Source organism: Gopherus evgoodei, chromosome 8, assembly GCF_007399415.2.
Source record: "Gopherus evgoodei ecotype Sinaloan lineage chromosome 8, rGopEvg1_v1.p, whole genome shotgun sequence".
Lineage (NCBI taxonomy): Eukaryota > Metazoa > Chordata > Testudines > Testudinidae > Gopherus > Gopherus evgoodei.
This window is the reverse complement of record NC_044329.1, coordinates 97325375-97397269: the sequence shown is the minus strand read 5'-3', so window position 1 is coordinate 97397269 and position 71895 is coordinate 97325375. Positions and strand designations below refer to the sequence as shown.

Here is a 71895-nt window from a genome sequence, read left to right as displayed (position 1 = left end):
AAATAGATTTTGATGAGGTGGCATATGGGCTGGGTGGGACTTGTGGAGGAAGGAGGAGAGACTTTTATCCAGGTGATGTCACATATGTTAGCACTGTTTTTAGAAGGCTACTCTCATTAGAATAGCGGCACATCACTGGCTAGCTGGGTTTTTTCCGTTTGTTTTTAAATTTTTTTCTCATTCCTAACACTCCATGGTCAAGACTGCTGAACTCCATGTTCTTCCTGCTCTTTTGGTTGCGGGAGTTGGGATGTGTGTGCATGTGCAAAAAATGTTTCCTGCAAGGAGTTGTGCGTATCCTTAACCGCCACTGGAAAGGAACATTAATAATCATTAGGCTTCTCTCCATGCGCTGTTACCCCCCCCCATAATCCCCACTCCATTTTTTCTCCCAGGGACGTGGAAGCTGAAGAGAAATTTTTTAAATGCATATGACCTGTTCATAGACAATGTGTAATGTGTAGCAATTAGACTAGATTTGTCACGTCCAGTAACTTCATGAGCAAGGTGGTGATGCGAGCCACACACTGGAAAACAAGAGCATGTCCCTGCATGGTTCTGTTGAATATAATTATGGTGAGAGTATAAAAAAAGATTCAGTGACTGGAAAAGAGCATTTGATGAAGCCCAAAAGCACACACTGTATTTTACCTGTGCAATGTTTCATGCCTCTTCCCCTCTCCCCACCACCACAAAAAAAATCCAGCGTCCTCTGTAATGTACAGGTATAAAGCTTATTTTCAAAGAGGGGCAGGATGGTCTTGTTAGGACACTTGATTTGGCCTCGGGAAATCTGGGTTTGGGTCACCAGTCTGCTACAGATGCCCTGTGTGACCTTGGGCAAGTAATCTGTAAACAGAGGTAATAGTTTATTTCTGGTACTTTTTTTCTGTCCCTTTTGGATGGACTCTCTGACTCAGTGCCTAGCAGAATGAGGCCCTTATCGCAAGTGTGACTACAATACAGTTAATGAGGTTGATGATGATGATGTCATTTATGCATTTGTACAGCGTTTGGTATGTCTTCCTGAGCTGTCTGCCCTGTAGTCAGTAAATTAATGCATGTATTTCATTGCTTACTAGCTTTGGCAATATAGTTCCTGTAACTTATTATTGTCACCCCTTTTTTTAACCTGAGAGGTTAGCCAGTTAACAGGGGGGCCTTGAGGGGTGTTTCCATTTGGAGGAGAAATTGATCAGGCAGGGCTGTTTTTATATATATACAATCCTGTTTATTTGTAAAAATGTGTAAACTTCTGTTCCCTTGACTGCCGGATGATCATACAACAGGGCCGCCCAGAGGATTCAGGGGGCCTGGGGCAAAGCAAATTTGGGGGCCCCTTCCATAAAAAAATGTTGCAATACTATATTCTCATGGGAGCTCCTGCGGGGCCTGGGGCAAATTGCCCCACTTTCTCCTCCCCCCCCACCACGGGCAGCCCTGGGAAAAATAAACATTTTTAAACCTTCCGTATCTCAGCACAAACCCAGTTTTGAGAAAACTTCTTTATAATGTATCACGGGCTCTCAGCATCAGCTAGTGCTAAAAGGCACTACAGCTCATTAAAAGGGCTGGACAAATATTTACCACCAAAACTTTTTTTCAATCAAAAACTAGGGGTTTTTTTAAAAGCAAAAAAATCACGGACAATGTGTGCTTTCCTTCAAAATTTGTTGTGGCCTTTTTAATCGAAAAGCTGAAATTAGTCTGCCAAAACCTGAACATGTTCTGGGGTTTCAGAAGTGCGTGGCCACATGTTTGCTGCTTGCTGTGTTTGATTGTTTAAAGAAACAATAAAAAAATTCTGCTTAAAATAAATCTAAAACTTTTGAACCACCTCGGCTTGTGACCAAACGCCTGAGCCCATCCAGTCAGAGATTTTTCCAGGTTTCTGATACTCTGCTGGCTTCCTTGACTCATACCTGTCTCCATGACTTTGGGTTCATTTAGCTTAGAACATAAGATCATAAGAATGCCCATACTGGGTCAGACCAAAGGTCCATCCAGCCCAGTAGCCTGTCTTCTGACAGCGGCCAATGCCAGGTGCCCCAGAGGGAGTGAACCTAACAGGTAATGATCAAGTGATCTCTCTCCTGCCGTCATCTCCACCTTCTGACAAACAGAGGCTAGGGACACCATTCTTTATCCATCCTGGCTAATAGCCATTAATGAACTTAATCTCATGCATTTATCAGTTTCCTAGAGACTGGCTCCATGGGATCCCTCACAAACTGGAGAATGTTACTGTGGGTTTGTCTTTAGTATAGTTTAGTATAGTTTATGTACATACTCCACGAACTGAGCATTTGCGCTTGTTCCAGAATCTGGGATGAGCCTATGTTGTGAAAACTGAAACGCTCAAAATAGCACATGCATGTGAATGGGCACAGGGTGCTAAAATTAAATTAACCCAGAGGTTCTCAAACTGGGGGTTGGGACCCCTCAGAGAGTCATGAGGTTATTACTGGGGGTTGCAAGCTGTCAGCCTCCACCTCAAACCCTGCTTTGCCTCCAGCATTTATAATAGTGTTAACTATATGTTTTTAATTTATAAGGGGGGGGTCGCACTCAGAGGTTTGCTATGTGAAAGGCGTCACCATTACAAAAGTTTGAGAACCACTGAATTAACCCCTCTGGAGCCTCAGGGGATGGGGATCTCCCTTGGTAGGGTTGGGCAGGATATTGCTCTTCTCATGTGATCCCTCCCCCAGTGGCTAATTTTAAATGAAGCTACCCTCCCCTGACATGAATCTCCCTATGGCACTGAAATTAAATATAGACTATAATTTGGCATTTGAGAAGTGAAAGGGATGGTAGCCCTAATGGAAAAGCTAACAGCTTGGCTCTTCTGTAAGCCTCAAACTGCTGAAGAAGCTTTAGGGCAGGGAAGGCTGTGCCTCCCAAACAGCCTGGCCCTGCCCCCTATCTGACCCCCACCCACCTGCCCCCCGACTGCCCGCCCCCTCAGAATCCTCAACCCATCCTGCTCCTTGCCCCTCACCCTCCCCCAGAAACCCCCCCCAACCACCACCGCAGGACTGCACCCCTGCTTTCTGTCCCCTGACTGCCCTGACCCCTATCCACCCCCGCTGACTCCTGACAGACCCCCGGAACACCCACAATCCAACCCCCCCGTTCCCTGTCCCCTGACCCCCCCAACCTCTGCCCCTTCCCTGTCCCCAGGACTCCCTGCCCCTTAGCCAACCCCACGGGCTCTGGCCCCTTACCCCTGGTTCCCCCCTCACCCAGAGCCTCAGCGCTTCCAGGAGCATTCCTTGACAGCAGCAGCATGGCTCTGGCGGGGCTCCTGAGCTCCACCTGGCTTAGAGCCGAGTGGTCAGGGGGCAGGGCTGCGAGCTCCAGGCTGAGGTGGGGATAGCGGGTGGCTCCGATAGAGGGGCAGAGACGGGATTGGGTCAGGCTGGGGCTGGAGCCTCAGCCATTTTTGTGGGGGCCACTGCGGAGCCCAGGGCCTGGGCAAATTGCCCCACTTGCCCCCCCGCCCCCGGGCGGCCCTGTCATACAAGTAGTTTCCTTGCTTATAATTCCAAGGCTTCCTTATAGCCAGCACACTGCCCAAAAAAGCGCTCTTGCCTTTCTCTTAGGGAGACTACTAGGTGCTTCTCTGGCTGTCTCGTTTGTCTTCTGGTCCTCGCCCCTTGCTTTCTAGCTGCCTCTGACTGGTACTGACATATAGACACACACAACTCCACCCAGTTAATCCCCAGCTGCCACATTTGCATTCAGTCTAGTTTGGGGCAGTGATGTTTATCAGTCTCCAGGGTGGCCTCAACCAAAACAATGGAAACCATTGAACCAAAGAGCCATTTAACTATGCCCTCATATAGCCTGAATGACATGTAGCTGTTATGATAAACAGCTTCAGCAAAGCCTGGGACTGCCCTAGAACTAAGGCACTGCTGTTAGCCACCCAACCTCTAGTTTAACATTATATTTAATACTATAAGTGCATAGCCAAAAGTGCAGTTCTGATTCTCCCTGATAAAATGCTGAACAATGACAAGTACATCAAAAGATCCAAGTATCAGGGGGTAGCCCTGTTAGTCTGTATCCACAAAAACAACCAGGAGTCTGGTGGCACCTTAAAGACTAACAGATTTAGTTGGGCACAAGCTTTCATGGGTAAAAAAAACCTCTTCAGAAGTGAGTTTTTTATCCATGAAAGCTTATGCCCAACTAAATCTGTTAGTCTTTAAGATGCCACCGGACTCCTTGTTATAAAAGAATCCAGATACTCGTGATGTGTTACAGTTTTATGTTAGGAAACTTGTAAAATATAACCACAACTATCTAACAAACTGAAAATGAACTAGTCCTAAAATAATCTGTTAAAATGTGTACAGCTGATTCATAGCCCTGGACCACACTCTGAATAATAGATGATGCTGAGGTCTAGTGCACTCTCCCAGGTGGCATAAATATGCAAATACACAATAACCACTTTCTACAATGGCTGTAAAATCAAAATCAGATTGGGGTATGTGCACCCCTGTGGTGCCTTAGGGTAGGGGTGGGGCATTTTATGAGGAGAAGTGAGGGGAAGGGCAACATTCCCCCTCATCGTACACGTTTGGTACGCCTCCTCAGTCACTCTGTAGAACAACTCTGAGCAGCACAGTAACTCCTTCTCTTGTGGGGAGGGGAAGGGCGGAAAGCAGGGCTAGCTAATGATAACCCAGCAGACACAAGAGAACAAGTGCTGCAGAGAGTGATATAGGGGAAAGCATAAAAAGGCCAAGATCCATGGGAACTGGCTTGCTTTCCGTGGAGCTCCATCTTATGCTTGAACTATTGTCAACTCGCCCTAGACTGCTCTGCTCTGCCACCGGTCCTGTTTCCCGGAAAGCAGAATATGGTGGAATGGCGTCTTAAAAAGGACACCCACCATTCAGGGCTCACGGCTCCTCTTCATGAAGGGGAATGTTTGGCCCCCAACATGCAAACAGGCTTTCTTTATTTAAATAGCAGAAGTGCTCTTTGTGCATGTTAACTAAAAGCTGTTGTACAGCCAAAGACAATGTTGTTTGAGAAAGAACATAAGAATGGCTGTACCAATGCCAGGTGCCCCAGAGGGTTTTATACATAAATATGATATCGGGGGAGGTAGTATTGAGAAAAGTTAACAGGAAGTACGATCATACGGTCCAGCCACTGGACTGGGACTCAAGACACATGGGTGCAATGCCCTGCACTGCTAATATCTTCCTCTGTGGCCTTCAGAAGGTCACTTAGTCTCTCTCTTCTCCTCAGTTCCCCATCACTAAAATGGGGATCAGAATATTCTCCCTCTGTCTATTTTGTTTGTTTGAACTGTTAGTTCTCCAGAGCAGGGACTTTGGGGTGTTACAGTCTCAATTGGACTTGGGGCCTCCTTTATTACAAACTGTTATTAACAGTTTTTACATTGTGATTACCAAGAAAGAGAACAAAATGCCCCCAAAGCTGTTATTCCAGAGTCAAAATGCTTTTCCTAAGTCTTTGTGTGACATTGCCATTGAACTTCCCACGAGTTACGTTTTGGGCTGAGAGCTTGTCATGCATTTAGCTACTGGCAACATTAAGAAATGTGAGGAACCTGGCTAAGGACTTAAGATTCTGAGACCTAAGGGTAGTTCTTCAGGGTCAGTCTGTAGGCACATCAGCTCTCCATCTGCCAGCAGCTAGGCTGCCAACAGCATCAGATTGTGTTTGTTTGTTTCTCTGGAAGCAATCATGATTGGGACTGGGTGACTCTGTCTGGCAGCAATCGAAATCTGCACACCTTCTGTAACGGTCTCACCACATCTCCTCCAACCGTGAGCCAAATTTAAACCGTGGAATGATGTGGCTTGCTTTGTCTATGCGATGAGAGTAGCCAATAAAGAGGCCCCAGCTGGCATGGGCCATACAAAGCATCAACAGCTGCGGAGAAAAGAAGATGCACTAAATGGGGACAACAGCAAGCAGGCCAAGCAAAAGCAGAAATAGCTTGTGGCAGAGTAAGGCAGAGATCTGTTACAGGTAAACATGGCTACCATCCTCAGTTATCCTTCACATCGATAATGAAATGTTCATGTAGGATGCATGTACAAGATAAAATACAGAGAGACATCTTTCTAATGCAAAGAGGGGTATATGTCATGTTCTTTGCTCACTAAATGAATATATACTTACAATGTTTAAAAACTCTCTAGGATACTCATGTACTGTCCAGCTAAGAGAGACAGACTGGAGCACACCTATTATGTGGTGCATAATGAGAATTATGGGGGGGAGGGGGATTAGGGCCTTACTGCCTCAGGATTGGAAACCAACCCTCGAATGGAGGGGAGAGGTACAGAAATGTTCCAGTGGGTGATAGGGCAAGGCTAGAGGGCAGAATCCTAATGCAACTGAATAGCCTCACGGTTGCTAACAGCCCAGTGTGTGTTGTAAGCAACGCAGAAATCAGGGCTTGGAGTGTCAGCAGTGAGAAAGGGCCCTAATGTCTTAAATGAAGGCTCAGTGGGGTTTATTCTATGTAACCAGTGAGGGCGTGTCTACAGTGGAAACTGACCTCAGCATGCTCTGTCCCTCAGGGCATGAAACATCCATGCCCAAGAGACATAGATATGCTGCCCTAACAACCCCAGTGTAGACAGTGCTAGGTCAGTGGAAGAGTTCATTGATTGACCTCACTGCTGCGTCCTGGGGAGGTGGATTAATTGAACTGCTTGCTGAACCCCTCACGTCGACGTAGTGAGTGTCTACACTGAAGCGCTGCACCAGCGTTTGAAGTGTAGACAGACCCTAAGGCAATATCTGCATATCAGGCTAGAGGTGTAAATCCGCCTGGTGGTAGCATAGCCATGCTAGTTCTGATCATGCAAGCACACTGAAAATAGAGGGTAGCCACCTCACAAGGGACTAGCTGCCCAACTGTGTGCCAGGTGTCGGGCAGGTACATTCCTGAGCTGCTAGGACCTTCTGCCGAGAATTCCCAAAGAGATTGTATTAGCCCAAACTCTTTCAAATAGAAAGGCTGTGCTAATCCTTACAGCATACATTTGGGGGATGGAGAGGGAGGGGATGTAAGCAGAGAGCATGGAGCAAGTGGTAAAAGATGTGAGAGCCACTCAGTGTAATAGAGGCCCATAAGCATCGCGTCTCCTTCTGGCACCTTCTGGGAATTAGTTCTCCAGCCATGAGAGCGCCCTCTGCAGGCAGGTGTCCTGCTTTCACCAGGGCACTCGTTTCCCTTGCGGATCCAGTGCCCCTTGCACACCAGGGTCCTGCCCCCTGGCAGTATATTCCTCAGCATCTGGGTTTCCCTCACAGGGGAACCCCCACTGCCACCCGCTATCCCCACCTCAGTCGTAGGCTTCTGCCAGTCACCAACTAGCCCCCGCTCCCTGGGGCAGACTGCAGTATAAGCCACTCACCACAGGCAAGGTTGGGTTTGGACCTGCTGCCTCTATCTATAATGGAGCTGCCCCTCGGCAGCCCTAGTACCCTTGAGTGGGCCCTTCCTTCGACCTGTAGCCTGGGGCTCTGCTAGGCTGGAGCTCCCCAGCTCCCTGGCCCTTCCCCAGCACTGCTCATCCCTTGGTACCTTTCTCAACTCCCCAGGCGGCCTGGTCCCTCCCTCTCCAAAGGCTAGAGAGAGAGGCTGTCTGCACCTGACTCACTGCCCTCTTATAAAGGCCAGCTGAGCCCTGATTGGGGCATGGCCACACCTGAGGCTACTTCCCCCAATCAGCCTGGGAGCTACTTACTCCAGCAACAGCTCTCCCCTGGGCTGTTTTAAGCCCTCCCAGGCAGCAGCTGGTGATCACCCCACTACAAGGCCTCACTCAGTTGGCCTTGACCAGCAGACGGATCCATGAGTAGAATCTTGCATCACAATATAAAGAAGAGAGTTAATGTTCTATCTAGAAATGTGTTAGTTCAGACCCTCTGGTGCCATAAAGCAACCTTAGAGCCAGCTAGCTTGACTAGAGAGGGAGTCCTCTGCCCTTGAAGAATCCCCAGGTGCTAGAGAGTCAGACGTTCACTCTTCATTGTGAACATTCTGGTTTTAGCCAGACACTGGACTTTATTTGAAATTGTTCAGTAGATACTTAGCCATGGCTGCAGTAAGAGTGGAAGAGCAATCTGAACAGGAGCATAAGTGATATGCATGAAAAAAATCTGAAATGCTAACAGAGCCATCACAGAACAGCCTTCTATGCAAGATACTAACTATGTGGATGTTGGGAGTCGAGGGGAGGAAAATGCCTTGCTAAGCAATTATCGAATAAGAGCCCTGAAATGGAGGGGTGTTGTTACCCCAGACTTTGATCAAGCTAATTGTCAGCATATTGTGCGCATTCAGCCACTATGAATTAATAAAATAGCACACCATCTAGTTGAGGGTTTATATGAAGAAGCAGGACTTCTGGAAGCAAGGTCATATGCTAGTTGCAAACTTGCAGTTCCTGCTAATCAGAGTGGGAGGAGGGGAGAAAAGAGTTAACAAATTGAGACTGAAAGAAAATAAGTGGCTGGAGACCTTGAGTTTGAGCATGTTTTATATAGAAGCTTATTATGGATAAGATTGTTATGAATGGTTTGTTGATAAGTAGTTTACTGAAGTTAGGCGAGGTGACGACCCAGTAGGGGTCACTATAAGCTATGTGTTGTATAAAAGGTAGCTATAAAAAGTCTAGGTCATAGAGTGTACTTCGGAACAGTTCTCTGAAGCTATTCTGAGGGAAATTCCTCACATCATACTCTCCGGCGGGGAAGAGACCGGCCATCACAGACATGCTGCTAGTTGCTCAATACCAGCTCAGATTCTAGGTAATCATGTGGGATGTTCTAAACTTATTGCTTGCGTGTGAGTATGTTACCGAAATGTCGGGTCCGCCTAGCTGGCCGCCAATGACAGCCAGACAGGGATAAGGAAAGGTTGCTTTATTCTGCAGAAGAAAGGAGAGTTCTGTACCTTGGTACAAAAAAACTCTACTCCATACAAAAACCAAGAATCTTTTATACACACTCACACACAGGCTTTGGTCGTGTTAGCATTTGATTGGTGGTTAGCAAACCCTGCACTTCTGCAATCTGCTCAGCAAAAACTGCCTTAGGATCAGCTTCAACTGCCTCAAGACCGATAAGGGAAGACAGTTCAAAAGTTCAGGCTACTGTGTCCGTGAGGGATCCAATTTCCCCTCATGGTTGCCAGCTATTATAAAGCTACTAGCTGTTCGTGGATCACTGTTGACTGTCACAAGTGTGCTTACATCTAATAAATTGTGATTTTAGGTAAGAGCACTCTTACTCGTATCAGTTTCTCATCAGCCTGAAGTGCTGTGTTCCCGCTGATTTATTCCTGACACCGCCTGGAGTGAAACAGTTACATTATCACTTCTTTGGGTTCTGAAGGCCCTGGGTAACACAGGATATGTTCTTTGTGCTCAAGGTGAAATTAAACAAATGCACAGTGAAGTACATCAGCCGTGAGTGAAACAAGCAACAGGAGAAAAGGCCTGCAGCCATAGCCAAGACTTGCAAAATAAACTGGAAGAAACCTGCAAATAGACAACCTGCCGGAGATTATTTTGCACATAACCTAACCTCATCTCCAGTATCACTCTCCTTCTCCCGCACTGCTCCAGCAAACATTTGTAATTTTGTGTTTGTTAATCTATGGTATGGCCAAACCCCGCCCCCCGGAGAAATGTAAGTTAGAGAACATGAAGGTACGAGCAGAACACGTGGTTCTATGACTGGCTCCAGCAGATGTTCCCCCTTTATGCTGAGGGGAGGTATAATAGATGAAGCTGCAGTGAGCACTGCTCTGGTGCAGATTCATTGAACTTCAGAGGATTCGGCTTTCTTAGGGGGGATGGATGCTGGGACCTGTGCTCACACCCTCAGGCTGGGTATACATGGGTAGAAATCCTTGGAAAGCCCTCCCTGCTTGGCAAAATGATTACATGGAAAAATGATGTACATTTAATTCCTTCGGAGGCAGGGGGTGGGTTCGCTTTGAGAAGGGACTCAGAAAAATCTTGTTTTCTAATGTAAGCAGAGTAAATGGATCTTAACTGTAGTCAGCCTTTGCTTTTACTGTGCCACTCTCACCATACCAAAGAAGAAGCAGAGGAAATGTAATAGGAGAATAACTGACTACGCCCATTTCCCCTCACATACACCTGGTTTATAGACTCCAGCCTATCTTCTGCTTCATCCCTAAAGTTGGGCAGGGTGCTACGCAATGGCTGCTAACTGGCTGTCATCAGCGCTGGCTGTGCTTCGGGGACGATTGTGTTTGTAAGTCTCTTTGGGATCCTTGGGGTTGAAAGGTGCTAGATCAGTGTATGGTGTTGGGGTTGTCGTAAACTAGCACTAGGCCCCTCTTTAACCTACTCTTGCCCCCTCAGCGGTCCTTGTGAAGTTGCCAAATGAACTCAGAAATACACACCCTCTATCTGAGTTTGAGACCGAATCCTCCAATGAAAACAATAGTCTCTTCTTGTGTCATTAATGCCATCATTAAGGAGCCCATCCAAATCGTCATCAGCACTACATTGCATCCATCATAATTGTATTAACTATTTTTCCTCACAAGCCTCCCATCTGGTTCAGGAGTAGGCTGATGAGGTTTTAGAGCAGAATAAATGGGAAAAGAACAATGCAACTTGACTGGGGAAGAAAAATGTTCTGAACTCTAATGCCATTCCACTGACTCCTTGGGTTTTCAGCAGGTGGTTGGGCAGGGGTTAGGGGGAACTGGTGAAAATGGCTGGCTTCATGAACCTCCATTCACAGAAATATGACCCTATTTCAGGAAGCCGCGAGCAACCTTATGAGAGAAAACAGGCACAGGCACATACAAGTATTCATGCACACAAATGATAGGGAAAAAGAAGAAGGAGCCAAAGGGAAATTGCTTTTCAAATAATGGTGATTATATTTACTTGAACTGAGCATCTACTATTGCAAGTGCAGGATAAATGGTCTTTTAATGTAGGCACAGTAGTGGGAGCTAGGAGATATGGAATCTACAGCTGAATACATAGCTTCTTAGATAGGAGATCTAGAGAAGGGAAAAGTGCTTTTTGTGTTCAGTGGGTTTTGTGTACAGTTCCAGCACTCAGGTTTCAGAGTAGCATCTGTATTAGTCTGTATCCGCAAAAAGAACAGGAGTACTTGTGGCACCTCAGAGACTAACAAATTTATTTGAGCATATGCTTTCGTGGGCTACAGCCCACTTCATTGGATGCATAGAATGGAATATATAAGAAGAGTATATATAGGATGCATAGAATGGAACATATAAGCACTGGGACTCTAGTAGGGGATTTTTCTGGGTGGTAGGGTTATACTCATGTTGCTGTTAGTGTAAGGCTTTCAGTGAAACAGTTAGAAAGATCTGTTAGGTCTTTTTTGTCATGCATTTTGTCATGGGTGTCAGAACCTGGGCTTGGCGCTCTTTTATCTTGTTAGTACAACTCTGAGTAAACAAATTAGCTATATAAATAACAATACAAACAAGTGCTCTTTATTAACTTTAAAATGTCAGTTATTGGAACTTTTTTGCAGAAAGTTATCTTTAAATTTGCAAAAAAATTTAATTAACTCCTTTTACTCTTAGAATATCTTGAGGAATCACTTTTCAAGAATGATAGGGCCAAAATCCAACATTGCTCAACAAATACTTTTAAACTACCCTTGAAAATACTATCCACGTTGCAAACTAAGGGATGTAACTGCTCTTTAGCTACACTGAGCCTCAGCCAGCCAACAAAATAGCTGACCCTCTGAAGTATTTCTAAAGCACCTAAACACCATAAAATAAACACCAAAAATAAAATTAAGAACCACTCTAAATTTGCCTATGAAACGTCCAGCTAGCCTTCGTTCAACTACACTAAACCAACCCCATACAGCAACCCAGCTGTTCCAACTGGAATAGTCCGTATGTTAACACTCTGCCCTAGTTCCCTGCCTGGCCCACCGTCTAAAGGCCATGTGGTTTCTCAGCCACTCTCAGGGCAGCTGGTACTATATAAGTAGTACTGTTATATATTTTAGGAATTCAAATCCCAAGGTGGACAGGTTTTAAAAATGTATTAGTATTAACTTTTTTAAAGATTCAGGAGTTCTCTCTCAGCACAAAAACTTCTGGCAGGAGAGGGGGATTGACTTCTCATCAAAGATCACAGTGGGTGAGAGAACAATGGTGGCTGGCAAGATTCAGAGGCAGCAGGATGCATCTAAAACTGGTTGATTTTTTTCAGTAAAAAAAAGTCTTTTGATTAAAAAAAAGTCCTGCAGAAATGTGTCAATCTCGGTTGAAACTTTTCATTTTTCAAAGCAATTTCATTTTTTTAATTTTGTGTTGGTAGGGAAAATCCCACTTTCTCTCCTGTCTTTTAGTTCTCACTACCCCTCATCAAAAACTGAGAGAAAACCTAGTGTTTTTTCCACACCAGTGGAATTTAAAAAAAACCAAAACCTTGTTTTGAAAAGTTTCCATTGAAAAACCAAATATTTCATCAAAAACTGCAAATGAAACAAAATGTTCCTTTTGAAAGAATTCATGAAATATACTTACCTTTTTTCAACCTGATTGATATGAGAGTGAGAATTCTTAGGCCATCCTGAGTGTGCATGCACACAGACTGGTGTGGCAGAAACAGCAGGAAGAGCTGCCATCCTGGTAGGATGTATCATAACAGCCACAGCCCCTTCCAATATCAGGTTCCCAAATCTTCCAATTGCTGATATTGGTCCCCTGTTGTTAGGGCCAGCGCTTCCATTTAGGCGGCCTAGGCAATTGCCTACGGTGCCAGGATTATTGGGGGGCGGCATTTTGCCGGGGGGGGCGGCAGGTGGCTCCAGTTGACCTGCCTCAGTCGTGCCTGCGGAGGGTCCCCTGGTCCCACGGTTCCAGTGGAGCTGCCGCACATTCCTGCGGATGGTCCGCTGCTCCCATGGCTCCGGTGGACTTCCCACAGGCACAACTGCGGCAGGTGAACCAGAGCCGCGGACCAGCGGACTCTCAGCAGGCACGACTGCGGCAGGTCCACCGGAGCCACGGGACCAGCGCACGGGGCGGCGAAATGACCATGCGCCTAGGGCGCTAAAAAACAGTAGCACCAGTCCTGCCTGTTGGGTTATAAGAATGGAAGCAGGCAGGGAAATTTGGAGACAGAGTGAACTGCCGTTGCAGCCCTATACACAAGCACAGCAAACCCTAATTATTTTGAGAAATGGGGCCATGACAAAAATGTCCTGGCTTTCCCTACCGAGACAGCGCACAGATCTGGTATGGCTGTGGGCAGAGAGTCATTCCCGTTCTGAACTGAAGGCTTAGCTTCACGTCCTTCGGAGCTTGGAATGTGAATTTCTGAAGGAGGGCAGTGAAGAACAGGAACAACTCTATTCTAGCCAGCGGCTCACCAAGGCAACCGCGCTTTCCTGAAAAGAAGACAGTTGTGCACGTCAGCCAGAGGATTCTTGTCAGAACAGTTTGGGTCTCAGGACAAATGAGGCGTTACACAGCAGCAATTTTGGAACAGCAGGGAAGAAGAGATGGATTTGTCATCAGTTCCTCCCTTCTGAGTCACTTTTTTCTGTTTTTAGTACTAAATTTTCCTTCACTCAAGTTTACATTAATAATAACAGTATCGCTGTAATTCCTTCTACTAACAGAAACAATCATGTTTGATAGCTCTTGCATGATCAACCACTTCTCTGCAAAGCTAGCTGAGGCCTAATCTACACACATTTTTATACCAGTATAACAATGTCTTTATACTAGTGCCTAACTTCAGCATAGCTTACTTCCCTTCCCATAACTGCAGCCACATTAGAAAAGCTGTGATGTTTTAACTTATATTGATTAAAAAAGAAAATCACACCCCTAACTGACAAAAATCTAGGAGGCATGTATACTAATATAGTTAAAGCTCTACAATTTCTGTGTCTAGCTGATGTCTTACTTCCCTAACAGTCTCAGCTACACACAGCTGTATTATTTCTGAATTAAAAAGTTTAAATTAAATAACATAGGTGAGGTGTAATCTTTTCCTGGCTTAGCTTCTCAGTGACATAACACATGGCCTGCTGAACACACACAGGTCTAGTCAGCATTATTTCTAAAGAAGGGACTGTGTGTCCTTGAATCTACACTGGGTGGGTGGGGGGAATTTATCTAAATTACACAATTTCAGCTACGTGAATAACATAGCTGAAGTTGACGTACTTAGATCTACTCACTGCGGTGTCTTCACTGCGGTGAGTCAACTGCTGCCGCTCCCCTGTTGACTCTGTCTGCGTCTCTCAAGGCGGTAGAGTACAGGAGTCAACGAGAGAGCACTCGGAGGTCAATTTATGGCATCTAGACTAGACGCGATAAATCGAACCCCACCGGATCGATTGCTGTCCGCCGATCCAGTGGGTAGTATAGACATACCCTTAGTTTCTGTATAAACCACTTAAAAAGAAAAAGGTTTACATACTTTCCTTAGCCACAACAGCGAATACTAATATTGCTTGTTCTTTTAATTGGCAAGAAAGCTCGCTAGACCTGTATATAAACAAGGCTTGTGCAAACCTGTCAATCCCTGATTCACATGCATTTTTGTTTCAGGAACTTAATGCTAAAGCTCTTATTGATTTAAATTGTGTGGGACCAGCCCTTAATGAGTCCAAGTGAGGGAGAATACACCACATTCTATGGTAAAATGTTCTAAAGATTGATTGGTTTTTATGACGGTGCTTCAGGGATCTCCCACACTTTTATCATCTTTACCATGTTTATTCCCCCTGCTGACTCTCCCTACAAGTGAAAAGAAGTGGTAAAATGTGAGGACAGCTATTCCTTCTGTCCTCACTCCTACATTCCCAACAAGTGAGGCAGGCTACTTTCTCTTTGTGCCACCTTAGGGTATGTCTACACTGGAGCTGGCGCACTAATACTAGAAGCGTATCCGTTGTGTCATGAGCAGCTAGCCACCCAAGTATATTCTGAGGGTATTGGAAGGGGGTGTACTCGGGATGGCTAGTCCATCCAGCTGCATGCACCACCATGGCTATGCCTCTGTTTTTAGTGCACTAGCTCACTCTGAGCTAGCATGGGCTTATCACCCCCACAAAGAAATTACACCTCCAGCTCCAGTGTACACATATCCCGGAGGGTAGCAGAGCTGAGGCCGCTCTTTGCTGTTGTTGTGTCGAGCCTTGTTCTAGGAGAGAGCACTTCCTCAAGAATGACGTGCCCTCTACCTATGAAAAAACTGCACAATCCAGAATCCCAGCCCTGGGACACAAACTCTGGTCAAGGTTTTCATTTCTGAGCTTTCCATTTTCCATGTGCCTCTGTCACTTATAAATGCTGTGGGTTTTTCTAAACTGAAAATGAGAGAGGCCAAGACTTGGTGCTATAGTGCAAATGGACAGAGTCAGACACATCTCACCTGCAGAGAATGGCAGGAAAGTTTCTCTTTTCTTGAACTGACCATCCTCCAGGAAATGCTTAGGATTAAAAGTATGAGGGGTTTCCCACTCATTCTTGTCAAACAGCACTGATGTCAAATTGGGAATCAAAACGGTGCCCTAAAGAAAGAGAAATAAAGGAATTTAAACCTTCCCTGATTCCATTTTTATTTGTGACCTGCAAAGAGGCAAAAAAAAAGGGATCATGCCTTTCATTTTAATCTTTTATGATGTACAAAAAAAGGCACAAAAGGAGGTTGGTTTTTTTTAAAAAAGGATAATTTTCTAGCTAGTTCTTTACCTTACATTTATCTAGAATTTCAAATCTGGCTTTCCCTGGTTTTGCGGGTAATCTCTCTGGAGGTCCCAGAGAGAGAAGAATGGAAGCCATCACAGACTTTAGATGAAGGAGTGGACTGTTAATCTTTGAAGAAAGAGAGCTTTTCTCCCAACTGGTTTTTAAGAATTTCAGGTGTTAATATCACAACAGACAAACAAACCAAACTAACACTCATGTGCGCTAAAGTTCTTTTTTGCACTCCTAATTGCTATCTGCAGATAAAATGCACTCTCCCCCTGCTCCTGTGTAAAAATATTTCCCATAAGTTATATTAATGAAGGGTTACTATCAGCAGAATGGAAGGTTGCCACAGGCAATGGTCTCCTGCAGCACACTTGTTGGTAGAATGGTCCTCTGCCTGGCTGAGCTCCAGAATGAGCTCGCTGCCCTTGAGTGTGAGTTTGTCCCCATTTCACTGAGGATCGGTCCACAAGCTGGAGAAGAAGAATGCGCCCGTGTGTTAGGACCTGAGGAGAGCTTCCACTGAACATATTCCGGGAACGCTGGGGTAGGAATTCCAGACTGCTCCCTTCCATAGGGAGAAATTGTGGTTCAGCAGCATGGCTAGGTGAAGTCAGAAATGCTGCAGCTTGAGAGGAAAGCAGTTCAGAATTCAGGAGTGGCTGAAGATGAGATACGCCCCACCAGTAAAAAGAAGCAGCTGCTCCCATCTGCAGACACCAAGGCCCAGACCCTCAAAGGTATTTAGGCACATAATGCCCATTGATTTCCAGAAGAGCTAGGTGCCTAAATACCTTTAAGTCTCTGCGTCCAAGTGCCTGGCTGACCTTTCATGAGTCAATAGCCATAGTGGTGAACTTGTGCTGGACTTACTTCTTAGTCCTTTTACTATGGTTTCATACAATTAAAAATAAATAACTTACATCATGTTTTATGAAGACAGCCTGCAAAAGTCTGACCTAGATTTCAACTTCCTCAAAGCTTGAGAATGTGAGCATCCAAGGTTTTGGTTAAGGAATTTTAGCTCACTACAGAAATAGGGGCTACCTGTAAAATGCTGCTCTGGATCTCAGTTTAGTCCCAAAATGGGTTCAGATTCATAACTGGGTCTACTCCGAGGTGCGAAGGTGTTTCTATCTGGGACTTTGGTTTGGGCTCATCTCTTAATTTCTTAAACCAAGATAAGACGTGAAAACTACATTCCTTCCAGCTTACTTTTGGCACATAGAATCCGGCCAGTGTTGTGTCACTAGTTGCCATTCTGGGCACATTTAAAGGCACGATGTTGCTTATCCTTTGCACTTCATGAATAACTGCATTGGTGTATGGCATGTTGTCCCTGTCGTCCATGGCTGGCTGGCGAGACTGGCCAATCACTGCGTCAATCTCCGCTTGCACTCTTTCTATGAAAGGAGCAGAGTTCACCATTGTTCCAAGAATAATATGTTCTTGGAACAAGCTTAAGTTGTGCAGGGTTTAGAGTTCATTGTTTTTAAGTCTATACCTAATAAAGCTTGATTCAAGCATTGGAAACAGCATCAGTGAGCAATGTGGAGATCTGAACATACAAATACATAAGAAAACTACAGCTGGTTAGCCTGAGACAAATGCAACTGTAACGTGGTAAGAGGAATTTTAAAATCTAATGTAGGCATAATAGGAAGACCTCCTTTACAACCTATATGGAAGGCAAGAGGTATTCACTCCACTTCTCAAAATCAAATGTAAAGGCATTATCAATAAGTATTTTGTCCCTATTCAAAATAGCAAAGTCAATTACAGGGCTGACCCAAGAGATATTGGAGCATGAAAATATTTATCTGCTGGTTTTCTGTGTTAGGCAAGACTCAATTTTTGGGGGGTACAGGGTTATTCCAGCAGCTTGCAAAGAGTCCAAGGAATGCACCTATTTTGCATTAAATGAAGCAGATTATATCTGCCATTATTTTCAACAAAGGTCCCCAGTGGAGCCTCCATGGGTCAAATCTCAAGGCTGAAAAGGACACTGACTGTGTAGCACCTTTTAGAAATCCACAAGCCACATTTACAGAATTAAATGATTTTCCCAATGTCTCACAGGAAATCTGAGGCAGAGCCTGGACCAGGACTTGGATATCCTGAGTCCCAGTCCTCTTAATTAGCCACAAGGCCATCTTCCTCCTTAATCGAGGGTATTGCAACTATGGATTGCACTCCGTGCCCTTGCAGCAGTTGGTGGAGGTGTAACTGAGGGCAGAAAAAAGAAACTATTCCAATAAAAGAAAGGCTTTCTGTATGGGGAAAAATGATTACTGTGGGAAGAAAGCAGCTTTGCACAGAGATTTCATAAATCAACAGTCTGAGTTCTGTGAAAAGTCCCCGATGTGGCAAGGGTTAAGGGTAGAAATTCAAGAGCTCTTAAGAGATTAGAAATATAAACCATTACCACTTACCTTGAACGTCTGGATATAGGGCCATGTACAGCAGAGCCCAGCGGATGGTTGTAGACGTCGTCTCAGTTCCAGCAAAAAAAAGATCCAGTGTGGAAAATATCAGATTTTCTTCACAGAAACTAGAATCAGCATCGGCCTTGGAACAAAGATATATGTGGGTGGGACTACAACAATATTTATTAGTATTATACAAAGCCATGGAAACATCATTCTAGGCTCAATTCTGCAAGGTGCCGGGCGCCCTGAATTTCCATTGCCTTCAGTGAGAGTTGAGAGTGCCAGGACAGCACCATTAGAGAGAAAGACTGTACTTTTAGCATCATTCTTGAGAGTGAAAAGTTTGAGCTGATTTTAGGTCTGAGCAGAGGTCCTGCTGAAGTGAATGAAAGACTCCCATGCACTTCAACTGGCTTTGGGTCTGGCCCCTAAGGCACAGGTAACCTTACATTTTAGGGCCCAAATCAGCAAAGTGCTCAAGCATCCGAGTAGTCCCACTGACTGCTCTCCACGGCTCAAAGGAAAACATGTGCTTAAAGGCTTTGCTGAATCAGTTCTTTCCTACCTAGGGTTTCTAGCTGTTAACTAATGGAGGGTCAGATGCTCAGACAACTCAATTGGTGAGCCCTGTTACTGTCATTCTACTTCTAATTTTTAAAACACAGAAGTGGTTTGTTCCTGTTCACTTTGTTCTTTGCTCTCTTACCTTTGCTATTTCCTTCAGATAACAGTCAATGAAGTCTCTGGTTTCAGATGGATTCCAGTCCTCTCTGTGCTTTGCAGTCATTTCCCTCACAAAACTCTTCAATTTTTCCCAGTTATTAAAAATGGTGTGATGGGGTCCAGGTATCCACTTCATCATGGTGGGGAAGGAGTTATACAGCTTTTGACATACAGAGAGAACACAATACATTTTAGCCTAGTTTTAGAAACATGCATCTCACGGTTTAATACACCCACATGCATTCTGCTAAAGACACTGTGTTTATTAAACTACATTGATACATAATTGTATTATGGATGTGCTCAGAGCCCTCAACTGAGATCAGGACCCCAGTTTGGTAGGCACTTGACAGATACTTAACAGTGAGTCCCTGACCGGAGGAGCCTAGTATCTAAAGAGACAGGAGAGACAAAGAGTGAGAGAAAGGAAATATTATCATAATTTTACAGAGTGAGAACTGAGGCAGAGAGATATTAAATGACTTGGCCAAGACAGCACAGGCACTGTTACCAAGCCAGAAAATGAGGCTAGGGGTCCTGAGTCCCAGTGCAGCGTTTTAACCACAAGCCCGTTCTTTCTTGTTAAGATATGCACTGTCTTCTCAGCCCTCTGCTGTGACTGCTGGCCTGCTCACCAGCTACTGCTCCTGTTGCTTTGGCGACCCTACAGGACAATGTGCTCCATTGCCTGAGGCAGTGCAGCAGCAGCACTTCAGATGGCTGAATGGCCACCCTGCTAACGACGGGTTGATTTACCAGTGAGGAAGGATATAAAAGTCACGATGTCAGAATCTGGCCTCACATTCTGACACATGATGTTGATAATATTGATGTTACCACAGTTTTTATTGGAGATTGGACTTTGGTATTGGAGGGTTTGTAAAACACATGGAAGACTGCCTGGGCCCAGCAACATGAGCAGATAGATGCAGACACTGTGTTTTGCCTCTCAATATGACTGCTGCTGCAGTAGCAGGATTATGTCTCATCTCAGCCACTACTGTGCTGAACCGGGAGGCAACAAGAGGAGCAAGGTCCAACAGGGGCTGGATAACAATGTGTCCCTGGAAACCACGATTGCCCCTTTTTACAGGGCCAGTGTCAATGAACCAGCACCATTATGAAACACAGTTGTTTGTTCCTACAAATGGGGCCACCTGAAGAAGCTGCCAGCTGGACGAGCCTTTGACCCTTACAGAGGTTGGCTGTGCCTCCGGAGGTCACCTCCCACCAGGCCTGTTGTGTAATGACACCCTGCCATCCTCACTGCCGCAAGAGTATCAAGCAAATCTACCCCTGCCACACAGGTCCTTGAGCCAACCCTCCCCTGAGCACAGAGTCCAATGCACAGTGTGACAGCAAGGAAGGGAGTTGCTTGGGAGCAGCGAGGATTTGGCACCTTTTCTTCTTCCTCTCTCCTACACACTCTCCCTGATGCCCACTGAAACAGCCCACTGGGCCATCAGCCCCGTTAGAGATCACGTTAAGTGCCTGTAGGGTGGCGGCACTGGTATAGAAAATCAGGTTTGAGGATCTTCTGGCACAATACCTTCAGGGAGGCCAGGTGAAAAAGACTAGCTGAAGGGGGAACTGAGGTGGAGAGAGATTTGTTGGGGAAAATGAGAGCATGGACGCCGCAATCAGGCTATCATAGAAGTGAATCTGGGACAACGCTGTCACACTCAGCCCTGCTTCCAGTGAAACTGCTCAGGGTTTTGCCATTGTTTTCATATGTTTAAAGTCAAAATCAAACAAGCTCACCTGGCTCCAAATACTTCCCTGGAGGCACAACGTCTCATCAATCAACCGCAGTAACTTCTGGAAGTGACTATCATGATATTCAAACCGGTCCCCAAAAGTGACAGAACAAATTATGTTGGAAACAGCATTGTTAATTTTAAAGTGAGGGTCAAAAGGTTGCCCTAGAAGAGAAAATGGGAGAAATTGGTGGTGTTCTGGTTTCTTAGAAAAGGAGAAGAAAGTTGTTGACAGACATAAACTATTTGATGTGTCTGAAATCCATGAATAAAACCTGAACGTATGCATATATCACATACTTGTCCATATCCCTTGAGCAACATTTGGTGCATAGTAACCTATCTGACTATTGAAAAACTGTTAAACACATAGATGGGATCAGCTGCATTTTGATGCATGCAGCATATCAAATCTACCAGTTCAAGTCAGTTTTTGCTATGTATAGAGACATTTATATTTTTTCATACAGGTCTCTGCCTTTGTTATAGTGTAGGGAGGTTTTACATATATGTGATTAGGAACCACTTTCTCTCCATGGTCATTAATCTTGGCAATGAACATTTTTGTGGGCCTGTTTTGTAAATTTGTGTGGCTACATTGATGCTGACAACTCAGCATTTAGTGCCATTACTAACCGATATAAAAACATGAATCCCAAACACCACCAAACTTTTGGATCCGTATCCAGATCTGGACCATGGCACTAAGGTTCATACATGGCTAATGGGCTAAGCCAAATCCCTCATCTGAACTGAGTGTTAGGAAAGATCTTAGATTCAAACCTCATGTTTCAGGCACATCTCTGTTATTTCACGTTCATTGCCAAAGAAGAGCTACAATTTTTGACAGAATAATTAAAGTGTCATTCTCTCTAGTTCTCACCTTTTTCTTCCTCAATTGCATCTGTGAGGTATCTGCTCTCCTCCTGTATTCGTTCTTCTAAACTCCTCTTCCCCAGGCCAAAGTTTCTTAGAGTTGATAAAGCAAATCTTCTATGTTGTTTCCAACTATGTCCATTAGAGAAGATTAATCCTGGGGTGAAAAATGACATCTGGTATATTGTAATGGTCATTAGAAGGTTAGAAAACTTGAACCCTCCTTTCCTTTTTCAAGTTTAAGTGAGGCCTGGCTATCTTTCCACAAGATATTTTCTTCTGTTCTGTTTGCCATGCTCATCACTGTTACAGGGCCGCCCAGAGGGGGGGACAAGTGGGGCAATTTGCCCCGAGCCCCGCCGGGGCCCCCGGCCTCATGAGACTGTCTGATACTCCTCCGGCCCCGGCACCTCAGCGTGCTGTCAGGAGGAGCAGCCCCAGACAGTACAGCAGCAGCCTGAGCATTGCCTCCTTCCGCTGAGACAGAGCCCCGAGCTAAGCGGGCGAGGCTGAGAGCTCCGCTCCCACTGGAGCCACGCTGCAGCACTGTCCAGGGGCCAAGCGCTGAGGCTCCAAAAGAGGGGATAGGCGTGGCGGTAACCCAGCCAGGAACACCCCTGGATAGCGCTGCAGCAGCAGCGTGGCTCCCGAGGGGCCAGAGCTCCGCCTTCTTCCGCTGAGTCAGAGCCGCAGCCGCGCGATAAGGGGGCAGGGCTGTGATCTCCAGTCACGCCGTAGCCACGCTGCTGCAGTGTTGTCGAGGGCAGCTGCTGGGCGCCAAAGTGGCTGAGGCTCTGAGAGTGGGGAGACCAGGAGAGGCAGGGGTAAACCACATGGTGGGGGCAACACATGGGGTATGTTAGAGAAGGGAGACCAGGAGAGGCAGGGGTAAGCCACATGGGGAGGAGCGGGGGGAATACATGGTGTACATAAGGAACTTTTAAATTAACTACCCTGAGATGGTTTGGCTCACAGAAACCCGCTGGGAGCTGCCACCACCTCACCTGATATGCTCAGAGACTACTTATTTTATCCCTGCTTTCTCTGCCCGGTCAGGACCCCAGCACCCTGTCTTCCTGAGACAGACCCATCCATCTGCTCCAACAAAGACCCAAGGTCTGAATTACTTGCCCCAAAGCTGCAGGTTTACCTGAAAGCTGCTAACAAAAGTGCTCCTGTTTTTAACTCTCAGAGGACCAACTCCCAATGGGGTCTGAACCCAAATAAATCCATTTTATCCTGTATAAAGCTCCTGCAAGGTAAACTCATAAACTGTTCGCCCTCTATAACACTTATAGAGAGAGCTGCACAGTTGTTTGCTCCCCCAAGTATTAATACATACTTTGAGTTAATTAAGTAAAAAGTGATTTTATTAAATACGGAAAATAGGATTTAAGTTGTTCCAAGTACTAACAGCCAGAACAAAGTAAGTCACCAAGCCAAATAAAATGTGCAAATCTATGGCTATGGCTACACTTGAAACTTCAAAGTGCTGCCGCGGCAGCGCTTTGAAGTGTGAGTGTGGTCGCAGTGCCAGCGCTGGGAGAGAGCTCTCCCGGCACTGCGCGTACTCCACACCCCTTACGGGTGTAGCTTGCAGTGCTGCGGCACTGTTTACACTGAGGCTTTACAGCACTGTATCTTGCAGCGCTCAGGGGGGTGTTTTTTTCACACCCCTGAGCGCAAAAGTTGCAGCGCTGTAAAGCGCCAGTGTAGCCATGGCCTATGTCTAATCAAAGTAAATAAAGATAAGATCCTCACCAGTTCCAGAATGCTCCCTTTTACACACTAATCTCCTTTTAGCCTGGGTCCAGTAATCACTCGCACCCCCTGTAGTTACTATTCTTTGCTCCAGTTTCTTTCAATTATCCTTGGGGGTAGGGAGGCTCTCTCTTTAGTCAGCTGAAGACCACCATGGAGGGGTCTCCCAAGGGTTTAAATAGACATTTTCTTGTTGATGGACTGGAGACCTCTCACTTGTATGCACTCACAGTCCAGCTCCAAGATGGAGTTTAGGAGTTACCTGGGCAAGTGACATGTTCATGCATGACTCACAGTTTCTTACTAGGTAGCAGCCGTGGGTCCTCAAGTAGACTTCTTATCTGGATTGGAGCATTCCAAGATCCATTGTCCTTTTTTTTGTCTCTTGATTAGGTACTTAACTTCAACATTCCTTTCTCCAGAAACTGACCAAATGCTCTACTAAGGTTATTTAGAAATCAAGCCAGTACACAGCCAATATTTTGAATTAAAAAATGATACATGCATGCAGCTAGGATTAATAGATGAATAGATTCAGTGGATCATAGCCTTTATATATATATGTTACATAACATATGTAGCATAGATTCAGTATATCGTATTCTAGTTACGTCATATTCCCATAAAGCATTATGCGGTACGGTGTCCCACTAACAAAATGAAAGATACCAAGGGAATTAATTTGTTTGCAGGTATCATCACATAGTCAATGATTGTGGGGTTAGAAAAATGAAACGTACATATCTTTCAGGATTTAAGAAGAGAAAGCAGAAGATAGCTAGACAGACGCAAGAAGAAAAGGGAAAAATAACTCTTCACAAATTTCTTCAGGCACAATCCAAGTCAAGTCAGTTGACTGAGTTGAGCGATGTTCACATTCAAGGCTCTTCAGAGGTGGGAAGTGAAAGTGGTGTTGTAAGAGAAAAAGAAAAGGAAGTATGTGAGGAATCCGAAATATTAACACATTCAGAAAACAGTTTTATGGTTGTTGTGGAGGAAGAGAAGGAAATCCAGCCTCTTTGGATAGACAATGGAGAACACAGCAGTAACACTGCTACAACTGAGAAACCGGTACAGTCAACTAGTCCTGCTGCTATAGGTGGGAATGACAAAGAAGAGTTGTGCAGTAATGACCCAGCCTCTTGGAAGTACCTAGATATAAAGAAAAGAGATCTTATTGTATTGAAGGGTCCACCACAGAAGCCCAAAACCTTTCCTCGTGATTCTTTTGGCAGGAAATTGCCAATAACCCTTTTTTCTAAACATCTGAGTAATGGCGAATCTATTGAAAGAGACTGGATGGTGTGGAGTAAAGATGCTGCAGCAATATTTTGTTTTCCCTGCAGTCTCTACAGAAGTGAAACTCAAACTAAGCACTTACAGCACTCAAAATTTGTCAAAGGTGGAATTGCAGATAATTGGAAAAAGATTTACGAGAAAATCAAAAATCATGAAGAAAACGCTTCACGTTTGAGCAATTAAATTAAGTGGAAGGAATTATTTCAGACACTCAGTGATAAAAGAGGCATTGATGCAGCAGTACAACATAGTATTAAACAGGAGGAGGAAAAATGGCGTAAAATATTAACTGCCATTGTTGATGTAATTCTTTTCCTAGCAAAGAATAATCTGCCATTTCGTGGTAGCCATTCTACTGTTGATTATGATGACTATGGGCTTTTCTTGTCAACACTGAAGCTTGTGGGCAGGTACAATCCTGAGGTGAAACAACATCTAGAGATGGTAGCTCAATGCAGAGAGTCTGGTCGAAGAATGCAGGCTCACTATCTGTCATGGTGTAGTCAGAATGAGTTCTTGAAACTGTGTGGGGAGAAAGTTTTAAACTCTGTTCTTGAAGAGGTAAGAAAAGCCCGATATTTCAGCATTGTTGTTGATGGTACACCTGATGCTTCACACACAGAGCAGTTAGTTTTTATTCTCAGATATGTGATGCAAAAAGACCGAAATTGGGATGTGAATGAAAGATTTGTTAAACTAGTAGATTTTGAAAAGAAGACTGGGGCAGATATCGCAGAACAGATAAAGAGGTTTTTAAAAGAATGTGACTTAGAACTATCTTGGTGCAGAGGGCAGGGATATGACAATGCCTCTAACATGTCAGGAAGATTTCAGGGAGTAAAGACAAGAATTTTGGAAGAAAATGCCCAAGCCTATTTCTCTCCATGCAGCGCTCACACGCTGAACCTCTGTGGCACCCACGCTATGGAAACCAGTGTAGAGGTAAAAACATATTTTGGAAATGTTCATAAACTCTATAAAGTATTTGCTCTTAGCCCTGCGAGATGGAAAATTTTGCAGACTACTGCGAATATATCTCTTCACTCTGTATCTAAAACTAGGTGGAGCGCAAGAGTTGATGCTGTTTGCCCCCTAATCAAAAACCACACAGGCGTGCTGGAAAGTTTAATTAAAATTGAAGAAGAGTTTCATTTACCTCCTGAAATCCAGGCAGATGTTGACTGTTTGATTAAGTGGCTTAAGTCTTTTGAATTTGTACTTCTTACTACAATATGGTTTAAAGTGCTTCAGTGTATTGATGATAAGAACAAGGTCCTACAAAGCTCCAAATTAACAATGGAAGAGGGAGCTAAACACGTGAGCAACTTAGTCAAGGAAATTCAAACATTGAAAGATTCTTGGCCAATTTTTTTAAAGAAGCTAAACAAGTCGCTTCAAGCCTTGGCATTGACCCAAAAATGAAAAGTGACTCAAGGATTCGGAAGAAAAAGCAATTCTTTGATGACACAGGGGATGCAGACTATACATTTGACTCTTGCCATATTCAGTTCAAAGCACAGGTGTTCTTCCTGTCAATGGATTTGCTTCTATCAGAGCTAGGAGGTCTTGGCGAAAGAATGGCTGAAGTCTCAAATTTATTTTCACCTATTTTGTTTCTGTCAGATACAGTGGATGAATCTTCTATAGAAAATTTTGTTGACACTTTGGCCACAGCATATCCAAAAGACCTCCAGAGAGAAGATCTTAAAGAGGAACTTAGAATCTTTTACAAGATAAAAGACGATTCCAACTTAAGAGTTGATGGACATATAACCTCTGCACTTACACTTCTTAATGCTCTCTTCAAAAAAGGGTTGGAAAATGTGTTTCCACAGATTTGTATTTGTTTACGCCTACTAATAGTGTTGCCAGTGTCAGTAGCATCAGGAGAGCATGCATTTAGTAAGCTAACATTGATTAAAAATCGTTTGCGTTCAGCCACTGAGCAGGAAAGGCTCAACCATTTGCTCACTTTGAGCACAGAATATGAAATGGCCAGCGACATAAGTTTTGATGACATTATTAATGAGTTTGCCAAAATGAAAGCAAGGAAAAAAATTGCAACTTGTGATTACTTTGAGCAAGAGTGTTGGGAAGCTTAAGATGACCAGCAGTATTCATAGACTCATAGACTCATAGACTCTAGGACTGGAAGGGACCTCGAGAGGTCATCGAGTCCAGTCCCCTGCCCTCATGGCAGGACCAAATACTGTCTAGACCATCCCTAATAGACATTTATCTAACCTACTCTTAAATATCTCCAGAGATGGAGATTCCACAACTTCCCTAGGCAATCTATTCCAGTGTTTAACTACCCTGACAGTTAGGAACTTTTTCCTAATGTCCAACCTAAATCTCCCTTGCTGCAGTTTAAGCCCATTGCTTCTTGTTCTATCATTGGAGGCTAAGGTGAACAAGTTTTCTCCCTCCTCCTGATGACAGCCTTTTAGATACCTGAAAACTGCTATCATGTCCCCTCTCAGTCTTCTCTTTTCCAAACTAAACAAACCCAATTCCTTCAGCCTTCCTTCATAGGTCACATTCTCAAGACCTTTAATCATTCTTGTTGCTCTTCTCTGGACCGTCTCCAATTTCTCCACATCTTTCTTGAAATGCGGTGCCCAGAACTGGACACAATACTCCAGTTGAGGCCTAACCAGCGCAGAGTAAAGCGGAAGAATGACTTCTCGTGTCTTGTTTACAACACACCTGTTAATGCATCCCAGAATCACGTTTGCTTTTTTTGCAACAGTATCACACTGTTGACTCATATTAAGCTTGTGGTCTACTATGACCCCTAGATCTCTTTCTGCCATACTCCTTCCTAGACAGTCCCTTCCCATTCTGTATGTGTGAAACTGATTGTTCCTTCCTAGGTGGAGCACTTTGCATTTATCTTTATTGAACTTCATCCTGTTTACCTCAGACCATTTCTCCAATTTGTCCAGTGTTGCCAGTGTTAGGCCTAAAACTTCCGGAAGCTTTATAGAGTGAGTTTTGTAAAATTATCTTTAAAAAGCAAGCTTTGCAAAATTAAGTTACAACTTGTGCTCAAAAGACACCTACAACCAGGCAACATTTTATGCTGACTCCCATGTAGTAAAATAGGTCATGCCCATGGGTACAGCTTATTAAGACCACCTTTGAAACTTGTGGTTAAGTCTGGGTTGCCCAAGCTGCTCAACTGGTACTGACACTATAGTATTAGGAATGGTAGTGTCGGGATAATTTGATCTCTGATTATATTAATGCTGCAGTATTAAAAATAGTAGTAAAAGTTTAATACTAGTGTTGTTTAGAAGTAGTAGAAAATTGGCAATTTATAGCATCTTTGTTTATACTTAAGGTTATTAAGGGCAGGAATAGAACTTGTAAGGTTAATAGTTAATAAGCAATAATAGCTTTGCATGTATTCATGCCTGTCATCAGTAAAAACTGCCAATGTTAAGGACATGCTTTTATAATAGTAAGTAGCTAATGCATAACATTACCGGTACTTGTGCTTGTTTGCAGTATAATTTGGCATTTATATTAATCCTTATTCAATGCTGGTCTTTAATTTTTCTTTTCTTATTCTGTCTGTAATGCATTTATAGCCATAAGTCATTAAAAGCCTATCTTGAGGAATAATCAGTAGTTTTAATTTCTTTATACAGACACCACTTAACCTCATTACATCTGTGTTGAGTGGTGGGAAGTAGTGATCACTCAGAGCCCCATTTGGGCCCTGATGTGTGTCCCCTTTTCCTATATCTCTGCGCAACTGTGTAATGTTCTGAACAATTTGTAAGAAAACGATTTCATAAGAAGCATTATGTAATTGCAAATGTATACATAGCATTAAAGCATTTAATGTTTTCAAATAATGTATTTTGTATGTTTTCAAATTATTAAAATTTAATTTTGGAGTGTATTTGACTGGTTAGTTTTTACATTTACAAATACATGTTACTAGAATATTGCACCTTTTTTTTATGGAAGGGGCCCCCAAAATTGCTTTGCCCCAGGCCCCCTGAATCCTTTGGGCGGCCCTGCACTGTTATATCAGAGTGCCTGGGCTCTAGCAATGGTGGAGTCATGTCCAACATGCACAAGTTACACTTTTACAGAAGGTGTATAGAGCTGAGGTTCAAGGAAGTAGGCTGCAATGCCGACAACGAATGAGGTTGGAAGATGCAATTTTGAGGGATTTCAGAAGCCTAAATCCTCCCATTCTGACTCCTGCTGAAGGAAAACTTGCAAGAGACCATCCAGGATGGAAGTCCATTCTACATGCCATCACAGGTACATGGTAGTCATGATAATCTGCTGCTGCTGTCACCAGGAATATAGCAGTTGGAATGTAAACATGAGACGTCAATGAGACATGAGCACATGTGTAAGTTTTTGCAGAATTGAGGAAGTTACTAAGGCCCAGATCCTCAAAGGTATTTAGGTGCCTAACTCCCATTGATTTTACTAGAAGTTAGGCACCTAAACACCTTTGAGGATCTGGCCCTAAGTTACTACCCCAGAGCACACGTCAGTGAGACCGTTCATGTGCATAAGGTGAAGCCCATTTGTAAGTGTTTCAGGATTGGTGCCTTGATAATTAAAAATGTTACATCTAAAATACTTGAAGAAAAAGATAAGAAAAGAAACTCACCAAATGTACCGAAGATTTCGTAGATCAGAGGCATTTGTGGGCGATCAAGAAAGTATTCACCTCGATGGACAAGCACTTCCTTCACTAGCTGGAATCCATTTACAATCACAAATGTCAGGTTACCTAACTGCAAGCTGAAAATGTTGCCATATTTTCCAGCAAGCTGGAAAAAAAAATAAAAAGAGCATGTGGTTTAGTTCATATTTAATTTGTTTGATAACCAGAACTAGAGCCCATGTAATGACTACTTAATTAATAATAATAATAATTGTAAAAAAAAAGTATGTGTAGAACAAGAGCACTCAAGGGCCCGGCTGTTCAAACACTGATTAAAAAGAATGAGCTCACAAGTGGATATAACAGGTGGATGAAGCATGTAAATGGGGAGGAAAATGGGGTAACGGTAAAACAAGCATATCTAAGGACAATGAATGCCCTGTGCCTTTTCCTAGGGGATGTCAAAGTGAAACAGACCTACTGGTAAATAATAATTATTGAAAATCAGCCCACTCTAAGCTGAGAGGAGCAGACACCTTCCTAGCCGGTAGCAATACTGACTGCAGATACGTTGCCCTTCAGTGATCGTTATAGGGATGATAGTTGAAGGACAACATATCTGCAGTCGGTATTGCTACCAGTGAAGAAATCAACATTCTGGTTTAAACAAAACACACTCCAGTTCTGTCAGAAGCACTCCTTCCTTCTGGCCTACACCCACCTCAGGATAAACTACATAGCTCCCTGGGGCACTCAGGGGGTGTGACTGAAAGCTGCAGAGAACAAATTAGTGGCTTCCACAAAGGCCTGTGCGAAAGGAACCCATTCTAGTCCTCAGGGCCGGTGCAACCGTTTAGGCAAACTAGGCGGCAGTCTAAGGCGCCTAGTAGTTGGGGGCGCTTAAAAGCCCCCTCAGGCGAGAAAGCGGAGCGGAGGTGAGCTAGGGCGGGGGACGCGGGGAGGGCCACCCACAGTAACCGGGGAGAGAGGTGCACAGGGGAATCGCTCCCCGCCCCAGCTCAGCTCCACTCTGCCTCCTCCGCTGAGCACACAGCCCCCGCTCTAAGTCTCCTCCAATCGGCGCCGCAAGCCTGGGAGAGGCAGAGAATTAGAGCGACGCCGGCGTGCTCAGCGGAGCCGAGGAGAGCTGGGGTGGGGTCCCCAAGCAGGGTTAGCTGCCATGGAGGGAGTCGCCCCAGGCAGGGTTAGCTGCCTCAGAGGGGGGGGCTCCCCAGGCGGGGTTAGCTGCCGCGGGGGAGGGGGATCCCCAGGGGGGGTTAGCTGCCGCAGAGGGGGGGGGGCTCCCCAGGCAAGGTTATCTGCCATGGGGGGAGTCTCCCCAGGTGGGGTAAGCTGCCTCAGAGGGGGAGGGGGGGCTCCCCAGGCGGGGTTAGCTGCCGCGGGGGAGGGGGCTCCCCAGGCGGGGTTAGCTGCCACAGAGGGGAGGGGGGGGCTCCCCAGGCGAGGTTATCTGCCATGGGGGGAGTCTTCCCAGGCAGGGTTAGCTGCCGCGGGGGAGGGGGATCCCAAGGCAGGGTTATCTGCCATGGGGGGAGTCTCCCCAGGTGGGGTTAGCTGCTGCGGGGGGAGGGATCCCCAGGCAGGGTTAGCTGTTTCGGAGGAGGGGGATCCCAAGGCAGGGTTATCTGCCATGGGGGGAGTCTCCCCAGGCGGGGTTAGCTGCTGCAGGGGGAGTGGGGGGGCTCCACAAGCAGGGTTAGCAACCACAGAGGGGGAGTCTCCTCAGGCAGGGTTAGCTGCCTTGGCGGGGGATTTCTTGGGGGGGGGTACCTGCTGCAGGAGGGGGCTCCCCGAGCGGGGTTAGCTTCTGCCGATGGTGGGGACTCTCCTCGGGAGGGGTTAGCTGTGGCAGGGGGACTCCCCGGACAGGGTTAGCTGCCGCAGGGGTGGGGTAGGGGTCTCCCCGGGCGAGGTTAGCTGCCGTGGAGTGGGGGGCGGGCTCCCCAGGAGGTGGGCTGGGTTAGCTTCCGTAGGGGGCAGAGTTAGCTGGGGAGGGAGGGGTGCAAGGTGGAAGTTTCACTTCCTTGCACTGGCCCTGCTAGCCCTTACAAGGGAACAGCCCTCACAAGTAACCTTCCAAACTCCCTTCGGCTTCATAAGTCGCTTTCTAACCCTGATGAGCTCCCACTTAATCACATCCTCCCGCCTAGGGCAGGGTGCTTCCAACCCTTGCCCAACTCCCCATAACTTCCAACCCTTGCCCAACTCCCCGTACTCCATACAAGTGTTTACCAAACTTGCAATCTTCACAAACCTGTTTAAAAGCCTGTAATTAAATTCCCTCAAGCCCCTTCGAAATGTCACTGAAAATTCCCACACAACCTAGTTCCTTGTGAGCTCTTTCCAACCCTGATGAGCACCAACCTCAAATGCTACACAGCCCCTTCCAAGTCTCAGTCCTTCTATATTTGGTAACTTTTTATGAGCCTCTTCTTACCTGTAAGTCCTTGTGGGCCTGCTCCTGCACTGCCCAAGCCCCTGCACACATTGCAAGCCCCCTGTCACACTCACAACTTCCCACAAGCTACCTTCAAGCCATGGTACATTGTGCACTGCATCACACACTGCCATCCACACGTAATCAGGCCTCAATTCACTGATACATTAAATCTAATTTACACTGTACCCCAGCACAAGGCAGACAAACCTGGTGGATCCTGCCTCCTGAGGATTTCCATGTGGAAAGGAATCCACAGATGGATCCTAGACGCTGGCTGAGGGAAAAGGGGTTTGACCAGAGATTTCCCTGTGCTCTGGTGATCCTGGGCAGCAGGCTTCTGGACTGGCCCACTGGGACTGTTAGTAGCGGGTACAACTCAGAGCAGTATAGAGATGGCTCTAATTTATGCCAGGGACCAGAGCAGCACCTGGACAACCCCAAGGTCATGGCAATGCAGGGGTGGTGCCATCATGAGCTGTGCCACACATTCTTCTGGCACAGCTGAGGGTCTGACCCAGCATCTCTCTCACCCACTACTCCCTGGTTAAAAAAAAGCTCTTGCAAACAGAACTCCTACACTTGCTTCCCTTCCCCACTTACCTTCTCTACAGTTCTATGGGGCTGTTTGACATCAATATGGAGGATGTGGCCCAGGAACGGCAGGGGCAAAGGTCCTGGAGGGAAATTCTTTGGCCGTCTCTTTTTCATGTAATCAGCAATCAGCAGGAATAGGCCTAAGAACATGGCCAGTGTCTGAAAGGGCATGTTCTGCCAGAGCCACATTAACCCAGGGACAGCCTGCAGCGGCATCTTCCCCAGCCAGGTGCACCCCTGCAGCTGTAGGAGGGAGGAGTGATTGGGGTAGAGGGAAACCTGATAGCAGCAGGCACAGCCCTGCCCATCCACTTGCTGCTGACACTGGCGGAGGACAAAGTTTACAAGCAAAATCAACAGGCACAGCCCTGCCCATCCACTTACTGCTGACACTGGCGGAGGATAAAGTTTACAAGCAAAATCAACACACCCTCAAACAGTTACATAAGAGCTTTCGATGCCAGAGTCCTAACCCGGAAGCCCTACTAAGACCCCCTCTACTGGTTCCTTCAACTCATCAGCTAAGGTTTGTCAAATATTTCCTCATGAGTTATTTCTCATTTTCTCCTGGTTCTTCCTTAAATATCAATTACAGATTCCCTCCTCCCGCATCCTCTGTCATGAAAAATATCCAGTAAAACCAGAGATTCTGCAACTCTTATAGTCAGGAATGCAAAAGATCTTTTTACAATAGGTGTTAAACTTTTTGAATGCATCATTTTTATTGCAATTAATGTTTTGAGGGCTTACATTCGAGTCTGATGCCTAATTCTCTGAGTAATCAACTTCCACTGTCCTCAATGACAAGATTTTTTTTTTCTTTTTTAGCTCCCATCACCAAGGGCATTTACAATTATACTTTCACTGGCCATTTCATTTAAGAATTTAGCCCCCAGGCCTGCAATCAGATCAAAGAGGGGGCCACAGAGATTATGTTACATAATTATAATTTAACATACCTATTGTAGTAGCTCCAAGAGGCCAATCAGATGGGGCCCCATTACACTAGCTGCTCTACATACATACAGTAAACGACAGTTCCTGCCCCCAAAAAGCTTGTGTCATAAACAGATACTTAAGGTTTAATGTCCCTTTTACCTGTAAAGGGTTAAGAAGCTCAGTGAACCTGGCTGACACCTGACCAGAGGACCAATGGGGGGACAAGATACTTTCAAATCTTGGTGGAGGGAAGTCTTTATTTGTGCTGGTTTTTTTGTTCTTTGTTTGCTCTTGGGGCTAAGAGGGACCAGATGTGCACCCTAGGTTTCTCCAATCTTTCTGAAACAGTCTTTTATGTTCAAAATAGTAAGTACTAGCTAGAAAAAGGGGCTAAGTCTTATGTTTGTTTTCTTAACTTGTGAATGTGTATTTTGCTAGAAAGATTTTATCTCTGTTTGCTGTAACTTGTATCTTAGGCTGGGGGGAGGGAGTCCCTCTAGTCTATACGAGCTGAAGATGTAAACATTTTCCATCTTGATTTTACAGAGATAATTTTTACTTTTTCTTTCTTTAATTCAAAGCTTTCTTTTTAAGAACCTGATTGATTTTTTTCCTTGTTTAAGACCTAAGGGGATTGGGTCTGAACTCACCAGGGATTGGTGGGGGGAAAGGAGGGGGGAAAGGTTAATTCTTCTCTGTTTTAAGATCCAAGGAGTTTGGATCAGTGTAATTTCTCAGGGTAACCCAGGGAGGGGAAAGTCCGATAGGGGGAAAGAAGGGGGAATGGTTTATTTCTCTTTGTTTTAAGACCCAAGGGGTTTGGGTCTTGGGTTCCCCAGGGAAGATTTTGGGTGAACAGAAAGTGTGCCAAAACGTTATATTTTTGGCTGGTGGCAGTGCTATCAGATCTAAACTAGGAATTAAGCTTAGAAGGGTAAATGCAGGTCCCCACTTTTAGGATGCTAAAGTTCAAAGTGGGAAGAATACCTTGACAGCTTGCAGTAAAAGGCCACAGTTCAGGAAATGAACCCTCTTCAGAAATGGTCCTTAAGCACATGCTTAACTTTAAACACATGCTTAAGTCCACTGAAATCAATTAAGTATGTGCTTAAAGCTAAACAAGTGTGTAACTCCTTTCCTCATGCAGGGTCTAAAAGCCCAATCAGCTGTGGAGCTTCAGTGATTTAATTCCCAGAAACTCTACCATGGTGCTATTGGTAATGTGCATCCATTGTCTCCGATATGTGTACTACTCCACTCTCTGGCATACACAGCAATTTGCTGTTTTTAAACATAAACACGCACACACAGAATCTCAGTTTTAGATGGTTTCATAAGCATAGTTACATTTTTAAAAAGTGGACACAGGGCCAGATGTGCAAAGTGAGCACAGGCTGGCTTCCATTTGAGTGCAATGCTATGTTGTACATTCACTTTTGGAAAACTAGTACCTGTGTGTGCAATAGAGAGCCTTTACACACACAGGCTGGACAAATGGTTGGGTTTGTGTCAATTGCACCACTTCTGGCCATGCTGCTGTTTCTGTGCATGCATATACCATCTTTGGGGAAATTTGGCACATGGTGGGTGCCACCATTAATTAAGAGCCAACCACAGGAGAGTGGATCCATTGATTTCAAAGGGATTACTCATATGATTTACTATTCAAAGTCAGTTAGAGGTTTAAAAATCTAATCCTAAATGTTTGAATTTTTTTTTAATGTTTTTTTCCTGTTATCAACAGGTTTTTTTTTAAGGAAAAAGTTACATTTATTCTTCTGTGGTATGAAATTTAAAATTATATGTTTAAGCCTTTATAGGATCAGACCGTTACATTTCAAAACTTTTTCTTTTTGTAATCGGTTCTCTGTCTCATTTTGCCTATGAGTGATGTCAGGAAGGAAAAGTTATAGTAATGGGCTGGTTCTGTGTTTGAAATAGAAAATAAAACAGACCAGATTTTGCATTGTAAGATACATTGTGCTTCACACAAATTGTGTGCATGTACCTGGTTGCTATCTGGAAGGTTTTTAATCAGCCTAGCTGGTAATTGTAGTACCTTTTTGATTAAAAGATTTAATCTGCCGTTTGTGTTTCCATGTCATAGTGCTCTACAGTTCACACCCCTATGGTCTGCGCAGTGGTGCTGTGTTAGGATAAGGTAAGACACATGATCAGAATAATCTAAAAGTACACATACATGCATGCATGCATGCGTGTGTGTGTGTGTGTGTGTGTGTGTGTGTGTGTGTGTGTGTAAACTGTGTTTCTCTAAAACTTTTAGTAACAATTAGCCATAGTCAGCACTAGGACCCTATTTATTGTGGGGAGAAAGGGGTGTTGGTCAGTGACTGGTTTTACCTTGGAGGTGGTAACTCTAATCGTAGGTCTCAAACGGAGTCACATGAAATTGAATGTGAACACAAAGAGTATCTCTTAAAACTTCTGGAACATCCACATCCCTTACATTTTCTCTTTAGAAAAATTATGAGTCTAACCACAAAGCCTTAATTAAAAATGAACAAGGGTTAAAATGATCATAGTACAGCCCATTCACAAAACCCCCCTCTGAATAATAGATACTGTGATGAGATGTGCCGAGGACTCTCCCATGTGGCATAAACGTGAAATTACACAATAATTGCTCAGCAACAACAGCCAGATTATTGTATTCCTTGAGATTTCTATTGCAAGTCAGTGGAAATGTGCTTTATTTACTCAGTTATTTTTTCTATTAATTAGTGGGTGTCTCATATAAAAAGAAAATGCCACTTATGAAATATAGAAAATCCTCATGAAAAATCTTTACGGTATCTATATTCTAAACCTATTAGCAAACAAAAGGCAGTCCATTTAGCAACATTAAAAGCTTTTTTTTTTTAAGCTTATCAATATTTTGGCCACGTGAATAGGCAAAATCTCTACAAATTGCAATTCCAGATTAAATATGGGTGGGTTTCTAAATAATTAATAGTCTTTAATAATAGGACTAAAAATTGAGAACCCTTAAAGAGAAAAACCTATATAGACACACGGCCTTTCACACAAGAGAAATCTTTAAATATATTACTTATTCACCTCCTTACAAGTTCTATACAGCAGAGAAAATATCTTCTCTGTGGGCCACAATTACTTCTGGCATAAGGAGTCAGTGGAGGGAGGCCAAGGAATCATATGTAGGCACCAGTAAAGGAGACAGTGTGATCTACTGGACAGAGCACTGGACTAGGTCTAAGGAAACATGGGTTCTAGTTTTGGCTCTATCACGGGCCTGCTGGATACAAGTCACTTCCCCACTATGTGCCTCGGTTTCCCCACCTTTAAAATGGGGGATAATGACATTAACCTCCTGCGTAAAGGGCTTTGGGATCTACTGATTAAAAAGCCACTCTATAAATGCTTGGTGTTATTATTATTATGACTTCTGCACGACTGCCTCAGTCTTATGCAGATGCCTTATGATGATCTTAGGATATTCACAGCAGGTGAGGAGGGCTACTCTACCACTGTTGGGTGAAAACCTTGCCCCTGCAAGATGTGGAGGAAATTAAATGAGTTGAAACAAAGAATTCCCTATGTGCGCTGTCTTTGCCTGCAGACACCATCCCCACAGCTCCCATTAGCTGTAAGTCCCATCCAATGGGAGCTGTGCAGCTTGCACTCAGGGTGGAGGCAGCGTGCAGAGCTGCCTGGCCATACCTCCACCTAGGAGCTGAGGTTGTGGGGGATGTAGCTGCTTCCAGGGAGGCATGGAGTCAGGTAGGGAGTCTGCCAGCTCCACCAACTGTCCCCCCTGCACCTCACCGCCTTTCCACCCCCGCAGCACAAGTGGCACCTTCCCCCAGCATCCGTGGCACCCCCGGGATGCCCGCCCCAAGATTTAGTCAAGGGTATATAGTACAAGTCATGGACAGGTCGCAGGCCGTGAATTATTGTTTACTGCCCATGAGCTGTCCATGAATTTTACTAAAAATACCCATGACTAAAACATAGCCTTAATAGTGATACAATGACCAATGATGAAGAACTAGAATGCAAAAGAGGAAATTGCACCTGCTTCTGATTGTCTACTGCAAAGTCTGCAGACAGAGCTATGGCTCTCCACTGCTGCTTCCTTCCCCTGCAACCATCATTTGCTCTTGATGACAGACACCACATTCTTTTATAGGCTCAGCTACTGAATTCTGATTAGCGCCCCGAGAAGTGTCTTATCAACATGATTATATTGGACACCCAAATTGCAAACCTACCATATCAATGCCAAGTCACTGATTTCTTGAAGCTGTTATTTTTTCAGTGTGCATTTTATTAGTTGAATAAACGCTCCATCGTTAGACAATTGCAATATTACATTTTTACAACAAAGTTCAATCAGTCGGGAAGAGTGCAGCTGGCATATAACCCTCATGACTATGTCCAAAGCATAATTTATGTTTATACCATACTACAATTTCATATTTATTCTGCATACAGCAATGAGATAGTAGATGAAATGTTGCATTTCCAGTGTTTAAAGAGGGACAATAACCATCCTTGCTTAGGAATAATCATTAATCAGTACAAAACTCTAATGCAACATCATGAGGAATTCATATTATAAGACAATGGTGCCCAACCGTATTACACAGGAGGGCCACATAAACCTAAACACAAACTCATGTGGCCCAAACAGACTCTACATATTTTAATAAGATTTAAAGTCACCTGTATTAATTTACAATTTAAGTTCAGCTTGTTTCATATGCATTTAGATAGGCTGTTTCCATGTACAATATTATGTATTTACATACTTGTGTAAACTAAGATGACGTAAACATAATGACAAAACACTAATTAATTGGCCATTAGTATACTGTGGTGAAGCAGGCCGTGGGCCTCATGAAATGCTCTGTTGAGCTGTGTATGGCCTGTGGGCCATAAGTTATGCAACCCTGCTGTAAGAAATCCATTACTAATTAGGGCTTCACAGCTGTCACTACGCTGCTTGACAAAGCTAATTCGAACTTCAAGTTAACATAGGTAGTCTGGATAGTACCCAGAACCTCCTGTTCCAAAACTCAGAGGCCCCTTGCACTGCCCAAGCTCTAAGAAAACGTGGTACATGGCCTCTCAGTCCCTATAATTTTCAAATATGTGATCATTTAAATGATCTCAGATGCTACTATAAGTTCCCACACTGAAACAGACACAGTAGGCCAAATTCTGCCCTTGCTTGCAACTGTGCAATCTTGTTATCTTCACGGGTGTGGCTGAAGGTGGAATTTGTCCAATGGCGTGCTTTTATTTCAATGCAGAACTAATTGGGCATTCAGCTGATGCATTCTGTACAATAATTGGAAGTTGTTTAGTTAAATTTATCTAAATGTGTCCTTATCACATATACTGTAAGTATGCTTGTGAGTGCATTTATTTGAATTGCTGCAAAGTTGGGATATGTAAGCTGATAAGGAAATGCATAATAAGCTATTTTTAGTAAAGATAAACCCTGATTTTACAAGGATTGCAGGGAATATCCAAAACCATCAGAATATCAGCTAGCTAGTCAACATTTTCTTAACTAAGCATGATTTCCTCATGGAGGAGTAACTTATATGTCAAAATTGAACTTAAATGAAGGAGATTTTTGAGCTGGACTCACAAAAATAATACTTTGAAAAATAATTTAAGTGTAAAACACTCACAACCTTGGATAACTCCAAATGACCAGATATAATTGTATTTAACTTTTTAAGTGGATATAATGGCTTGTGCATCTATGGCCCTCCCAACACACTTTGGAAGCATTTGTTAATTAAGCTTCACAACTGGGTTGATTGAAAATTTTGCACTTAATTTTTTTATGGAAAATTTGGGGGGGGGGTTGACTAAGCTGAACTTTTTGCAGAAAGTGTCTGCTTTCCAAACTCCTGAAAACCAAAATATTTAGGGTTGGATATGTTTCTGCAGTGCACTGTGGGAGTTGTAGTTTGACTGGCTCATGTTTCCGTTTTCCTTTATGGGCCAGGCTACATTTCCCATGAGCCACCATGACTAGGGACTCCCATGATGCATCCCTTTTCCTCCAAGAGGGGAAATCATGGTACATCATAGGAAATGTATTTCAGTCAGGGAGTCCAGCCAAGAAAGGAGAATGGGAGCAGGATGTATGTGAACTACAACTCCCATGAGACATGATAGCAGCATTACCAAATTGAAATGTTACTGTTTTCCAGGAGCGTTTTTGGGGGTCTGGCCAAAATATTTTGATATTTGACTTTTTGCTAAAAAAATATGGTATGTCAACAGGAAAAAAAAAAAAGCCCTATTATCTGACCAGCTTTACTGACATCATCTGTGTGAGTCTAGTAATATAACCATTTCTGAAGGTGAATAACAGAGGCCCAGAGTGGATAAGGCCAAAATGTTCAAACGTGGCCTCTGATTTTGGCTTCAATTTTTGGGTGCCCATTTTCAGTTACCTTACTGACTTGCCCTCCATGTCACCCAATGAAGTGCTTTACCAACACGAGACGTCAATTCAGGTACACCAGATCAAAGGCTGCTTTTGAAAATTTTGACGTAAGCAACTTACCCAAGGCTACAGTACGTGTCAGTAGCAGGGTTGGGAATGTAATACAGGAACCCTGACTAGAGTCTGCCAAAGGTTTGACTAGTTCCCTGACCCACCCTGAAATCTAGGAGATTTGGGTTCTAGTGCTACTTGTGAACCTCCATTCACCTCCACAATTGTTTAAAAATCACTGGCAAGTCCAACTGATGCTTTCATGTCCCAGGCTCCCAACTGTATCTGAGTGCTTTCACTGCCATAATGGGACCACTGTCTTGTCACTTTGAGACAAGGGGCATCAAGTAAGAGCCATTTCCTTGGCAGACCTCAGGGAGAATCAGGCTACTCCCACCAAAGGGCAGTGTACGCTAGGTAACATACCTGTTACTGCTGCTCAGAGCAACCTCAGCGGCACAGATGTCCCACAACCCATAATCTGGTTGCTAGGAATCTCCTAGCACAAAATAATTGGGGGAAAAATGAAAATAGAGAAAGCTAAAGTAATGGGGTGGATGAGGAGGGAGGGGAGCTTTTCTGCGTGAAAAGCAGGTGTTTAATGAGAAGCAAAACCAACAAAATCTTCCTGATCTTCAGCAGCGAGAAACAGCACAAATCTGGAACGGCTTTGGACAGCGTGTGAGGCTTGTTGTGAATTCAAAATTTAACTCCATGTTCTCTGGCACTCGGAATGTGAATTTCTGAATAAGGGTGGTGAAGAAGAGGAATAGCTCTGTTCTAGCCAGCTGCTCTCCAGGGCATACCCGCTTTCCTGGAAAGGGATGAAAGAGCAGCTGATGAATTACTGCTACAATTATGGGGTTAAGTGATAGCAAACACAGAGTTCTGTTCCATTAAAAATTCACTCATATAGTACATTCCCTGAAAAACTTGCCCATTGCCTTAATTTAATCAGTACTATTACCATGGTGTTTGCCATGTTCTTTCTAAGATGAAAAAACACTATGTAAGATTTGGGGGCGATTATTATTATAAAATGTACCGATAGCCTCAGAGGAGCTCTAGGCACCTCTAATTATACCCACATTAACATTGTGGGTCTTTGAACCCCTCTAGTGGCTGGACTATGAGTCTGCTACTACCTCTGAGCTAATACTGAACAGACAAATCCCCACTATGAGACACTGAAAAGGACTTTATGATCATCCTTTGTACTTAGCTAGAATTATGATGGCTCCTAGATATCCTCTTCCCTATATTTCCTCCTCTCATATGTCCACTGAACATTCTCCTGCATGAGACATCTCTTCGTAGACAGTGGGGAGGGGAATGTTCTCCAACAAGATTGTGGGACCTGTCCTCAGAGCTTTACCAGATTGTTCTTAGAGGCAAATTCTGAAAACCAGTTAACAGCCGACTTACACTATTAATGAATATAGTAGAAAAGCCTGCATTGGTAGATGGAGTGAGGAGGGAATTTTCCTTTGTGGTACGGTATTGCCCCCTTGGTATTGCCCATTACCAGGATTTTAAGTTTTCCTCTGAAGCATCAGGTAATGGCTAGTGTCAGAGACAGAACGCTGGACAAGATGGATTCTTGGTCTGTCCTGGGATGGCACTTCCTATCTTCATCTTTTTTAAAATATGACATTGGCCTTTTTATGCAAAAACATTCCCTCACACATGGTCTCACCTGCAGAAAAGGGCAGAAAGGCATCCTGTTTCTCAAACTGGCCATTTTCTAGGAAATGGTCAGGATTAAATGTATCAGGAGTTTCCCACACATTCTTGTCAAACATTATTGATGTCAAACTGGGGATCAAAGTGGTACCCTGCAAAAGGAAAGGAGGAGAATGAGAACTAAAAACATGTCGGTGAGTGTGCTCAAAGGTTACATATTGAGCCATTTTGTTTTTAAAACTATTTTATTACTTCTTTTAGACCTGATCTACACACACAGTGGAATTGGTTTAATTAAAGGTGTGTTTCTTAAACAATTTAAGGCTTGTCTATACAAGGACATCCAAGAAAATTAATCCAAATTAACTAAAGGTGTGAATTTGAAGTGGACTAGTTCAATTAATTAAACCCCTGAGTGAACGCACTAGTTCAGAATTAAAATGGATTTAATTCAGTTTAATAACTGTGTCCACACAGGGATTTAGTGCTGTTTAACTAATCCAGTTCAAATTCACAGATTTAGTTAATGCAGATTAATTTTCCTGTACAGCCTTATATAGACAAGGCCTTCATTAAACCAATGCAACACCCTGCACAGACACTCTTAGTTCATTTGCAGTCTGGTTTTTATTGATTTGGCTTGTCAGTAAATTACAATTATGTTAGTACAGCTAAACCAATGGAAACCAGTTTAAAACCAATAAAAATGTGTCCACACAGGAGTTTGCATCAGTTTAACTTTTCAAACTGATTTTAGTTAAATTAGTGCAATTTCTGTGTGTAGACAAGGTTTTAACCTAAAACTTGCTTCACCTATGCTTTTTCTTTCTTTCTTTTTTTCCCAGCTAGCTAAAATTGCTACCATATAACAAGAAACTTCCCACCCTCCACCAGAGAGGGGCAAACACTGCAGTCAAGTTATAGGATCGATTGTATAAACATTAAGGAGTCATGAGGCAACTGATCATGTTACTTTCCATGAGGCAACTGATCATGTTACTGGGAGATGTAAGAAATTACAGGCTGTTTGATATTTACTGTTATAAGGAGAGCTTGGTGCCTGTGTGTGTGCTGCTAAAAACTAGCTTTTAATTAGTTCTATTTATTTATCATAGCAGAGTTTCCTAAAACCCTTAAGCCTAACATAGCAAAACTCTAGGTCCTCTTCCTATTGGCTCCCATGGTTTCTGGGTCTCAGTTTCATATAATTCATGAAAAAAACCCTATATTGTATTTTTCTTAACACCAAAATTGAAGTCTGTGCAGTTCACAGAAAAATCAAGGAATTAAATGAATATTTTAATTTTTTGTAAAATGAGAACGAAGCCTTTTTTACATAGTTCCTTTCTCCAGAAAATTTACCTTTATAGAGAACTTCTGCAGAACTTAATAGAAAATTATAATTTTTCTATGGAATTTTAGATGCATCATATATAATGTAATGAAGAATTATATATCTGCTTTAGAATTCTATAGGATGGATTTTAAAAGTCATGAAAATGATACCAATCTCTATTAAATTCTTTTACTGTTTAGAGAAATTTCTAAAGTACTCTGTCAAATTGCTATTGAAACCTAATGATTTCACCACTTTTTAAATTATATGAGATTTTGCCATAAAAGAATTAAAAGTTAGGTCTAACATCAAACCAACAGAAGAAGAAAGGAAGGCTTAGTTTCCTTTCAGGTTACTTTTGGCAAATGGAATCCTGCCAGTGTAGTGTCACTGGTTGCCATTCTGGGCACATTTATAGGTACTACGTTGCCCATCCTTTGTACTTCATTGAGGACTGCGTTGGTATACGGCATATTCTTTTTGTCATCCATCATTGGTTGCCGGGACTGGCCAATCACTGTGTCAATTTCTCTTTGCACTTTCTCTGAAAAGAAGCCAATAGCCACATTAACAGTTATGACGAGGAGGAGCAGTTTTCTATTTAGAAAGTCTTCAATTGTTCAGATTTTCAGCTGCATTTTTATTTTCAAAGTGCTTTGAGTGACAGGTGCCTCCTTCCAAATCCTGGATACAAATGCTAAGCGTGGTCACAAAAAGGTACAGCATCAGCAATAGCAGTGCAAGGCTCCCTCGCATTGCCTTGCCAAACCTGCCTTGACCATGCCTGCAAGGAATTAGACCTCAAGTGATGGAAGGTAAGTCAGGACCTGGCTCAAAGCCCATTGATGTCGATGGGAGTTTTTCCACTGACTTCAATGGATTTTGGGACAGGCCTTCATTTTTCATGACCACCCTGTCATTGGGATGCCTGTAGAGGCTGTGAGAAAAAGTGCTAATTAGTAATAAATCATCATACATTTATGGAGCTTTCTCGCTCAAGATTTCAATATGCCTTTCATTATTAATTAATTAAGCATCACATTACCCCTGTGAGGTAGCTAAGAATCATTATTCCTATTTTACAGATAGGGAAACTAACGCAGAGAGGTGAAGTGACTTGTCCAAGGTCACACATGAAGTCAATGCAAAGCCAAGAAGTCAGTTCCCAGGACTCCCAGTTCTGTGCATTTACCACTAGACAGTCCTTTCCCTCTCCTAGTTGTGGTGGTTGTTCTGCAGAGACCTATGCACTTGGAACTGCAAAGACAACACTAGCTTGAGGATTTCCAGCACCAGAACTCAGATCTAGCCAGTACAATAAGACTTCATTTGTTGTTCTCAGTGCTGTTCCCAGGGAAGTGAGAGAGCCAATCTTTCAGCTACTAGGGCTCACTGAGGAATTTAAAGGCAGAACATTAGGCCTGATTCAAAGCTCACGGAAGTCAGTGGGAAGAATTCCATTGGCTTCAGTGGGCTTTGGCTCAGACCTCTAGGAAATAAACTGAAAGGAAGGAAGGACAATTTCAATTTTAAACCATTACAAAATCTACCTTGAATTTTGGGATACACTGCCATATAGAGCAGAGCCCAGCGTATGGTTGTGGCTGCTGTTTCGGTCCCAGTTAAAAACAGATCCAGTGTGGAACACAGTAGATTTTCCTCATTGAAATAAGAGATGGAATCATCCTTAGACTTTAAAAAAATGTAAGTGGAAATATATATATATATATATTAGTTATATGTGGTAAAAACCCATTTTTATCGCATGGATGGGCAAATTATCCCCCCTCAAAAGAAAACCTAAGGCCTCACCAAATTGATGTCATTGTTAAATTAAGAGAAGATGTGTGTCTAAATCTGCTACACTGCCTCGGAAATCTCAGTCTTGGCTTTTTCATATATCTAGGGTGACAACTGCACCCCACTGCCAGCCCCTTTACTTTGGGTAAGAAGGTCAAAGCAGGAGGCCCCAAAAGCCCTGGTGACAACTGGAGGAGGATCCCCCCAATAGAGGCAATGGGACAGATGGCTGTCAGGACGTCTTCCCAGGACCGCTTTCCTAATCCCAGGGCAGGAAATGTGTCAGGAGCATAGCCACAGCATGATGCACTGCAAAGAGTCTGTTCAGCGCTGTGGCCCATAAAGCCACCCAGGAAGTGTTCTGTAACTTAGGCCCCCAGGGCTGTCTAAGTTACTCCGGGGGTCTTTCTGGCACCTAGAGAAGGAGGATGCAAAGTTGACTTAAATACACCTTAGCACCCCCCACCCACCGCTCATTCCTTCTGCGTTGCAATCTTGTAAATCATAGTCACGTTAGAAAACAATATTCCGTTGAACAGTCCTATTGATGTCTTTGATATTACTCATGTTCATCAGAGTTTCAGGACTGGGCCTCTGATTTACGTTAATTAGTTTGTGATACATCCTTAAATCTCCTACACCATTTTGAAAATTCCGTATGCATTGTGGCAGGGCAGTGATTTTGGCAAATCAAGGACTGCCATTTTTAATATTAAATTTCATAAAAAATAATTTACTTGAGAAATCTCATAGATGTTAGGTTAGGTGACCTTTCAAGTGCTTTAAAACAGCATGCTGTACATAAGCTGAGCTTTCTCTCCATTTTAAGTACTTTTAAATGAAAAATAACTATCCATTCAAACAGCTTCTGTTAGAAAATTTTTCCCTAAAAGTGAGCACAGGGCAATTTAGAATGGCAAAATCTGAATGACATACACAGCTCCAGATAGTTTGTCTGAGCAGCTAGTGTCTAAATTCTGAGTGTTGTCTATTGATTTCTTTCTGTTGCACGGTAAGTTGTTTGTCCTCATTGTCCTCTTACCTTCTCTATTTCCTTCAGATAACAGTCAATGAAGTCTCGGGTTTCAGATGAATTCCAGTCCTCCTTGTGCTTTGCAATCACTCCATTCACAAAATATTTAAGTTTCTTCCAATGTTTGAAAATTTTATTATGGGGCCCTGGGAACCACCTCATTAGCCAGGGGAAAGCATTATACAGCTGTTAAGATGTAAGGTGAACCAGACAAATGAATACCTCTTAGATCAAGAAAAATATCCATTACAGTTTAACACATCTAGTGTTAGCCTGATTCTCCAAACATTTACACCAGTACAAATCAGGAGTTATTCCACTGAAGTCAATGGAGTTACACTGGTGTGAAATTGGTGTGATTCAGGCCCACTATTTTCTGATAATAAAAGTTTATTTTTTTAGAAATCATGCTAGCCAATAAAGTCCCTTAATCTGAAATTAAAGCTTAAAAAAAACAATCAGAGTCTCATGGTGTAGACCCAGAATAATAAATCAATTGACTGTGGAGTTCTACAGATGTAACTGAGATCAGAGTCTGACACACATTATGCAGAATTGCATAATCCATTCACAGTTAAACTCCAAATCGGTCAGTATTGGCCTGATCCGGTTATAAATCTGGAAACTCAGGCCAGCCCACTAACAACTAATAATAATTAATATCTAGTTCTTGTATAGTGCTTTTCATCAATAGATCTCAGTCACAATCTTAAATGTATTTATCATCGCAACACCTCTGTGAGGTAGGTAAGTGCTATGATCATCCCCAGTATGATTCACAAATAAAGCTGGTTAAAAACTGGGGGTGGGGGGGGGGAAATCAGCAGAAAATTTTAAGGATCATTTTATCCATTTTCCGTAGAAATCGTAGAAGATTATGAAATTTCCCAGATACATCTACTGATAAACCTTTTAAATGAACCTGACTTGATACAGGATTTGTATCACGACAACAGATTTGTGTTTTCATGTGGCTTGGATGTGAAAAAACATCATACTTGGTGGTGTCTTTCTCTTTCTTTCTAGCAACCACACCATATTATCAAAGTGTGGGATTTTATGTGAAAACTAGAGCTGTGAAGAAATATAAAAAATAATCACGATTAATTGCATTGTTAAACAAAATTTATTTAAATATTTTGGATGTTTTCTACATTTTCAAATAAATTGATTTAAATTACAACACAAATCACAAAGTGTACAATGCTCACTTTATTTTTATTACAAATATTTGTGCTATAAAAAACAAGAAATAGTAATTTTCAATTCACCTCATACAAGTAATGCAATACAATCTCTTTATCATAAAAGTTGAACTTACAAATGTAGAATAATGTACAAAAAAAACCTGCATTCAAAAATAAAATAGTGTAAAACTTTTACGCCTAAAAGTCCACTCAGTCCCATTTCTTGCTGTCAGTCACTCAAACAAAAAGTTTGTTTACATTTGCAGGAGATAATGCTGCCTGCTTCTTGTTTACAGTGTCAACTGAAAGTGAGAACAGGTATTCACGTGGCACTGTTGTAGCTAGCCTCGCAAGACATTTACGTGCCAAATCCATTAAAGATTCATATGTTCCTTCATGCTTCAACTACCATTCCAAAGGACATGCATCCATTCTAATGACGGGTTCTGCTCAATAATGATCCAAAGCACTGCAGACCGACGCATGATCATTTTCATCATCTGAGTCAGATGCCACTAGCAGTAGGCTGATTTTCTTTTTTGGTGGTTCGGGTTCTGTAGTTTCCACATTGGAGTGTTGCTCTTTTAAGACTACCAAAAGCATGCTCCACACCTCATTCCTCTCAGATTTTGGAAGGCAATTCAGATTCTTAAATCTTGGATCAAGTGCTGTAGCTATATTTAGAAGTCTCACATTGGTACCTTTTTTGCGTTTTGTCAAATCTGCAGTGAAGGTATTCTTAAAATGAACAACATGTGCTGGGTCATCATCCAAGACTGATATAATATGAAAGACATGGCAGAATGTGGGTAAACCAGAGCAGGAGACATATTATTCTCCCCCAAGGAGTGCAGTCACAAATTTAATTAACACTTTTTTTTTAATGGGCGTCATCATCAGCATGGAAGCATGTCTTCTGGAATGGTGGCCGAAGCATGAAGGGGCATATGAACGTTTAGCATATCTGGCACATAAATACCTTGCAATGCCGGTTACAAAAGTGCCATGCGAACGCCTGTTCTCACTTTCAGTTGACATTGTAAATAAAAAGCTGGCAGCAGTATCTCCCGTAAATGTAAACAAACTTGTTTGTCTTAGTGATTGGCTGAACAAGAAGTAGGACTGAGTGGACTTGTAGGCTCTAAAGTTTTACAATTTTTTTTTTAAGTGCAGTTATGTAACAAAAAAATCTATATTTGTAAGTTACACTTTCATGATTAAGAGATCGTGTTATGGTGTTGTATGAGGTGAACTGAAAAATACTATTTCTTTTATCATTTTTGCAGTATAAATATTTGTAATAAAAATAATAATAAAAAGTGAGCACTGCACATTTTGTATTCAGTGTTGTAATTGAAATCAATATATTTGAAAATGTAGAAAAACATCCAAAAATATTTAGTAAATTTCAATTAGTATTCCATTGTTTAACAGTGCAATTAAAACTGTGATTAATCACAATTAATTTTATTAATCATGATTAATTTTTCTGAGTTAATCTTGTGAGTTAACTGTGATTAATCGACAGCCCTAATAAAAACCAGAATTAAGGACTACATGGTCATTTACCATATATCATTATACTTTTTTACATAGGAAAAGTCAGATTCACCTCTCTTGATTCTGTTCTCACTCTAACTACTTTACTTTTCAGGTGTCTGAAGTCAAAAAACAAACCAGCTTTACCTGGCCCCAAAAATTTCCTATGAGGAGTAATGTCTCAGCCAGCAAATGCAGTAATTCTTGGAATTGACTGTCATGGTATTCAAAGCGCTCCCCAAAAGTGATGGAACAGATAATATTTGAAACAGCACTATTAATTTTATAATGAGGGTCAAATGGTTGCCCTGGAGGAGAAAATATAGTGACAGTGTTGGTTTAAAAACATTCCAGACAATTGTAATAATACCACTGTAGATTCTTAAAACTGAAATATTATTTTAAATCCAATGTACTTTTCACCACTTATACTGTTTTGGTTTTGTGCTACATTCAGTGTGGCAAATGAATAGGGACTCCCAGACTATGAGTCAGGAGACCTGGGTCCTATTTCTAGCTCTACACTGGCTTGTTAGCACCTGGGACAATCCACTAAACCTCTGTGGACTTCAGATTCCCATCTGTTAAATGGGGTTAATATTTGCTTACTCATCCACTTAAAGCATATTAACATCTACATATGGGAAAGCTCTACATAAGGTCTAATCATTCTTATTTTCTAACAGTTCTACTGTCAGTTTCTAGTCAATTTCACTTCCAACTTTTGTGCGCTAGCACAAAGCTAACATGTTTGGGTTTTAAATATTGCATGGGAAACCCAACTAAAATATCCAGGAAAACATTTATATTAATATAATATTAACCAAACTGCATCCCTTTAAAGATTAGCTCTCCTCTACACATTGCATCCTAACTGTATTCCACAAACACCATGGCAATGGATTTCTTGGCAAGCCTAAATAATTATAAAGGACAAATAGAAAGTTATGGGAGGATAACAAGTCTGGATGGCTGCTTAAAAATGCATTATTTGATAAAATAATACATATAAATAATGTGCTTTTTTAAAAATAAGGATTACATCATGCATTGCATGCACCATTCTGTTATTTATCCAAATGCTATTGAAATCTCATATTCTCTAGCGCAAAGAAGCCTTGATTATTGATTGGGGCTCCTAGGCCCTATCATAATAAAAATAATAAAATAATAGATAAACCTCTTGTATGGGCAGATTATTGCATAATTGTCCATTACGGACCTCTTTGCACTTCCTTCTGAAGCATTTTGTGCTGGCCACTTTTGGAGATGAGCTATCAGTGTAGATGGAGCCCTGATCTTGATCGCATATGGCAATTTCTATTTTCCTATGTTTATTCCTTTCACTGATGCCATCATGTTGCATATATTTATGAGTCACAACCATTCCAGTTGTTTCTGGCCTACCCTCACCAAAGAACATAGGTAGGGCTGGTGCTGATCAAGGAGGCTGATCAAGATGTCTGTGTGATTGTCCTGAGAAAAGCACAGCTAAAATCTTAGGACAAAATAATGTAAGTTCATTTCTTACCTTTCTCTTCCTCTATTGCTTCAGTAAGATATCTACTCTCTTCCTGTATTCTTTCTTCAAAGCTTACGCCAATGCTTTTCAGGGCTGATAAAACAAATTTTCTTTGTTGCCTCCAGATACGTCCATTTGATGATATCAGCCCTGCAGTGATATATTTTGCCGTATGCAGGAAACAGTTTAAAAATGCTCATTAGAGTTGTCATAAACAGATAGTTAAGGGTTAATGCCTCTTTTACCTGTAAAGGGTTAAGAATCTCAGTGAACCTGGCTGACACCTGACCAGAGGACCAATAAGGGGACAAGATACTTTCAAATCTTGGTGGAGGGAAATCTTTGTGCTCTTTGTTTTGGGTGTTGTTCACTCTTGGGACTAAGAGGGACCAGACGTCCATCCAGGCTCTCCAAATCTTCCTGAATCAGTCTCTCATGTTTCAGACTTGTAAGTATAGTCAGGCAAGGTGTGTTAGTCTTAATTTTGTTTTCTCAACTTCTAAATTTTTTTTTTTGCTGAGAGGATTTTACCTCTGCTTGCTGTAACTTTGAACCTAAGGCTAGAGGGTGTTCCTCTGGGCTATACAAATTTGATCACCCTGTAAAGTATTTTCAATCCTGATTTTACAGAGATGATTTTTACCTTTCTTCTTTAATTAAAAGCTTTATTTTTAAGAACCTGATTGATTTTTCTTTGTTTTAAGATCCAAAGGGATTGGATCTGGACTCACCAGGGATTGGTGGGGGAAAGAAGAGGGGATGGTTAATTTCTCCTTGTTTTAAGATCCAAGGGGTTTGGATCTGTGTTCATCAGGGAATTGGTGAAGTCCCTCAAGGCCACCCAGGGAGAGGCAGGGACAGGAAGTGCTCCAGACACTGAAATTTCTGGATGGTGGCAGAGTTACCAGATCTAAGCTAGTAATTAAGCTTAGAAGTGTCAATGCAGGTCCCCACATTTGTACCCTAAAGTTCAGAGTGGGGAAGGAACCTTGACAAGAGTATTTAAAAAAATACCCTTATTTTTAAATTACATTTTTGCATGGGAATTAAAACCCAAAAGCAATCAGCTTACACTCAGGAGCTAGCTTTATAGATTTGCTTTAATCTGCCTTTTCCCCCTTTTCTCTTGTGCTTTGTGTGAATAAAAGGGGTAAGCACAAGTAGTTTACTGTTAGTACTATTACAGTGTTGGGACTGGGAGACCTGCATGTGGGATGTGATTTTCTTTGTAAGCTTCAGCTGTGGTGCTGTGTGCAGCTGGAGGAAAGAAAAATAATGGGGGAATAAAAAAAAAGAGTCACAGAGGCTGGTCTACACAGAAAACTTACGTCAGTGGAGCTACATCTCTCCGGGTTATGAAAAATCCACACTCCTAAGAGATAACCTCTAGATCATCTAGCCTGACCTCCTATATATCACAGTCCACCAAGACCACCCAACAACTGAAAGAGACTAAAGTATTGCAGTCCATAGGAGACCAGACTGTTCTGTGCTATAGGAGGGATGGAGGGGGACCAGTGCCGAAGGTCCTTGCAATGACAGGGAAATGATTCAGTGAGATATACCCACAAAACCCTGGCAAGTGACCTACATCCACGTGCTGCAGGAGGAGGCAAAAAAAAAAAAAAGAATCCCCCCCCAGTGACTGCCAATCTGACCTGGGGGGAAATTACTTCCCGACCCCACATAGGCAATCAGTTAGATTCTGAGCACATGAGCAAGAACCAGCCAGCCAAGCACATGAGAGAAAGAATGCTCAGTGCCGCCTCAGAGCTCTGGCCACCGCTCCCAATGTCCCATCTCCTGTGACACTCTTTAAATGTGTCTGGCCCCTTGCATTTATTTAGCTCCTTACATCTAAATAGATCCCCAGGTATAAACAGATTCTAGAATATCTGGGCCAAATGCTGAGGTGATTACTAAGGGCCTGATTGCACCAGCCTCACTCAGACTGAGTAGTAGCTGTTTGGGTGAGCAGTCCCACTGACCTCAGTGGACTCCTCCTGTAATTACTACTCAGCCTGAGTATAGGCAGCAGAATCAGACACTTCGTTTTTACTGACAGACTCCCATTATCTTCAGTGGCAGTTGCCTGTGTGCCTCTCACAGGATGATCAAAAGCATTAACATTCCTATGCTGTTTATTATTGAGCATTGAAAGAGAGAAAGACACGGATGGGAAAGCTTAAGGACAACCACACTCAGAAGTGCTCAAAATGTAACCACCATCTCTGTTTACTCCAAATATTTTACTCTTCTTTTCTTCTCTTATTCTGTTTTTTCCTTCTGTTTCTTCCCAATAGTAGGCAGCCCCAAGTAGAAGACAAACTTTCCCATGTCAGAGGGAGTTTACCTCAGTCAGGACTAAGTTTGATTCTGGCCCTATGTAGACAGGGTCACTTTGCCAAACACTGAAGTGCATCCCTGTGAAATACAAGAGATGTTTTGCAATTCACGTCAACCCAACAGAATGATTTGCAGAATGACCGGGAGTATTAGCTAGATAATTGTACCCACCTGAAATTACATGGGGGAAATATCTTGGCATTTAAGCGTACAGTTTCTGAGTCTTTATAGTTAGCAGCAACAGGCACAGACTTTAGTGATTGTACAATATGCTTCTCCTACATGACTGTTACTATTATTGATAGGACAGTAGACTATGGATCTAACTTTTTACTGTGTTCATTGCTGAGGTATCAGTGTCTGACAGATTTTAAGGTCGACTAGGTAAATGAGATAATATCTATTAGTGGAGCAACTTCTGTTGGTGAGAGAGAAACGCTTTCGAGCTTACACAGAGCTCTTCTTCAGGGAGCTTGTCTTCTACAGAGCTCTATGTAGCTTGAAAGCTTGTCTCGCTCAGCAGCAGAAGTTGCTCCAGTAACAGATATTACCTCACCCTTCTTGTCTCTCTAATATCCTGGTATCAACACAGCTACAACAACATTGCAGACAATGGTTTTTAAGGTCAAAATTTTCCAACTTTGTTGCTGGAGGTTAGGGTCCCAAAGCTATGTAGGCACCTCAACCAAAGTGGCCAAGGGTCCAAAGTACTGGAAGCTGCAAGTGGTGCAGCACCTTTGGAAATCAGACCACTTCTGCTTCGGACCCTGGCCTCCAGCAGCCAAGGTTTGAAAATTTTGTCCTAAAAGATAGCTCTGTCTCTTCCCCATTGCTAGGTCATGTTTTCCAGGTCATTCAGATTTTGAGAATTGATTGAGGTTCAGAAATACCAAACGTGCAGTAAATATGTAGCTAGCCTACGGCCAGATGTTTAAAGGTAGTTTCAACACCTTAAGCAAATCTGGGCCCTATTCTGCAAAAGTGCTTTCTATGTTATGGTGTCCAGCTGACCCAAGTAGGAAGGGGCTGTTTACACTCCTTATTATCTCTCGTGTTAAATTCAGTGAAACCAGTCAGAACCATCCCATCTCCCAATCTTTCAGAGAGAGAGAGAAAGAAAGAGAGAGTAAAATAACATTTCCCCATTGAGATTTAGAAACATTGGAATAATTCCAGCTCTCCTGTGCATCTGTGAATCCCAGATAAAGTTGCTGGGATTGTAGCCAAGGGCAGAATTCAGCCTAGTTATTTATTAATTTGATTGATTGATTGATTGATTGATTGATTGATTGAATGGTCATGATGCCAATCAGGCAAAGTAGCAAACAATGACAACCACATCACGGGAACTCACCTAGGCCTTTAAAAATTTCATGGAGAAGTGGTATATGTGGTCGATCTGCAAATACTTCAGCTTGATGGACAAGAGCTTCCTTCACGAGTTGGTATCCGTTGACTACCACAAATGTCAGATTTCCAAACTGCACACTGAAAATGTTGCCATACCGGCCAGTAAGCTGAAAGACACATTCCTCTGATTTAGTTACCTTCTGTGTCAAACTAACCACTGGAAGGATGGAGGTGGTACATAAATACTGGCAAGCTGTACTATAGGAGAGATGTCTTCTTAGCAAGCTGACCCTAGGAATTGCCTAAAGCTCTGCTCTGTATAACTTTGACATGACTCTTACACACTGGAACATTAATGCTAGAGGATGATCCAAATGATCATCCTAGAATGTTAGGTAACATGTGGGATCAATGTTGGGCCAAAGTTGACATCAAAAAAAGATTAACTCCATTATAATGGTTCCTCATCAGCTCCATTGCCCCCCCACACATCCACTTTTACACACTTAGAACTAATCCTAAGCGGTTAGAACTCAAACTTTGCATATTGGCTTATGCAGCATCTGCCATGGCCTGGATTCTCCATGGCACATTCCCTTACCAATGTGTGCATATAGTGTCTATATGGACAGGGTTTAAGACACCTGCCACCACCAATCAGAGTCAGACTGTGCCTATTGTTTAGGCCAGCCCTTATCTTCCTCAGCAGGTTAATACTTCCCTCACTGAACATTAGCTTTTGGTCCCACATGTTCTCTTTTTCCAGGAATGGAAGATACCATTGCCATTTAGGATCAGGAATGTTTTCTCCATCAGATTATAACAGTGCTGAGTGGGAAGAAGAGGAGAAATCAGTGGCCTAAAAGCACTGATAATGCCCTTAATACTCTGCCCAAAAGGGATGTCTTTGTTATTTGTAGGATACTTCTTCGGCCCAGCAAAATGAGTAAAGGAATTATAAAGGGCCCTTGCGTTACAAGTGTAATTTTTATGTTGATGACTAAAAGCTACCAGGCATGTAGGACTCCCGATAAGTGTTTCTCAAGTTTCCCCTGCCTTCACTCAGGAGGAATGGGAGCCTGTGAGAACAGCACCCAGGCCGAGGCTGGATGCAACACAAGAGAAGGCGCATTTTAAAGTAATAGCAAAAGAAAACAAGCCAGACCCCAGAGGGATGTTACTTTGTCCAGCCAGTTATAATGGAGGGTAAGCCCTCTTCACTTTTTTGGGGAAGCTCCTCAGCTGGTGTCAACTGTCATAGCACCATTGACTTCACCGGCAGGACTCTTGGATGCTATTCCTGGCTCTGCCACTGCTTCTCTGTGTGACCTTGAGCAAGTCACATGGGCACTTAACTTCTTTGTGCCTTAGTTTTTCCATCTGTAAAATAGATGGATTGAGGCAAATCCTGGACACCAGAATAAAGGCAAAGTAAATGGACAAAGGATCTTCATAAGTCTGCATAGCTGTGGATCCACCAATCACCTATCATCCCTGCCCCAATCTGTCTCAGCCCTTCCATGATACCACAGAAAGGCAGCGGTGGGATGGAGTCAGCCTGTACACACCCTCTCCGCTGGATTTCTGTTGCATTTAGGTCCCTTCTGCACCCAGGAAGGCCCAGTAAAAGTTACCCATATCATAGGGTGTTGTAAGGCTTACTGTCTGTAAAGCATTTCCAAGGGTCTGCTACAGAACACCCTCCGTACGTGCAAAGCATTAATAAGACGAATCTCAGTCAGGCTCTTACCTTCTGCAGAGCGATGTGGATGGGCTGCTTAAAGTCCACCACAGTGCCAACAAAAGGAAAAAGTAGTGGCCCAGGAGGAAAATTCTTGGGACGTCTCTTTTTCACGTGATCAGCAATCAAAAGAAGCACAACCAGAATGACGAAGAGAATCTGAGGAGTCATCTTTTCCCAAAGGGAAGTTAAAATGCACCACAAGCACAGCTGCATCTTGACTGTCAAAGGACAGATTTTTTAATCCCCAAAGGGACCTGGGCTCTGACCCTTGTCTAGTCTTGCTGCAATGGGAGGTAGAGGTGAGTGAAGTAAACTGGCTAAGATGCCAATAGTGGCCTGGTTGGCAGGACTTGCTGCTTTCTCATGAACTTCTGTTGTCAGAATGCTCACAAAATAAGCAGGCAGGGCCAGCTCCAGACACCAGCGGATAAAGCACGTGCAGTGGCACATGCATTTTTTTTTTGCTTGGGGGCTGCAAAAAAGACTCTGTCACAGCAAATAAAATCCTGATTATTCAGCTAAACAGAAGCAGTCTTGCAAGCTTATTTGCAGCTTTACCCCTCTGCCAGGTCCCTCAGGTTTTTTTTCTGGAAAACCATTCCCTCCTCTCTGCCTTTAATTAACAGTGAGCTCCTTTATACAGATACCTAATTGGGATTATAAGCATTACAAACATTTTAGGTTACAGTGAAAGCAGCTTACTTCACTAATTACATATGTAGGGAGTTATATAATTTAAAAACTTGTAAGGCACCTGAGGTGATGGGCGCCATACAAATGCCCAAGAGGCTGATCTTCTTAAGTGCTGATCACCATTTAAGAGGTGCTGTGCATCCTCAACTCCCACTGCAGTCTGGGAAGCTCACTGAAGTCAAAAGAAGTTTAGTCTGAGGAAGGCTGGCAGAAGCAGGCCCTCGGAGCCCAGTCCTGTAAGATGCTGAGCACCCTAAACACCCACTGACTTCAGCTGAAGTTGAGGTGGCTCAACACCTCACATGATTGGGGTTTGTGCACCTAAATCTCCTAGGCCTTTTGTGAAGCTATCCCCTAAATAAATGCCCACACTCTCCAGGGTGAGTAGCAGGATGGAGCAGCAGTGAATTAGCTCATCGCTTACTGGCTACATTTTAACCAACATTTATATGCAGCAAAGAATCCTGTGGCACCTTATAGACTAACAGACGTTTTGGAGCATGAGCTTTCGTGGGTGAATACCCACTTCCTCAGATGCATGTAATGGAAATATCCAGGGGCAGGTATATATATGTGTGCTAGCAAGCAAGCTAGAGATAACGAGGTCAGTTCAATCAGGGAGGATGAGGCCCTGTTCTAGCAGTTGAGGTGTGAAAACCAAGAGAGGAGAAACTGGTTCTGTAATTGGCAAGCCATTCACAGTCTTTGTTCAATCCTGAGCTGATGGTGTCAAATTTGCAGATGAACTGAAGCTCAGCAGTTTCTCTTTGAAGTCTGGTCCTGAAGTTTTTTTTGCTGCAGGATGGCCACCTTAAGGTCTGCTATAGTGTGGCCAGGGAGGTTGAAGTGCTCTCCTACAGGTTTTTGTATATTGCCATTCCTAATGTCTGATTTGTGTCCATTTATCCTTTTCCGTAGAGACTGTCCAGTTTGGCCGATGTACATAGCAGAGGGGCATTGCTGGCATATGATGGCGTATATTACATTGGTGGATGTGCAGGTGAATGAACCAGTGATGGTGTGGCTGATCTGGTTAGGTCCTGTGATGGTGTCGCTGGTGTAGATATGTGGGCAGAGTTGGCATCGAGGTTTGTTGCATGGATTGGTTCCTGAGCTAGAGTTATTATGGTGTGGTGTGCAGTTACTGGTGAGAATATGTTTCAGGTTGGCAGGTTGTCTGTGGGCAAGGATTGGCCTGCCACCCAAGGCCTGTGAAAGTGTGGGATCATTGTCCAGGATGGGTTGTAGATCCTTGATGATGCGTTGGAGGGGTTTTAGCTGGGGGCTGTATGTGATGGCCAGTGGAGTCCTATTGGTTTCTCTCTTGGGTTTGTCTTGCAGTAGGAGGCTTCTGGGTACACGTCTGGCTCTGTTGATCTGTTTCCTTATTTCCTCATGCGGGTATTGTAGTTTTGAGAATGCTTGGTGGAGATTTTGTAGGTGTTGGTCTCTGTCTGAGGGGTTAGAGCAGATGCGGTTGTACCTCAGTGCTTGGCTGTAGACAATGGATCGTGTGATGTGCCCGGGATGGAAGCTGGAGGCATGAAGGTAGGCATAGCGGTCGGTGGGTTTTCGATATAGGGTGGTGTTAATGTGACCATCACTTATTTGCACCGTGCTGTCAAGAAAGTGGACCTCCCGTGTAGATTGGTCCAGGCTGAGGTTGATGGTGGGGTGGAAGCTGTTGAAATCATGGTGGAATTTTTCCAGAGTCTCCTTCCCATGGGTCCAGATGATGAAGATGTCATCAATGTAGCGTAGATAGAGAAGGGGTGTGAGTGGACGAGAGCTGAGGAAGCGTTGTTCCAGGTCGGCCATGAAGATATTGGCATATTGTGGGGCCATGCGGGTGCCCATAGCAGTGCCACTGATCTGGAGATATATATTGTCATCAAATTTGAAATAGTTGTGTGTAAGTATAAAGGCACAGAGCTCAGCAGCCAGTTGTGCTGTGGCATCATCAGGGATGGTGTTCTTGACAGCTTGTATTCCATCTGTGTGTGGGATGTTTGTGTAGAGAGCCTCTACATCCATGGTGGCTAGGATGGTGTTTTCTGGGAGGTCACCAATGCATTGTAGTTTCCTCAGGAAATCAGTGGTGTCGCGGAGATAGCTGGGAGTGCTGGTGGCATAGGGTCTGAGTAGAGAGTCCATATATCCAGACAGTCCTTCAGTGAGAGTGCCAATGCCCGAGATGATGGGGCGTCCAGGATTTCCGGGTTTGTGGATCTTGGGTAGTAGATAGAATAACCCTGGTCGGGGCTCTAGGGGTATGTTGATTTCTTCTGGTGTTAGTGTAGGGAGTGTCCTGGGTAGATGCTGTAGTTTCTTAGTGTATTCCTCAGTGGGATCTGAGGGAAGTGGCCTGTAGAATTTGGTATTGGAGAGTTGTCTGGCTGCCTCCTTTTGATAGTCAGACCTGTTCATGATGACAACAGCACCTCCTTTATCAGCCTCTTTGATGATAATGTCAGGGTGGTTTCTGAGGCTGTGGATGGCATTGCGTTCTCATCAAAGAGGCTGATAAAGGAGGTGCTGTTGTCATCATGAACAGGTCTGACTATCAAAAGGAGGCAGCCAGACAACTCTCCAATACCAAATTCTACAGGCCACTTCCCTCAGATCCCACTGAGGAATACACTAAGAAACTACAGCATCTACTCAGGACACTCCCTACACTAACACCAGAAGAAATCAACATACCCCTAGAGCCCCGACCAGGGTTATTCTATCTACTACCCAAGATCCACAAACCCGGAAATCCTGGACGCCCCATCATCTCGGGCATTGGCACTCTCACTGAAGGACTGTCTGGATATATGGACTCTCTACTCAGACCCTATGCCACCAGCACTCCCAGCTATCTCCGCGACACCACTGATTTCCTGAGGAAACTACAATGCATTGGTGACCTCCCAGAAAACACCATCCTAGCCACCATGGATGTAGAGGCTCTCTACACAAACATCCCACACACAGATGGAATACAAGCTGTCAAGAACACCATCCCTGATGATGCCACAGCACAACTGGCTGCTGAGCTCTGTGCCTTTATACTTACACACAACTATTTCAAATTTGATGACAATATATATCTCCAGATCAGTGGCACTGCTATGGGCACCCGCATGGCCCCACAATATGCCAATATCTTCATGGCCGACCTGGAACAACGCTTCCTCAGCTCTCGTCCACTCACACCCCTTCTCTATCTACGCTACATTGATGACATCTTCATCATCTGGACCCATGGGAAGGAGACTCTGGAAAAATTCCACCATGATTTCAACAGCTTCCACCCCACCATCAACCTCAGCCTGGACCAATCTACACGGGAGGTCCACTTTCTTGACAGCACGGTGCAAATAAGTGATGGTCACATTAACACCACCCTATATCGAAAACCCACCGACCGCTATGCCTACCTTCATGCCTCCAGCTTCCATCCCGGGCACATCACACGATCCATTGTCTACAGCCAAGCACTGAGGTACAACCGCATCTGCTCTAACCCCTCAGACAGAGACCAACACCTACAAAATCTCCACCAAGCATTCTCAAAACTACAATACCCGCATGAGGAAATAAGGAAACAGATCAACAGAGCCAGACGTGTACCCAGAAGCCTCCTACTGCAAGACAAACCCAAGAGAGAAACCAATAGGACTCCACTGGCCATCACATACAGCCCCCAGCTAAAACCCCTCCAACGCATCATCAAGGATCTACAACCCATCCTGGACAATGATCCCACACTTTCACAGGCCTTGGGTGGCAGGCCAATCCTTGCCCACAGACAACCTGCCAACCTGAAACATATTCTCACCAGTAACTGCACACCACACCATAATAACTCTAGCTCAGGAACCAATCCATGCAACAAACCTTGATGCCAACTCTGCCCACATATCTACACCAGCGACACCATCACAGGACCTAACCAGATCAGCCACACCATCACTGGTTCATTCACCTGCACATCCACCAATGTAATATACGCCATCATATGCCAGCAATGCCCCTCTGCTATGTACATCGGCCAAACTGGACAGTCTCTACGGAAAAGGATAAATGGACACAAATCAGACATTAGGAATGGCAATATACAAAAACCTGTAGGAGAGCACTTCAACCTCCCTGGCCACACTATAGCAGACCTTAAGGTGGCCATCCTGCAGCAAAAAAACTTCAGGACCAGACTTCAAAGAGAAACTGCTGAGCTTCAGTTCATCTGCAAATTTGACACCATCAGCTCAGGATTGAACAAAGACTGTGAATGGCTTGCCAATTACAGAACCAGTTTCTCCTCTCTTGGTTTTCACACCTCAACTGCTAGAACAGGGCCTCATCCTCCCTGATTGAACTGACCTCGTTATCTCTAGCTTGCTTGCTAGCACACATATATATACCTGCCCCTGGATATTTCCATTACATGCATCTGAGGAAGTGGGTATTCACCCACGAAAGCTCATGCTCCAAAACGTCTGTTAGTCTATAAGGTGCCACAGGATTCTTTGCTGCTTTTACAGATCCAGACTAACACGGCTACCCTCTGATACTTAACATTTATATGGAAATTCTTTAAAAAAATTTTCATTTACCAAAACTCAATTAGCAGTCAAGTAAAAATGTCAGTTATGATTTTTAAAGTCATTTTGGTAAAAATTTCAGGAGCAAATATAATGCAAAATTTCATGGAAAATATTGATAATATTGTGTGAGTTTTAATTTATGAAAAATGGTGCCCTGGTCTAGGAAAAACCTTTTGTGCAAAGTCTTTTCCAGATCTAATTTCTGCTGGGCTGCTATTCATTGCTGTAGCTGGAGGACTGTATACATTAGTGGCTCCATTAGAAGTATATGTGCTAAGCTACAATAGTAAGTGTAATGAACAGTAATGCTTTTTTTGAGCTACAGCCTGATCGGAACCCAATTCTGCCCTATCCCCTGTGAGCCATTGTAGGATTGCCAACCAGTTTTTGAATCCTATAGTGAGGAGCAATGTTGCAAGCGGCACACTACATCACAAGCTGCAGGTTAGCGTCAATGTAAATACCATCCGTCAGCCTAACAGAGCCATGAAAACAAACTAACCCAGGCAACAAGCTAGCTATTAACTTTGCCAGCAGGCCAGCTCTTTTGCTTGGACAGACACTTGCACAGCTGAATTTGTGACCAGTGCAGAGCCATCAGCATGCAGCAAATGCATTTTTGCTTATGGGCCAGTTTCTCAAACATGGGCCACTGGGTTTATACTCAAGGGGACACTACAAAAGCCGACAGTTGCACGCCTTGCTACTGCATTCCACAGTTTGTCCTCTCAGATGGAGGCTTAGATGAGTACAATGGGCCCATGGGCCCACCCACCCCCCCATGCAGTTTTCTGTGACATTCTGGTTTTACAGTTTGTACCTAAGTATCTACTGGCACCATCCCATGCTGTGAGTTCATAGAATATCAGGGTTGGAAGGGACCTCAGGAGATTATCTAGTCCAACCCCCTGCTCAAAGCAGGACCAATCCCCAACTAAATTATCCCAGCCAGGGCTTTGTCAAGTATAACCTTAAAAACCTCTAGGGAAGGAGATACTACCACCTCCCTAGGTAACCCATTCCAGTGCTTCAACACTATCCTCATTAGTTTTTCCTAATATCCAACTTAAACCTTGCCCACTGCAACTTGAGACCATTACTCCTTGTTCTGTCTTCTGGTACCACGGAGAACAGTCTAGATCCATCCTCTTTGGAACCCCCTTTCAGGTAGTTGAAAGCAGCTATCAAATCCCCCCTCATTCTTCTCTTCCGCAGACTTAACAATCCCAGTTCCCTCAGCCTCTCCTCAGAAATCATGTGCTCCAGCTCCCTAATCATTTTTGTTGCCCTCCACCGGACTCATTCCAATTTTTCCACATCCTTCGTGTAGTGTGGGGCCCAAAACGGGACACAGTTCTCCAGATGAGGCCTCACCAATGTCGAATCGAGGCGAATGATCACATCCCTCGATCTGCTGGCAATGCTCCTACTTATGCAGTCCAAAATGCCATTAGCCTTCTTGGCAACAAGGGCACACTTGTTGGTCCAGTCCTTCCTCCATCTGAGTAAGGAGTATAGAATGGAGTCCTTAATCCTGACATCATGGATATGACTCTGTTGGTGTTGGTGCCTGCCTACCATGCTACATTGTCTTGAAAGAGAATGGGATAATAAGTCACCAACTTCCATCATTATGCTGGAAGCCCAGTTTCGCTCCTCTGTTGTTGGATAGATGAGATGATTTATCAGCATGGAACAGAGTACCAAGTGAACTGGGATATGTGTGAAGTTCAGTTGCGAAACATGTTCTGTAGTATGGGTGCTGAATCGTGGCTGGGGAAGGTGTCACATGAGGAATGTTATTTTCTGCATCATAAATACATTTGTACAAGTACAAAGTGTATGAGTACATACACTTACCTGTGCCCTGTCAGTCAGAAATGTCACATCTCCGGTTTTGCTTGTCCAAATGTATCTCTGCCCATGGGGCTTAATTAGCCTACTACAAATTTTGAGGGAGTGTTACAATTTCACCATAGTGATTCCGTTCTCATAAACCAGCACATTAGAGTGTTGCATTGTGATAACAGTATTTTTGGCACTAACACAATACATGGTAGTGTGAAGGCTTCCATTATAACATATTTTTCCTGTACAGCAATCTGTACAATAGCTAATCACCTTAGATACTTAAATAGTCCCCTTTACCATAGTGTCTGAGCACCTCACATGCTTTAATCCTCACAACACTTCCTGTGAGGGAGGGGAATATTATTATCCCCATTTTACAGATGTGGAACTGAGGAGCAGAGGGATTAAGTGATTTGCCAAAGGACATCTGTGACAGAGCAGGGAATTGAACCCAGGTCTCCCACCAGCACCCTAAGCTCTGGGTCATCTTTCCTCTATGTGATAATCCATTGTCTGCAACTTCTTGACCGTGCTGTCTGAGCTTGCAGATATGAGTGTAGAGGGCCCACAAAGAATAAGGGTATTGAATGGACAAACACAGCTGCTTATACACCAAAGCATCTTTAACAGCCAAGAGACAGCAATTGGCCCATATGCTTTCTACCTTCTTCCCTGGCTAGATGTCTAACTGTTTGCAGAAGGTTTTGAAACATTCTGTTACAAATGTAATTGCCATTTGTGTTTTGTGATCTAGTATCCCGATATCTTTTCCGGGGAATGAAATTCAATAAGGTAATAACAGAATGTAGTTCAACTGTTACCGTATTTTAAGAACATTATTTAAGTGACAGAATTTCTTAATGATTAGAAACATATGTAGGGAAATAACTTGATATTGAAAATAAGTGGATACAATTTTTGTTCCAAACCATTTTTATTGACTCAAATAGCAATATATTAACCATTGCAACTCACCTTTCAAGCCTTTGCAAATCAGTGACATGACATACAATATGAGTCAGATTTCCACAAGTCTGTAGGGCCAGATCCTTAGCAGATGTAAACAGGGCCGGTGCAAGGATGTTTTGTGCCTTAGGCAAAATTTCCACCTTGCGCCCTCCCCCGTCCCTGAGCCCCCACCCTGAGGTGCCCCCCCCACAGCAGCTCCCCCTCTCCGCCCTGAGGTGCCCCACCTGCAGCAGCTCCCCATCCTCCACTCTGAGGCACCGCCCTCGCCGAAGCTCACTCCTGCCCTGCCTCCACCCCGAGCTGGGCATCAGGTGCAGGGAGAAAATAAGGGAGAGATGCTCAACAGCGGTAAATCAGCATATAGTTCTGTTAAGTTCACTGGAACTATGACAATTTACATCCAGGGCCGGTGCAACCATTTAGGCGACCTAGGTGGTCACCCAGGGCGCTAAGATTTGGGGGGCAGATTTTCTTCGGCAGTGACCGAGGCGCCCGGATCTTGGGCCGCCCCGGTCGCCGCCGACATTTGGGCGGAGGGAGCTGGGGCAGGGGAGCACTGGGAGGGCCGCTTACAGCAAGTAAGAGGGGGGCGGCATGCAGGGGAATTCCCCGCCCCAGCTCACCCGCCGCGTCTCCTCCCTGAACATGCCGTGGCTGCTTCACTTCTCCCACCTCCCAGGCTTGCGGCGTGATCAGGGAGGAGGCGGGACAAGGGTGAGCTGGGGTGGGGAGTTACCCTGCATGCCACCCGCCCCCTTGCTGCAGGCAACCCTCCTTGTGCTCCCCTGCCCCAGCTCCCTCCACCCAAATGCCAGCAGCGACCAGGGCAGCCGAAGATCCGGGCGCCACGGTCACTGCCGAAGAAAATGTGCCTCCCAAATCTTATCTCCCTGGGTGACCGCCTAGGTCGCCTAAATGGTTGCACCGGCCCTGGATGTAAATTGTCATAGTTCCAGTGAACTTAACAGAACTACACGCTGATTTACAGCTGTTGAGCATCTCACCCTTATTTTCTCCCTGCACCTCATCCCCAGCTGGTCAATGAGTCTTCAACAGCGATGAGATAGCAAACAACTTCTATGGAATTTCAGACTTCTTAGTGTTTTGATCCCTATCTTAGGCTCAAATTCTGAAAGGGGTTTCACACCTGCAGCTCCCATTTTAGGGCCACTACCACTGGTGGTTGATTGTACTCAACCTCCAGTGCCTTGAAATGAGCATTCACAACTGCCACTAATGTCCCATTTGGTACATGGGGCATGACCCAATGCCCCTTAAAGTCTATGAGAGGCCTTTCATTCATGTCAATGAGCATTTGATGAGGCTTGTGGTGAGCTTTGCCTCCCTGAGCAAACTGAAGCAAGATACATTTTAATCCTTACGTTGGGTAAAACTTTCAGAAGCATCTAAGTGACTTAGGAAGTTCTTAACTCATTTAGGTGATTTTGGAAATTTTAGTGCTTGTGCTTTGGTGGATGATACTTTAACACCTCCTGGTTTGTGTCTTCTTTCTCTCTCCAATCTAATAGTCCCTATGAAATTAATCTTTCTGGGCGTCTAGAGTTCTGCCAATATTAGCTAATCCTGTAAAGAAGGTAAATGCTGTTACAGATGGGTAAACTGAGGCACTCTGAGGTCAAGTCAGGTGTTTTGCCTGGACTCACACAGGTAGCCCATGGCAGAGCCTAGTGTAGACTCCAGCAGGCCTGACTCTGGTGCCCTGCTCTATTAGAATACAGTCTCTCCCTACAGAAACAGCTGATTGTGATGAAGTGATTTTTTTGTATGCATTTATAAGCCAGATAACTAATGCTAGATAGAAAAAAAAGGAATTGGGCTAAATACCATTGTTTGCAAAATTATAAGGCTTGATTCAAAGCTGGGCATGCAGGGGCTGCAAATGGCAGCTTAGACTTTGGCCCTCTGAAGTCAGTTTGGCTTTGGTTTGGGCCCTGTAGCACTCCTTGACACAAGCTCCTTGGGCAATACATCGAATCGGAATATGGCCTGGTGCTATTCCCTCTTTCCTCCCGAAGTGACCATGGTGACTTCATTGTCTGCCCCAGACCGTTATGGCTCACACTTGTGCCACTCCTACCCCTCTCTACATAGATATTTTGCTGCCTTATACCACAGCCTCGCTCCCACTGGCAGAACCCAGTAACAGTGTGCTGACATGGCAATCATTGTACCTAAAATCTCTTATTGTTACTCATATTGTGCACCTTCTCAGTATTCACAGAGAAGAGTACAGTCACACATTTCTTTCAATGCCACAAGGACTTAACTGGAAATAAAATGTCATTTATGTACATATCACAAGCGGGTTTTTTTTAGGCACAGATGTCTTTCTGGTGCCAATATGCTGTTTATGTACTTATCTGTCACAAGCACATGTCTATGTACATATGCCCTGCTGGCACAGGCATAGTGCATTTCAAAACTCTTATTAGACTGCTAATAAATAATATGCATACAAAGGAAAAAACAGAAGGTGGAATCTATCAGTAATAGCATCTTTCTTAACTACCTTTTAATTATAGGAGAAGAAGAAAAAGATGAGTTGCTACGCAGGCATCTGTGCAGGCCTGGATGGAAGTGTCAAATGCAATCATTTTACAACTGGATTTTCACAGGTTTGAGGGTGTTTGGGGTTTTTTGCTTTTTTTAATGGCACAGATTATTACAAATCCTGGTGCTGATGATGTTCGGGAGTGTGATTGTCACCAAGGAATTTTGAAAAGCCAGAGCAGATGTTTGGCATATTTTCAGCATGAATTCTGAATATTCAAAATGCAAATTAGAATATTAAATGGCTCAATGTGGAGTAGGCTTACCTTTTCCTCAGCTATACTCAAAACCAGTCAGTCTGAAAATCCATTCATAATAGGAACATTATGCCCTTTCCAGGCAGTTGTCTCCCTTTCTACCCAAAGGTCAAAATGATGCCCCTTTAGGCAGAGCTACTCGAGAATGGAAATGGAGTTACACTGCCCTGGGCACTGGAGGAGGTATGGTTAGTACCAAATCCACTGGATCCTGAGCACTGGTCTATTTTCTCTACTCCTTCCTATCCCTTTCTATTTCCTGTCCAATCATTTCCCAAGCTTGGCTGGCATTCAGATTACTCATCTCCATTATTCCCTTGCTGTTATGAGCACAGCAGGCTGAAATCAGGATGAACAACCATGTCCTGGTAGAAGTAAGGACCAGTGGGAGGAGAGTAGATCCTGCCAGCCAGATGCAATACTAGACCAGGAAGCAAGCTGGGATTCATCAGCTAAAGCAACCTGTGTGAGGCTCAGGTGCCTTGCACCAGGTTTCATCTTACATGAATGAAGCAAGCATCTGGCAGACATTTTTCTATTTCTTCTCGTTCTCTTCCTGTATGTTATGACTAAGTGAATTACTAAGCCAAAATTCAAATTTGACCAGCTCCTTCTGCCAAAAAAGAGGTTTATGATGAAAAGAGTAACTGAAAATCCTAAGCAAGAAGCTTTATGCAACTGCCAAAAGAAAGAAGGGGGAACCTTTCCAAAATGATTGAAAATGCCACCCAAGATTTTTAAAAATGACTCATGATTGTGGGTGTCCCAATCACTGGGGCCCAACTTGAGATCCCTTAAAGTGGCTTGATTCTCAAAAGTGCTGAGGAGTTACCCTCTGTAAATCAGGACCACCCCGGAAGGGGTCTCAAGATAGGCACTAAAAATTAAGACATCCACAATCCCTTGTCACCTATGAAAATCTTGGCCGTAATTTATAATTTCCAGGGCCAAGACTTTAAAAACATCCGTATCAAGGCACCCAAAAATGTGGTCTGACTTTCAAAAGTGATGCAAACCCAAGAGTTCTTACTGCAGTCAATGCATGCAGTTGGGGCCATGGCGCTTTTGAGGGTGAGGCCATTTATTGAGGTGGCACTGGCTATAGTTAGTCATAGGAGCCCACTGTTAGGAATTCAAGTTTAAAAATCTTGTTCTAAGTATTTTCAATCTTCCTTGTTTTGTTTCTTTCCTTTGTGTGTTTCATAAACACTGAAAAGGATTTTTAGGTCAGGATATTTGTTGAAAAAACACAAGGGCTTTGGGAGCCTTCACAAAAACCCATAAACCATAGATCGTGAAATTCTAGATCAGGCTAGTGATACACATCTGAGAGAACCCACTGGTTATCTTTGGTTAATGAGGTTAATCCTAGACTTACATAAATGTAACCAAGATCAGAACCTGGCTTTACTATGTTATTGAAACATCAGGATGGCTTCAGAACACCCAGTCACTGCCTAGCATGCCAACAACTGATATTGTCTAATTGTTCCTTCATCTGTCTGTCTCCAACTCATCTTATACTTAGATTGCAGGCTCTTTGGGGCAGAGACCATCTTTTTGGTCTCTGCTTGTTTATTGGCTAGACCAATGGGGTCCTGGGGCACCCAAGTGGGGTTTCTAGGGCTACCACAATACAAATAATAGTGTCACAGAGCCTAACTGGCAAACAGTGTTATCTGGATGCCCTCTTTAGGGCGTATATTTTACACTCATATCAGTTCTGTGGCACATAAAGTTGGGTTTTTATCCAACAACTTGCTCATTTACCTGAAAAGTCCAAATGTGGCTCGTGGAATTAGCAGTGGAATGAGATACCATTTAACACTAGCTCAATGGGCCAAACTTAAGGCAGGCTGGTGGCGATCGAAACACGTTACCAAACTATGCAATGATCTAATTTAAGGCCCTAATCCTGCAATCAGATCCACAGGGGCAGAACCTTGTGCCTATGTGGAACCCCAGTGATCCAGCTGCAGGAGTTCATGATTAAACATATGGTTTGTTTGAGTTCAGCTGCCAATGAGCAGGTAATCACCTTAAAAAAACCAATAGCACTGGCCACAATTGGCATCTTTGCTGTAGATTACAGAGAAGTCGCCCACTGACTCAGTCCAAGTAGGCTTATCACAGAAATGCAAGGAGTTGCTTCCATTGACATCAGTTTGGAATTTGACTTTAAAACCTTTTCACCACCAGGTCACAGCAGATGCATGTTGGCAGCGCAGTATGAAAAAATGTGCCATAGGGCAGCTACCCTTTCTGTGCATATTCTTTGGATAAATAAAATGCAATCAACCTTCATACATTTGCTTTCATAAATAAACTGTGCATTAAAAAACATATTTGACTGCAGCAAGATTAACTAAGTAAGACCTGCAGGTTACCTTCTGGGCTCATTGAATTCAATGGGAGTTTGGCCATTGACTTCAATGAGGCTAGAATTTCCCTTTGTATGGGGTTGTTAAATGCACTGCAGAATTTTTGACTACTGAATCTCAGCCAATAAATTCAAATGACAGTTTAGTTTACAAAAAAATAGGGCAATATAGCAGCAAATACCCTATCAGTCTGTAACAACATATATAGACACTTGCTGTTATATATGCTAAAACACAGGAGCTCAGCAACCCCAGTGTCCTGCTGACTTTCACTTAAAAACAATAGTTCAAAGAATGACTTATTGATCCTACAGCCTCTTATGTCTTAGTGGATTCCACTGCAGGATCAAGGGCTTAGAAACAGCTTTGTAAAAAAAAAAGAGAGAGAGAGAGAGGGTATCAGGGGGTAGCCGTGTTAGTCTGAAGCCACAAAAACAAGGAGTCTGGTGGCACCTTAAAGACTAACAGATTTATTTGGGCATAAGCTTTCATGGGTAAAAAGCCTCACTGCATCTAAAGAAATGGGTTTTTTTACCCACGAAAGCTTATGCCCAAATAAATCTGTTAGTCTTAAAGTTGCCACCGGACTCCTTGTTGTTTTTTTTAGAGAGAGGGTAAAGATCAAGAAATATCTCTATGTGTATTTTCTAATTTGGTCTGGCAAACTATCTATCTTACTAAGTATCTAGTCTGTCATTTTTCTGATGGCTTGTCTACACTGGCAAGTTTCTGTGCAGTAAAGCAGCTTTTTGTGCTCAAACTGCAGACGTATACACACTGCCAAGCCACTTTGTGCGCAGAAATTCCTCAGTTGCAGCACTGCAAAAAAACCCACCTTGATGGGAGTCGTAAGGCTATTTGCACAGAGGCACCAGCGCTCTATTGCCAGTGTAGACACTTAGGCCTTAGCTACACTGGCGCTTTACAGCACTGCAACTTTCTCGCTCAAGAGTGTGAAAAAAACTCCCCCCCGAGCGCTGCAAGATACAGCGCTGTAAAGCATCAGTGTAAACAGTGCCGCAGCGCTGCGAGAGCGGCTCCCAGTGCAGCAAGCTAAACCCCATCAGGATGTGGAGTACGTGCAACGCTGGGAGAACTCTCCCCCAGCGCTGGCGCTGCAACCACACTCGCACTTCAAAGCGCTGCCGCGGCAGCGGTGCCACGGCAGCGCTTTGACGTTTCAAGTGTAGTCATACCTTTAGTTGCTTTCTGCCCTGTAATTGGCCTCCGGAGCTGTCCCATAATGCCTCAAGTGACCGCTCTGCTCATTGTTTTGAACTCGGCTGCCCTGGAGACATGTGCCCCTCCCCTTTCAAAGCACTGTGTCTGACAGTCCTTGTGAGCTGTGCTGATCTGCTCCGGGGCACAAAGCAAACCATTAACGTGGAATGCTCGTGCTGTTGAACAAAGAGGCAGAGGTGTGTGTGTGTGTGTGTGTGTGTGTGTGTGTGTGTGTGTGTGTGTGTGTGTGTGTGTGTGTTGACACTGTCCCCCAAAACACACTGTCTCCCCACACATACACACACACACACACTCCCTGTCAGACACTCTCCCCCCCCATTTCAGTTGAAAAGCAGCTGGCAAAGTAGCAGGATGCCCATGGAACAATGGCATTGGGAATCCTGCATCATGTGACACTGTGCCTGCCCCATGAGGCATTGCAAACCCTTCCCAAAGCACTCTGCGGCCAGTTGCACAGTGGGATAGCTACCACAATGCACTGATGTCTTTGCCGTTGCAAGAGCTGCTAATATGGATGCACTCCAGCATCACAAGGAGTACAGTGTGGACATGCAACAGTGGTTTAATTCCAGCAGTTTAATAAAAGGGGTATAATATGTTGTTCAGAAACTTACCAGTGTTGACATACCCTAAGACACTGTGGTATCTAATCACCTTAAGGTAGCACTATAGGAAATGTTCCCACAGCCTCTCTTATTCCTGGCATGCACATTTAGCCCCCAGTCCCGCAAAGGCATCCACATAATTGGACGCTGTGCAGAGCCCCTGTGAAGTCAATGCCCACCTAGCTCTGTTTGCAGGATCAGAGTATCAGAGGAGTTGCTTTTTCTTTTCTCACCTTTTCTTCTTCCCTATTTCCTACTGGACCTGGAAAGGTGCTTTTACGGGGAGAAGGCCTCATTGGAGAGATGGATCTTGCTTTTATACATACAGGGTTGAGTTTGGTCTGCTCTCATCTGGGAAAGTAGCCCTGAGCTATGGTCTTGCAACTGAAAATGCTTCTCTCCTGGCACCACAGAGACTTAGCCTGGGCCATTCTAGCTGAAAAGTGGAGCACAGCTGCCTTGGCAGGTCATGAATGGATGTTTTTAACCTTGTGCTGAATAACAAAAAACATTTTCTGCGAATAGTGGTTTCTCTAGTTGCATCTGGAAAAACAGACACTTGACAGCCTCAAAATAAAACATCTTTCCTCTCCTTAGCTAAATGAAGCATCCAATCACAATCCAAAGGAAAGGAAAGGATAACAATAAAAGTGCGTTTAGAATTCCTGAGACTATCGCAACAATAGAATCACTCAAAACTTGCCCCTGCTGGCAATCTTTAGAAGGCAATGATTGAAGGCAATCGCATATAGGAATACAGAAAAAAAAAAATGTCATCTGGCTAGGTGGCAGACTTTCCCAACGCATTTTTAAATATCTCTTAAGCTGATTTGCAAGCTTTTCTTCGATCTCCCTGTTACATAAAAAGGGAATTTTAAAAATAGATTAATGCAGTTTTTAGATATTTTCCAAAGTCTCAATTCTGCTATGGAAAGAAGTATTTCCACAAATCGAAGAGCCATTTGGGCCTGGAGAGATGCAAAGTGACTCACTGCTTTGTACTCGTCTTGTAGTAAAAATGATATAGTCCTTAGAAGAGCTCTTACCTGTGTCTGTAGGCCAATTATAGAGGGATGACTCAAATCCAACTTCTGATCTATCTGTAATATGTGAGTCGAAAGAGTTTTTCCCAGTTGATCAGATATGGGCTTGGGATTGCTCAAAGCACCTTAATCATTAGCTTAAAAGTGCATGGAGGCTATGCTTTCCTCAGTAGCTGAAGGAATTAAATCCTGAAAGGTGGCTCAGTGCAGATTTCTGCAGAGAAGGGGTCATCGCCTCGATGGTAATTTATTTTTTAATTTTTAAATGGTCCATTCCTGCTTGCCTTGCACTACTAGAATCTCTGAATGGACTGGCAGAGTCATTGTGTAGAATGCAATTAAAAACCCACTATGTTTTTATGCTGAGATCACATCATTGGCACAAAATTGCCCTGGAAC

At 43.6% G+C, this 71895-nt stretch overlaps 2 protein-coding genes across 2 annotated transcripts; both read right to left on the bottom strand.

The window, feature by feature from the left end:
• Positions 1-13273: 13273 nt before the first annotated feature.
• Positions 13274-32608, bottom strand: LOC115656209 (cytochrome P450 2J2-like). Its single transcript, XM_030572620.1, has 9 exons — positions 32318-32608; positions 29260-29422; positions 21562-21711; positions 20683-20843; positions 18905-19081; positions 18202-18337; positions 16985-17172; positions 15450-15588; positions 13274-13449 (listed from the first exon to the last, which is right to left on the bottom strand). The coding sequence occupies exons 1-9, from the start codon at positions 32525-32527 to the stop codon at positions 13274-13276; spliced, it is 1500 nt and encodes a 499-aa protein (XP_030428480.1). The 5' UTR covers positions 32528-32608.
• A 7650-nt stretch (positions 32609-40258) lies between these two features.
• On the bottom strand, positions 40259-55505 carry LOC115656207 (cytochrome P450 2J2-like). Its single transcript, XM_030572616.1, has 9 exons — positions 55299-55505; positions 53553-53715; positions 49862-50002; positions 48478-48638; positions 45614-45790; positions 44322-44463; positions 43128-43315; positions 41449-41587; positions 40259-40566 (listed from the first exon to the last, which is right to left on the bottom strand). The coding sequence occupies exons 1-9, from the start codon at positions 55503-55505 to the stop codon at positions 40388-40390; spliced, it is 1497 nt and encodes a 498-aa protein (XP_030428476.1). The 3' UTR covers positions 40259-40387.
• Between the last annotated feature and the right edge of the window lie 16390 nt (positions 55506-71895).

What these genes read in the sequence shown, in the direction of transcription:
- LOC115656209 (XM_030572620.1), bottom strand. Translation starts at nt 32,527, where the DNA reads ATGCCGCTGCAGGCTGTCCCTGGGTTAATGTGGCTCTGGCAGAACATG. An exon ending in AGGGAAGTATTTGGAGCCAG is followed by an intron (nt 19,082 to 20,682) that starts GTGAGCTTGTTT and finishes GTATGTCAAAAG; the next exon opens with CTGTATAACTCCTTCCCCAC. An exon ending in ATCTGAAGGAAATAGCAAAG is followed by an intron (nt 18,338 to 18,904) that starts GTAAGAGAGCAA and finishes CTTTGTTCCAAG; the next exon opens with GCCGATGCTGATTCTAGTTT.
- LOC115656207 (XM_030572616.1), bottom strand. Translation starts at nt 55,505, where the DNA reads ATGCAGCTGTGCTTGTGGTGCATTTTAACTTCCCTTTGGGAAAAGATG. An exon ending in AGTGTATCCCAAAATTCAAG is followed by an intron (nt 43,316 to 44,321) that starts GTAGATTTTGTA and finishes GCTTCTTTTCAG; the next exon opens with AGAAAGTGCAAAGAGAAATT. An exon ending in CTTTCTGCCCTTTTCTGCAG is followed by an intron (nt 40,567 to 41,448) that starts GTGAGACCATGT and finishes ATCCCTTTCCAG; the next exon opens with GAAAGCGGGTATGCCCTGGA.